A 71674-nucleotide genomic window follows, 5' to 3' on the forward strand; every position below is an offset into this window, starting at 1 on the left:
TTGCTAGCTTTTCATTTTCTCCAGCGAGGTCATGAGTTAACCTCTCTCACAGTACAGCTATAGAGGGGACTGGGGAGCAGGTGAAGAGGATAACTGTAGCATGACAGCTGGGAAAACAATCTCCAAACTAGGGCCACTTTGATCCAGAGAGTTTGATCTCTGCACATGAGAAACTGATGGTGTCTCAGAGAAAAAAATATCACAACTTACAAAATGCAGAGAAAATTGTCGTGCCATCTTTAATTTTTGGGAAATAAAACAAGTGCATTGAAAAAAAAAATTTATAATGTTTTTCTCATGAATGCCCTCCCCTTTTGTGCAACAGTACCACTTAGAGGCCATTTGCTTTATACTGCAAGCAAAGCAATTCACAGTTTATTCAATAACTGCCAGACATTTTAAAAGCAATAACCATACAGTGTACTTAGCAGTTAGCGATCGATTTCTCTTTGAATTCAACATGTCAAAGAGAAATCAATAAAAGGTCCAAAAAAAAGTTGGACACAATATTTGGCCTTTTGCGATTATATAATCATCAACATTCTCATCTGGTATCGTGTCCTTATTTCAACCTCAGAGATGCTTAAATTGTCACCAATAAAATTGAAAGTATTACATTATACATTTATATTTCATGGTCATGTGAAAACATATTGGGGAGGCAGGGTAGCCTAGTGGTTAGAGCTGTTGGACTAGTAACTGGAAGGTTGCAAGTTCAAACGCCTGAGCTGACAAGGTACAAATCTGTTGTTCTGCCCCCAAACAGGCAGTTAACCCACTGACCCAAGACTGTCTTGAAAATAAGAACTTGTTCATAACTGACTTGCCTAGTTAAATAATGGTAAAAAAATATGAAATATCTGTACAGCATTAATAAAATCCCTAAGTTTTTACATTACAGTAGTTCACAATAAAATGATCCCTGTTTTAGTGTCCCTTTTCAATATGTTTGATATAGGAGGTATAGTCCAAGGACTGCACCGCAAAGACCTGAGTCAGCTTGCAGGCCCCATCACACACAATGGTATCATCATAGCTCACCATAAAATGGCGAAAATACTTCTGAAACGTTTCACTTTGCCCCAACTCAAAACTCAGGGCAAGTTGAAACAAGCTGTGTGGTTGAATATCCTTTCATCCAAGTGGTTCAGTGATTACGTATTCAAGTTTCCAATCAGATCTTTTTTCTTGTTTTGCTTTGATGATATTCGAGTAGTACTGCCAAATATCCTTCAGAGAGAGAAAAATACTATTTCAAAACCATGAAAAGCCATGTAAAAAACCTTGCTCTGAGAGAGTATCTTGATTATAATTAGATTTGTTATGAATGACAGCAACATTAATCATGAAGGAACAGCATTGCTGTGGGTCTAGGGCAGGGATCATCAACTAGATTCAGCTGCGGGACGATTTTTTTCTTGAGCGGATGGTAGGGGGGCTGGAACATAATTACAAATCATTTATAGGCAGCAAATTGACAGCAAGAAGCCCAAGCCAATATAATATTTGACTAAAACATAATGATTTTCCGCCTTGCTTGCATTTATATAGATCAAGTGTTTCTCTCTCTATTATGCGTGGAAATACTAGGGAATTTCCAGGGCTTTTTATAGTCTTTTATGTCCAACAATGAAAATCCCCTCGCTCCCTCCCCCCAAAGTGACCGACAGTTGGGGAACCCTGGTCTAGGGATTTGTTAAGCTGTTGAGACTGAATGCGCCCCGTTTGAAAAAGTGTTGCCAAGATGTTTCTGATTCGTTCTTATTTTCCACATTGCTTTTTTTAACAGATTACCCCAGGAAGTAGAGCTACAAAGAGACTAACAGTGATTTTCAAAGGCTGGGCCCTCCCCACTGTCGACTGTGGCGGTTACATGTTTGAGCTCCCGTCTTTAGGGCATGCTGAAATCACATGTAAGCTAGTCTGAGCTCTATGCTGTATGAGCGAGAATCACATTGGGATTGCTCTGTTGAAACTGTACTTTAGTAAACCAAGCCAAGGACAGATCAGTGCTGACCTTATGAAAATAATAAGAGGGAAAGTGACAAAGCAGAATCAGCCTCTGCATGGTAATCATGAAATAAGTTCAGTTTAACTACATCACCTTGAGAGGGTTAATGTTAGACATGAGGAGGATAATACACCATGAATGGATATTTCCAAATGAAAGTAGATTGTCCCAAACCCCTGGATAATGGTGGTTCACAAGTTAACTGAGTTCCCTACTTACCAGCAGCCCGTAGTCCTATGGGTCTTAATGCTACATGTGGAAGGCTCTATTGTTGGAGTACTTCTGCCTTTTTGATTGGAGTAACAGCCGGTGTGACAAACAGGGAACTAACCGGCTCCCCTTCAAAGCAAACAAATGATAATTTGGGTAAATAAATACATGGCTAAAGGCATTAATTCCTTAGTTCCTCCTCCATTGCATTAAGCTAGCTAATTATACAAACAAGCTTTTTTGTGGCTGTGGGGATTCTAGCCAACACTGACAGTCAGGATAACACTGAACCCACAGGAGGTGAATGGGTCACATTGGTGGATGTCGATTGTCTGAGTAATTTGAGGTGGAGTGGAACACGATCTAAACGCGTCATTATAGTTGGAAAGGTACAAAAGGTCACTTAGCGTATGATGCCTCGTTCACACAGTGATACTGTATGTAGGAAGTAGAGTTCAGAATTTGATGACAGATACAAATAATCCAAACCTCATCCTGACCCAGGCACTTACCAGACAAAAATGTACTTTTGCGAAAGAGTCTATGATTAAGTTAACAGCATATGATCTATTGAATATAATCAAATGCTATCAATACTATAAGTTCATCAATACCAGTTACTCCTTGATGACAGTCACTTCTCCAACGCAGAGCTTTGACGTTATCCAGTGACTCACCTTGCTGATCCTGCAAGAACATTATGCTGTCTCTGTGAGTGTGGCCATAGAAATGCCCTGAGATGATCTCCCTGGAGTTGCGAATTATATTCACAAGTCTCTCACTGTAGAGTTCTCTGACGGCCTTGGTGTTCCTGGCATAGGGGAAGTAACCCAATGGAACATGAGCAATGACAACCTGCAGAGGGATGACAGGAGAAATAGCATGCTTAGGCATGATAGGACTGGTTTGGAGTCAAACCTTGCTTAAAAAAAACACGTGTCAGTCTTCCATGTTATATCCTGTATAAGCAGTATTCTGGTGCTTAGACAGAAGCAGGACAGAAGCCCTCCGCACCTTCATACTCGTCGCCATACCCACTGGCTACAGGTTATCTACAAGTCTCTGCTAGGTAAAGCCCCGCCTTATCTCAGCTCACTGGTCACCATAGCAGCACCCACTCGTAGCACGCGCTCCAGCAGGTATATCTCACTGGTCACCCCCAAAGCCAATTCCTCCTTTGGTCGTCTTTCCTTCCAGTTCTCTGCTGCCCATGACTGGAACGAATTGCAAAAATCTCTGAAGCTAGAGACTCACATCTCCCTCACTAGGTTTAAGCACCAGCTGTCAGAGCAGTTTACAGATCACTGCACCTGTATTTAGCCTATCTGTAAACAGCCCATCTATCCACCTACCTCATCCCCATACTGGTATTTATTTATTTATTTTGCTCCTTTGCACCCCAGTATCTCTACCTGCACATTCATCTTCTGCCGATCTACCATTCCAGTGTTTAATTATTATATTGTAATTACTTCCCCACCACGGCCTATTTATTTCCTTAACTTACCTCATTTGCACTCACTGTATATAGACTTTTTGTTTTCTTTTGTTCTACTGTATTATTGACTGTATGTTTTGTTTATTCCATGTGTAACTCTGTGTTGTTGTATGTGTCTAATTGCTACACTTTAACTTGGCCAGGTCGCAGTTGCAAATGAGAACTTGTTCTCAACTAGCCTACCTGGTTAAATAAAGGTGAAAAAAATATAAAAAAATAAAACCTGGCTAGTTATTTTCTTTTCTTTAACCTTTATTTAACCGGGAAAGGTTCATTGAGAGTAAAATCTTTTTTTCAAAGGCGCTCTGGCCAAGATAGGCAGCACCAAGTCATTACAAAAATATTAGAGACAGACAACATGAAAAACTACAAGTAATCTAGTAAAAACCATTGAATTCACAAGAGTATAAAACAGCAAATTAAAAGCATTGACAGGTCAGGGAATCAGCCTCAAAATCCTTCATCAGTGATTTAAAAACACCAATCGGGACAAGTTCTTCCAGTTTAAAAGTATTTTGTAAGGTGTTCCAAGACGATGGCGCAGAGTACATAAAAGCCCTTTTTACTAAATTCAGATTGGATATATAGTCCTTCTACTAAGTAATGTAGCTATTGTGCCTTCAGAAGGTATTCGCGACCCTTGAGCGTTTCCACATTTTGTTGCGTTACAAAGTGGGATTAAAATTGATTTATCATTTTTTGGTCAACAATCTACAGTACTCAAAATACTCTAATGTCAAAGCGGAAGATAAATTCTAACATTTGTAAAAAAAAATAAAAAAAATCATGAAAAATAAAACACATATATCTTGATTAGATAAGTATTCAACCCCCTGAGTCTGGCTAGAACATGAGAGAACTCATTTTAGGCCTGCTGATCAGGCCTCTTGGTACTTGGTACTTACTTCTTTTTTGCATTTTTTTTAATGTCCTTAAACATTATATATTGATAACCATTGTAAAAGTCACAATAACTTGACCCAGCACACAATAAATTTACCTGACCGTCAATTTTTTGTGCTGTGTGGCTCAGTTGGTAGAGCATGGCACTTGCAACACCAGGGTTGTGTGTTCAGTTCCCACAGGGGACCAGTACAAATGAAAATGTATACACTCACTACTTGAATTTGCTCTAGATAAGAGCATCTGCTAAATGACTAAAATATACCTTTTGTGAAGGAGGATTTCACTCTCAGTTGGTACAGCCCAAGCTGTGATTGATAAGCCTGAACACAATCCTATACTATATCCCCAATAAAGTGACGGTGAATTTGAGTGACCCTGCAGAACACCCTGGAAATATCCTCATAGAGAATGGAGAAGGTCAAACAGTGCATTCAGAGAGTATTCACATCCCTTGACTTTTTTCCAAATTTTGTTGTGTTACGAATTTAAAAATTATTCGATTGAGGGTTTTTTTGTCACTGGCCTACACACAATACCCCTTAATGTCAAAGTGTAATTATGTTTTTCATTTTTTATTATTTTTTATTATAATAAAATGAAAAAATGAAAATGTCTTGAGTCAATAAATATTCAACCCCTTTGTTATGACAAGCCTAAATAAGTTCATGAGTAAAACAGTCACGTAATAAGTTGCATGGACTCACTCTGTGTGCAATAATAGTGTTTAATATGATCTTTGATTGACTAACTCATCTCTGTACCCCACACATGCAAGATCCCTCAGTCGAGCAGTGAATTTCAAACACAGATTCAACAACAAAGACCAGGGAGGTTTTCCAATGCCTCTCAAAAAGGGTACCTATTGGTAGATGGGTAAAAATGTAAAAAGCAGACATTGAATATCCCTTTGGTCATGGTGAAGTTATTAATTACACTTTGAATGGTGTATCAATACACCCAGTCACTACAAAAATACAGGCGTCCTTCCTAACTCAGTTGCTGGAGTGGAAGTAAACCGCTCAGGGATTTCACCATGAGGCCAATGGTTACTTTTAAACAGTTTGAGTTTAAAAGCTGTGATAGGAGAAAACTGTGAATGGATCAACAACATTGTAGTAAGTCCACAATACTCACCTAATATCCAAGATGGCGTAGCACCCAATGTGGTGTGGACCTGCTTTTTCTTTATCGTGTTTTTCTTTGCCTCTTACTGGAATCTCTCCAACATAAACTAGCCAGCTAACTAGCCAGCTAACGGTCATCAGCTAACCTTAGCTAGGAAATCTCTCGCCAGTTTGTACAATGCGATTCAACCAGAGCATACCGGGCCTATTTTTTTTCCCTCCATATCCCTGGATTCCTATTGCAAGCTCTGAACCTTCTCACCTTCCAACCTTCACAGCTAACGTCCCCTGAATGCTAGCTGTCTAGAGCACAACGGACTGTTGGCTTACGAGGCCCATCGAATACATTCCGAAGCCACTAGCTAGCAGTCAGTTATCCTTTGCTAGAGGTCATCAGCTACCTTTATCCCGGGCAACTCTCCCCAGTCTGTACAGCGTGACTCAAACCAGAGCTAGTCTGACTTATTCTTCTCGATATCTCCGGATTCCTACCGCAAGCTCTGAACCTATTTTTATTTTATTATGATTTTTATTTATTTTTTCCCACCTGGAATTATAGAAGCTAACGACCCCTGAACGCACAGCCGCTAATCTGCGGCCTGCTAGCTATCTTAAGCACATTGGACTGCTGATTTAAGAGGCTCTTTGGACATATTTCTTCAGCCACTATACATATTTTGCCAATTGGCCTGGATTACCACACGGAACCCTGCTGATCCATCCGTTTCTGTTAGCCTGCTAGCCACGTGCCGCTAGCTGCTTGAAGCCACGCACTGGACTTGTATGATCACCCGGCTATGCATGCCTATCCCTAACGTCACCATGCCGTGTCGATTGCTGCTCTGGTTTGTAACTAATGTTTTATTTCACTGTAGAGCCTCTAACACTGCTCAACCTGCCTCGGCTAACAATTTAGTTCCACCCCCCACACATGCAGTGACATCACCTGGTTTAAATGCTATTTCTAGAGACAATATGTCTTTCATTATCACTATATGCACAGGTTTACCCCCACTGTATTCACATTCTACTATACCTTTGTCTGTACATTATGCCTTGAATATATTCTACCGTGCCCAGAAATCTGCTCCTTTTACTCTCTGTTCTGAACGTACTAGGCGTCCAGTTCTGTTAGCCTTTAGCTGTACCCTTATCCTACTCCTCCTCTGTTCCTCCGGTGATGTAGAGGTTAATCCAGGCCCTGCAGTGTCTACCTCCACTCCCACCCCCCAGGCTCTCTCATTTGTTGACTTCTGCAACCGTAAAAGCCTTGGTTTCATGCATGTTAACATTAGAAGCCTCCCCCTAAGTTATTCACTGCCCTAGCACACTCCACCAATCCGGATGTCCTAGCCGTGTCTGAATCCTAGTTTAGGAAGACCACCAAAAACCTTGAAATTTCCATTCCTAACCAGAACATTTTCCGACAAGATATAACTGCCAAAGGGGGCGGTGTTGCAATTTACTGCAAAGATAACCTGCAGAGTTCTGTCTTACTATCCAGGTCTGTACCCAAACAATTTGAGCTTCTACTTCTAAAAATGAACCTTTCCAGAAACAAGTCTCTCACCATTGCCGCTTGCTATAGACCACCCTCTGCCCCCAGCTGTGCCATCGACACCATATGTGATTTGATTGTCCCCCATCTATCTTCTGAGCTCGTGCTGCTAGGTGACCTATACTGGGACATGCTTAACACCCCGGCCATCCTACAATCTAAGCTTGATGCCCTCAATCTCACACAACTATTCAATGAACCTACCAGATATAATCCCAAATCCATAAACACGGGCACCCTCATAGATATCATCCTAACTAACTCACCCTCCAAATACACCTCTGCTGTTTTCAACCAAGATCTCAGCGATCACTGCCTCATTGCCTGCATCTGTAATGGGTCTGCGAGCATACGACCACTCCTCATCACTGTCAAACGCTCCCTAAAACACTTCTGCGAGCAGGCCTTTCTAATCGACCTGGCCGGGGTATCCTGGAACGACATTGACCTCATCCCGACAGTAAAGGATGCCTGGTTATTCTTTAAAAGTGCCTTTCTCACCATCTTAAATAGGCATGCCCCATTCAAAAAATGTAGAACCAGGAATAGATATAGCCCTTGGTTCACTCCAGACCTGTCTGCCCTTGACCAGCACAAAAACAAGTCCATGGAGAATAAGAGCAGCTCATCCCAGCTACCCACTGCTCTGAGGCTAGGAAACACTGTTACAACCGACAAATCCACTATAATTGAGAATTTCAATCAGCATTTCTCTACGGCTGGCCATGCTTTCCACCTGGCTACTCCTACCGGGGTCAACTGCCCAGCACCCTCCACAGCAACCCGCCCAAACCCCCACCATTTCTCCTTCACCCATATCCAGATAGCTGATGTTCTGAAAGAGCTGCAAAATCTGGACCCCTACAAATCAGCCGGGCTAGACAATCTGGACCCTCTCTTTCTTAAATTATCTGCCGAAATTGTTGCAACCCCTATTACTAGCCTGTTCAACCTTTCTTTTGTATCATCTGAGATTCCCAAAGATTGGAAAGCTGCTGCAGTCTTCCCCCTCTTCAAAGGGGGAGACACTCTAGACCCAAACTGCTACAGACCTATATCCATCCTACCCTGCATCTCTAAGGTCTTCGAAAGCCAAGTTAACAAACAGATTACTGACCATTTTGAATCACATCGTACCTTCTCCGCTATGCAATCTGGTTTCCGAGCTGGTCATGGGTGCACCTCAGCCACGCTCAAGGTCCTTAACGATATCATAACCGCCATCGATAAGAGACATTACTGTGCAGCTGTATTCATCAACCTGGCCAAGGCTTTCGACTCTGTCAATCACCACATTCTTCTTGGCAGACTCAACAGCCTTGGTTTCTCAAATGATTGCCTGGCCTGGTTCACCAACTACTTCTCTGATAGAGTTCAGTGTAATAGATAGAATACCTGGGGACAGTAGTCGTGGTTCCCGAGGGCGGGGTACACCGGCATGTCTAAGAGGAACTCCCTGATGGTTTGAGTCATGTTGCTGATGACTTGGATCACCACGTCTGTGGACAGCTCCCCTGATGGGACATGTGGAGGGCTGTCTCTGGTGAGAGGAATAAGCTCATTCAAATAACTTATTAGAGAGAGCCCAGGGCAGAATTAATGAAATAAAACAAAGATCTGCTAATGTGTTACCCATAAATCCCTGTAATCCAGGAGTTGTCTTTTTTCACATTTGAATCTAGGTGCAGTGGCAGGGCCTTTCACCAAAGCATCTGAATTATGCTTAACAAGCATTATACATGCCAATAAAATGTCAGGCTTAACCGATTAACTGAAGATTTGTGAAATGAACTAGCTTAGCACCATACACATGCAGTACAAGTCCTTTCGTGTTATGTGTGATTAAAATGTTCAGGCCTTAGCATAGCATTTAGTGCATTTTTAGTAGCCTTTGCTATGCATGGCTCTTTATTCATATGCACACCTATCTGATGCGGAGTTGTCCCCACTGGTTGAACGTTGGCATAATGACTTTATAGCACTTGGTTTTAATATCAGCAGAAGTTACTGTATGGATGATTTATGGCCTATTAGGCTGCTGTGGAAATGACTTATTACATTTCGGTTCGAGACAAAGCCTAGAGCTGTTTCAAAACGATACACTATACAGACATTGTTCATGCTTCAGTGAGCAAATCACTGATTGGTTGCTTATTTTACAACAATTCCATCAGTAACAATATCATTGTTAGTTATCCAATGACAGGAAGGAGGAAGCAATATGCTTTTGTTAGTTGTTTAAACTCTCAAAAGGTGCACAGGCTACTTCTCCATTAGCGTTGTATATGAAACAGGAAAACAAATCCACATTAACACAACATGTTGTTTTCCATACCATATAAAGCTACAAACCTTGTCCAGATCCTAAACTCTGGCTGTGGAGCAACTTGTTTCATGTGCTGGAAGCTGACAGGATGAGCTGGTAGAGTCACACATGAAGTTTCCAAAAAGACCAGGGTTTGAGGCTGGGACACCCTTAGAGGAGAACACACTTTGGTGTATTCATCAGTCACATGGGGCGGCAGGGTAGCCTAGTGGTTAGAGCGTTGGTTGCCGAAAGGTTGCAAGTTCGAATCCCTGAACTGACAAGGTACAACTCTGTCGTTCTGCCCCTGAACAGGCAGTGAACCCACTGTTCCTAGGCCGTCATTGAAAATAAGAATTTGTTCTTAACTGACTTGCCTAGTAAAATAAAATAAAAATGGTAGGGGGGGTCAAAATGCAGGTAAGAGATGTGCCAGAATCTCCCTGAAATTGAAATATTATTGGGCATGTTATATCAATCTATTTTATTACATGTAGGGGATTATGTAATTCATGCTAGTCAGGATTTATTAATTATAGCTAACATAACTCAGTGGCCAGTTTATTAGGTAAACCCATCAAGTACCGGGTTGGACCCCCCATTGACTCCAGAGCATCCTGAATTATTTGGGGCATGGATTCTACAAGGCATGGCATTCAAACAATGCTTAATTGGTATCAAGGGACCTAACTTGTGCCAGAAACATTCCCCACACCATTACACCACCGCCACCAGCTTGTACCGTTGACACCAGGCAGGATGGGGACATGCGACTCCTGCTACTTAAGCCAAATACACAAAATTCTAAATCACACTATCAGTGTCATACCATGTACAATACATGGATAGATCTAGGCAATGGGGACTGTCTAATTTTGTTATGATGTTTTACAATATTGCGGACAGGCAGAGATGTAGAGAATGAATTTGGTTAGTCCTAAATCATTATCTTCAACATTGTTACCTTCCATTACAGAACTTTGCTTGTGTGTGGATTGAGGCCTATACATTCAAATAATTGGTTTCTCCATTGTATTGACATTTCCTTATTTATATTGTGGATGGTGTTTCTGTGGACCAAATGAAAGTCTACAAAACTATAAGCAAAACAGCATTTGTATTGGATACATGAAATTGTGATGACACTGATTAATTAATCTTACACACTGTCTATTAGATTTTTAAAAATCCCTTATTTTACCAGCTAAGTTGACTGAGAACACATTCTCATTTACAGCAACAACCTGGGGAATAGTTACAGGGGATGAATGAGCCAATTGTCAGCTGGGGATGATTAGGTGACCGTGATGGTATGAGGGCCAGATTGGGAATTTAGCCAGTACACCTGGGTTAACAACCCTACTCGTACAATAAGTGCCTTGGGATCATTCGTAACCACAGAGAGTCAGGACACCCGTTTAAGTCCCATCTGAAAGACAGCACCCTACACAGGGCAATGTCCCCAATCACTGCACTGGGGCATTGGGAAATTAATTATTTTTAGACCAGATGAAAGAGTGCCTCTTACTGGCCCTCCAAAACCCCTTACAGCAGCATCTGGTCTCCCACCCAGGGACTGACCAGGACAAAACCTACTTTGCTTCAGAAGCAAGCCCACAGTGGGATGCAGGGTGGTATGCTGCTGGAATGTATATTAATCCTTTTTAGTAATTACCCATCATTCTACACATTTGAATACTTGTACTTCCAATTTTGATGATCATGATTTAGCGACTGTAAATAAAATGTGTTGATCTACCGGGATTTGTTTTTTAAACGTTCTGTTCTGTCTGATTGGATTCAAGAGATTAGTAGCCTATGGTTGCCTTAATCTTTCACAGGCTGTTATGTTCTTTTGTTAAAGTATTTGCAATTTTGATGGTATAATATAGTTTTGATAAATATAAACTCAGCAAAAAAAGAAACGTCCTCTCACTGTCAACTGTGTTTATTAAAGGCAAACTTAACTTGTATAAATATGTGTACGCTTTAAAAAATGACCCACAGGCTTAGTAAATATTGCAAAAGAAAATCAATGATAATTACTTAAAATAATAGGTTTCTGGTTTTACTTACATTTTTGAATATAGTACTTAATTTATATGTGTTGTAACAGACTGGCATTTGCTAAAATAAAAATCCAAGGTAACATGCTGCTATATTTGAACGAATATTTCTAAGTAACAACCATCAACTTAAAAATATGATATTCAAAATATCATTATTATGTTGGACTAACATGCTAGATCAAGTTCTGAACGTATATTGTGCCTGGACCAGCTCAATGGACCTCCTCTTGATCTTTCTCCTCTGGAAAGGCCATGAAGCAAGTAAGGACCAAATTATAACTTGGAATGTAGTTTGGATCTCTCTACACATATTTTCGACATTTCGTTTGTGGAAAACTTTAACTAATATTCGTCAAGTACGAAAAGCTTCTAGCTGGCGATATTTGCAGAGTACGTTATATATTTGCAAGTTGAAAAGCTAGCTAGTTAACGGCCGTGATGTCTGTATAGTTAGCTAGTGGTGGGCATGCTACTAGCTAGTTAACGGCCGTGATGTCTGTATAGTTAGCTAGTGGTGGGCATGCTACTAGCTAGTTAACGGCCGTGATGTCTGTATAGTTAGCTAGTGGTGGGCATGCTACTAGCTAGTAAGTTAGCAGGGCATTTACTCGCCTCGGCGCTGTTTCTAACCTTTGTCATTTTTGTGTACGTTATATATTGACCGAAATCGCTATGTAACATATTAGCTACCTAGCGTACCAAAAAGTGCATCGTTAGCAAACATTACAGTAGAACTGAACATGGTTCCCCTGCAATGTAATATTTGCCTGGCTAGGTAGCTAGCTAACTACACTATCTAGCTACACCTGTCCTTGTGGAAACCTTGTTGTTCATATTTTCACAACATGTTCAAGGCAGCACTGCAAACGTTGACCTTGTGTAGTAGTTATCTAGCTAAATGAAATAACTGGGCTGGCTAGTAAGATGGATAACAAGCAGCTCTTCCAAGTCAGCTAGGATTGCGATGTTTCTGCTAGCCATCTAAAGCTGAAGTCATTCGAGTTTTATTTTCCTGACATTGTCATAGATTTTAATACAACTCCTCTTCTTTAGAGTATAGGTATTCAGACGTTCTTGGGTACTGGACAGACCATCTTTTCCAGAATACATTGACATGGTATGTAAATATTGTAATGAAACAGCAGGAAGCATGTCTCGAATCCTCGACCGGGCCCGCTATCGACTGTGCCGCAAAAGCATGCTCGTGCGGCCGGGTCGATTTCCGCGCTTATAAACCCAGGGTCGTTACAATATATTTGTGTTGTCATTGTAGCTCATATAAAGGCTTGTAGGGCTCTGATTTCCGCAATGCCGAAAACTCCGACGGAATCCAGAAATCTAAACAGAATTACACGACGGTTCCCCTCGGACAGGATACACAGGATATTTTTATTACAGTAACCCAACATTAGTGTGAAGAATAGGTATTAGATATATACTGTATTTGTTTATCACCCAAATGGATTGAACACATTTTAGGCAACAAAGTTAACATGGAATTCCGGAAAATAAAACGGTATTTGGGAGAAAAAAAAAGAAGGATTTTATAGGGTCCTATTAGTGTTTTACACAATGCGATGACACCCAGGCAGGTATTGACAATGTGTGTCTTCCTTATTTTAAAAGGAGATAGCATATGGGATGTGTAAGTAGTAATGTTTTAAGCCTATGTATACACAAAAAAATAATTGATTTTATTTTAATTCCGTAGGAATCCAGCGGCACATGCAATGTAAGATCTGCAGTTTTGCTGCATTCAAGTACAAATACGTGACAACCACAACATTGTGAGTGTTAAAATGGCAAAGACCTTCTCATATCAAAGACAAAATGTTGTTCCGGCCGGTCCTTTCTGTGAAGGACTTCAATGAAAGAGGGCCAACCCTGTTTGAACCCACTCAGGTACAAAATACAACTGAAGGAAAATAGTCAATGTAGGTATCATTTTTTATTTATTTAAATAGTTTGTTGTCTTGACCTAATATTATAATCTACAATTCAATATGCATTAAAGATTACTCTGAACATTCTCACTCTACACAAGCTTTGGGAGGGGTTTCCCAATAGCATTCTGGCTCTCGGATCATCTTTTGTACTTATCTGTTCAGAAGATGTGTGCTCTCTCTCTCTCAGATTAAGGAAGAGTTCAGAAGAATTACAACTGTTTCTCTTGAGTCCACCTTTATGCAGAAGCTGGACGAATATACACCAACATGTTTTGACTTGTTTAAGTCAAAAGGAGGTGCTATAAAGGCGGTTTGTAACAGTATAGACTTTACATCCGTCCCCTCACCCCAACCTGGGCGCCTACCAGGGACACTGCACACGTCAACAGTCACCCTCGAAGCATTGTTACCCATCGCTCCAACAAAAGCCTGTCAAAATAATATGTGCATGTGGAGTCAGGTTTAAGGGAGAATTTGGCATACATTTTGTAACAAATGCGCAATGTATGTTTTGAAACCCCATGTTTTGATTAATCTAAAACAGTTTGAATGAGGTTGTATTTGAGCTAAGGTTCATATTGTGCTTTGTGTAAAGTCTATTTAGACAAATTGTTCATTTACGTTTCTGATAAAATATTGCTTTGTTGTTAAGGGGCACACAGACCACCAGAAAATCTTTGCCAATCTGTACACGATGTGAGGTCAAAGTGCTAATCCCAAACTATCACCTAAACTTTATGCAGTTGTGAGAATCTATAATTATTTGTAGTCAGGTGCAAGCTATCTGGATGTAACTTTACCTAAGGAGGCAAGGTGTAGTTATACCCAGAATGCTTACAGATGACAAAATATGAATGCCTAAGGAGTAAGGTTTAAAGGGCAATTTGAGATTGAAGTTTGAAGAAATGATAAAATGATAACATTTATTTTATTAAAATAAAGATGTGGAAGTTTGAATTTGAACACTGTTGTTTCTTTTTGCATATTCCCATGTATAGAAATTATCCCAAGTATATGGAGGTAACTATTTGCATCAGCTTTTTAAGTATAGTTGTGAATACAGTTGAAGTCAGAAGTTTACTTACACCTTAGCCAAATACATTTAAAATCGGTTTTTCACAATTCCTGACATTTAATCCTAGTAAAAATGGTGATACAGTGAATTATAAGTGAAATAATATGTCTGTAAACAATTGTTGGACAAATTACTTGTGTCATGCACAAAGTAGATGTCCTAACCGACTTGCCAAAACTATAGTTTGTTAACAAGACATTTGTGGAGTGGTTGAAAAACAAGTTTTAATGACTCCAACCTTAGTGTATGTAAACATCCTACTTCAACTGTACATATTTGAGTAGTAGGAACCCAATTAAAATACATTTGACTAATTTGAGTACCATAAGTAACTCAGCAAAAAACATTTGTAGATAAAACAGAATATAAATTACTATACTGAGTAAATTCAGCAAATGAAACGTACAATATTAGCTCTGTAACGGATTACATTAAGTATATCAAACTTATAACATTAGTTCTGGGATTTAAGCAGGTCAAACAAACAAAAACTGTTCTGAACCTGACAAAATTAAGTTGAATGAAAGGAATTTTTGCGATCTAGTTGTTTGCACTTCACATATTTGAGTTTGTAATACACTAAAAGTAAAGTATATTATACTTTAAAGATCCTCCTTGTTGGATTTACTTAAAAAGCTGATGCAAATAGTTACCTACATTTTTTAAAGTAAAAGGTGCAAAATATTTTGTACAGTGTGTGAATATAAGATACAACAACTGAGACAAAAACTGAACAAATTCCACAGACATGTGACTAACAGAAATTGAATAATGTGTCCCTGAACAAAGGGGGGTTTAAAAGTAACAGTCACTATGTAGTATGGCCACCGGCTGCATTAAGTACTGCAGGGCATCTTCTCCTCATGGACTGCACCAGATTTACCAGTTCTTGTTGTAAGATTTTTACCCCACTCTTCCACCAAGGCACCTGCAAGTTCCCGAACATTTCTGGGGGGGAATGACCCTAGCCCTCACCCTGAGATCCAGGCTCTGAGATCCAGGCAGAACACTGACATTCCTGTCTTGCAGGAAATCATGCACAGAACAAGCAGTATGGCTGGTGGCATTGTCATGCTGGAGGGTCATGTCAGGATGAGCCTGCAGGAAGGGTACCACATGAGGGAGGAGGATGTCTTCCCTGTGACGCACAGTGTTGAGATTGCCTGCAATGACAACAAGCTCAGTCCGATGATGCTGTGACACACCGCCCCAGACCATGACGGACCCTCCACCTCCAAATCGATCCCTCCCCAGAGTACAGGCCTCGGTGTAATGCTCATTCCTTCAACGATAAACGTGAATCCGACCATCACTCCTGGTGAGACAAAACCGTGACTCGTCAGTGAAGAGCACTTTTTGCCAGTCCTGTCTGGTCCAGCGACGGTGGGTTTGTGTCCATAGTCTACGTTGTTGCCAGTGATGTCTGGTGTAACTGGCAGTTGTTGTTGCCATCCTGTACCTGTCACGCAGCTGTGATGTTCAGATGTACCGATCCTGTGCAGGTGTTGTTACACGTGGTCTGCCACTGTGAGGATGATCAGCTGTCTGTCCTGTCTCCCTGTAGCGCTGTCTTAGGCGTCTCACAGTCCAGACATTGAAATTTATTGCCCTGGCCACATCTGCAGTCCTCATGCTTTCTTGCAGAATGCCTCCTCTGCACATTCACAGAGATGAGCAGGGACCCTGGGCATATTTATTTTGGTGTTTTTCAGAGTCAGTAAAAAGGCCTCTTTAGTGTCCTAAGTTTTCATAACTGTGACTTTAATTGCCTACCATCTGTAAGCTGGTAGAGGTTAATGACCATTCCACAGGTGCATGTTCATTAATTGTTTATGGATCATTGAACAAGCATGGGAAACAGGGTTTAAACCATTTACAATGAAGATCTGTGAAGTTATTTGGATTTTTAAGAATTATCTTTGAATGAAAGGGTCCTGAAAGAGACGTTTCTTGTTTTGCTGAGTTTATTTATGTTTTGAGAAGGCAACCACATTTTGAAAACGCATTTACTGTTTTTCAAAAGGTCACAGGGTTGTAAGCATCGACAACATTGTAAAATAATTAATTATTAAAAAGGCTGTACATGATTCAGAAAAACTGTACAAACAGAGTAGAATATAAAGGCAAATATCAGCATGCGCTTTCATTTTACATGCAAAAATGGTTGACAGCTCAACAATCAGGTTAAAATATTAATTGGTGCAATCAACGCATATAAACAATCTACCTATGCTTGGCAGGTAAATGCTATTTACAGGTGCAAGAGGCGCCGCGATAAATCAGCAGCCCAACCAGAAGGGACACGACGCCCATACTCTCACATTAAGCTCATAAAATGTGAGCGAAAATGCGTCCGTATACGTTTTCTCAGCAAACACAGACAGGAAGTATGGCGGTCATGTGACTCCTTTAACCGCTCCATGGTTGTGAAAACTTTGCGGTCACGGGAGCACTTTAGATAGTTTACATTTCAGAGAGAGAGTCGAGAGAGAGCTGAGGTCGCTCGGCGCAGTTCTACTAAAATTATATTTGACTTTGGCGCAGGTATACACACGCCAAAGCCATTTTTGCAACATTGTTTCAACATGGACTTCCAAGGGATGTGAGCTTGATTTCTGCTGATACATTGTATTGAATGGTCATAAAATGAATACATTGGGGCAGACACGACATAGGATCTTACCTACAAGAACAACATCCTGCAATACAGGAAGATCCTACATATTAAGGCTACGCACTGTTTCAATCTCAATGCAAGTTTGGAACACCATTATAATGGATTGATTAGGTTATATTTTGTTACATAACAGTTAATAACACTACATGTGTGAACTAATATATAACCTATTATTGTTTTGTAGGACTACAGATAGGTAGCCTACAAAAGCCTCAAAATGACAAATAGTGGTTTGAGGGTTTTACTCTCTGTGAGATATATACCAAACCAGCCTACACACGTGACAGTCTCCCAGACAGACTTGCTCAATCCTTGAGTGAGTCAATATGTTGAGTTTGAGGAGATTGTGCAGTCAATGGGTATCAAACAGTCATTTAAATAACAGAATAAAAAATATATACTTTTTGAGTTAATTTTTTTATTTCAGCATGTTTCACACATGTTTACAAAGGATGATCTATCATGAAAGAAATGTATATAAAAATGTCTTTAAAAAAAAAAAGATTTCCAGCCCATGTCATAAAACATTTGGAAGGATGAAGTGCAACGGTCAGCATACAGTAAAACAAAAGAAGTAAACATTGGCTGTCTCCCAGTAAAATGGACTCGAATGATTTAAATAGTTACGTCTCCCAGCTCATGCCTTCTCATAGGTACGCACTGCCACAATGTCTTCAAATGTGAGAGTCTGTGGATCAGATAAAATAACAAATAAATCACTGAAATGAGCAAATCAAACATGAAATAGAGTGTAAATAAACATTCATCATTATTAAAAGTAAGATATTGTTTGTTTTATGGCGATACAAATAAGACTCCAGTTTCTATTAGCTAAATACATCCCACCAGGTCACACCAGAAATGACCATTTAATATGATAATTGTATAATATGATAAATGCATAATATGGACAATTAGAGGTAAGCCTGCAAACGTGCATTAAAAAAAATAGATATATAACTGCAGTCATCATGCTGAACTGATGAGGACAATGAACATTTTCTATACTAATTTTCACATCTCTACATTGACAACTATGCTACTATACTTCAGAATAAAGGCTTTAAGCATAGCAATACCCTCTCCACCAGTAGTATTACTAGTGGGCTTGCTGCCCCACCGCCTTGTTTCAGCATCTATATTACCCAGGAATTCACATTTCATAATTAACTCAGTAAGGCTCTTACCATGACCAATTTTCCATCCTTGATTTCTCTCACAAACTTGGTCTCCTTGCCGTCCCACTTCTGAACGTGCGCAAGCTTATCGCCATCCAAGTTCACAGTGGACTATACAAACAGACGGGCAAAATAGGTCAGAATATTGCTCTCACCAACTAGTTACATATAACTACAATGTTATTGTAACTTCTATCAAGCAAGGGATACAAGATCAAAAACATAATTCAGATCATATTACTCTTACAAATTTGGACTGGGCACTGTAACAGGCTTCTCAAACCCAGTGAAAATGATGAGCGGTTCCAACTGCCCAAAGCCTATAGCTGAGTAGTGTCCAGTGCATATATCCCCAATTTTGACCATAAATCCCACATTGTAGCACTTACTTTACAGTTTCTGTCATCGGCCGTGGCTTCGTCAAACTCCTCCCCCAAGTTGAATGATATTTCAGTGTTCTTGAAAGTACTCTGGGTTTTTACGACCACTTTGTCCCCCTCTTTTGAGATGATAACCGTTGGTTTGGTCACATTTCCGACCTGCCTTGTTGCAAAACCAACACCTGCGAAATTAAGGAAACAAATGTAATAAGAGGTGTGATCATGCGAACGACCATACATCATGTAATGTATCAAATATAAGTCACAAATAAATGAGGTTATACTTTTAAAGTTATAAAAACTCACCAAGTGCTTTCATGTACTCATCGAAGTTTTCACTGTCGACCAGTTTCCAGGTGGCACAGAAGGCATCAACCATGATGAAGAGTTAGAGGACCGTGCAATAAGAGAACTGAGGTAAAGTTAATACTGATGAGTCTGTAAGCGTTTTCCCGTGCACCTACGTTATTTGTTTGGGGCTTATTAATATGCATCCTATAAGGGGCGGAGAATTACTTCCCATTGGCTTAGGATATATTCTCTGTCTTCTGATTGGCGTTGAGCGCTTCTAAAGCTATATTTCGCTTTTTACCTTACAAAGATTTGACTCAGTGTACTCATTGCAAATTACAACTATTATTTATCAACTGCTCGTGCATCGATTGCAGTTGCAGATCCGTCTTGTGACTTACTAGAGGAATGTTCTGCACAACACTAACTACTCTCCTTGCCCTCTGCAAGACAGACTGTAAAAGGAATATGCCATATCTAGGTGTGTGAAAATACTCAGATACTCAGGCGGAATCAGAGCTTGTTTGATAATTCTTTGTCGTTAAGTGGATTAATCCACTCAAACAGTCGCATGGGCATTCTGCATTGAGGACAGCCATTATGCACTCTGTGTGCATTCGACGAGGTCATATGTTTCAGGCAGAGAAAGCTATTCATTTTCAGTATCATAAATCTGAAGGAAAGTAAAAATGGAACATTCATGCATTGCATTATTGAGTAGGCTATGGTTACAGTAATTATTTCATAGCATGACATCGGGTTCTGACTATACTGATTAAATATGTGATGAATGTGTATGCATGTGCATGTATGAATACTATTATGAGACAATCGTATTTTTTACTTGGCCCTCTTAAAGATGTTCAGTGCTTTGTTTCCAAGCGCTTTGACATTTGATACAGAGTGAGTTAACATGGGTAGCCTAATTCATAGCATGGAGATTTGTTGCTACAGTAACATGCATAATCCATATTTGAACAAATATTTATCCTTCATTTAATTGTTTCGATATCTATATTCAGTTAACAATTTGCGTCAATAAAGGTCTAATAAAGATAATGTACGGTGTATTTGCCAGTTTATTCTGAACGATCCATTAATGTCGGAGTGAAAGACATGTTTGGTGCCCTCCTCTGGCCAGATACAGTATAAGACATAAATAAATAAATAAAAAATATATTTTTTAATGGTGACAAACACAACAATATTCTGGTTTCATGGCTAAGAAAAGCTCTACTGACATACTGTATCATTGCAGCTGACTAAGGAAAAGTAGGATAGACAATGTAATCACCATTTTACAGCCAATTACAAATATTGTCATTGGCAGCAACGTTGGTATCAATTTCACTGTGTAATGAGATGACTCCCCTGTACAAAGACAACAAAAAAAAACATATATTTTTTAATTATAGCATCTGAAAAATATTCACAACATTGCCGTACGTAGAGGATAATGTTTATTAGCTGCAGTGGACATTGAAATGCATTTTTACAAGGAAGCAAATATAATGTAAAACTATATTTACAGACCGAAAATACATATATTTTTTTACTTCTAATAACTCAGTTGATAATAATGTTGATTTTAACAGTAAAAAACACACAGTAGAGGTTTGTACTGTAGCACACTAATAAATCACAATTATAAGGTAAAAATTGTACTTACATCACCAAATGGAATGTTTATACTTTTGTTGTGCAAAGAGACATTCCTGCAACTACATGTTAACATTCTGAGAAAATGCTTTCATTGGAACACCTCTGTATGCAACGTATGTACAAGTCACTCTCGCTCAAATATGAAATGACATTTTTCAGAGGCATGCCCAACTGTCAGCCACTTCACCAGTTCACTGCATATGCTAAGATGAACAAGACATAAATGCAGGCTCATTCACCGTACATGTAATGAATTATGGGTAATCTTGAATGAATACCCCCTTAAAGCTACAAAGAAACAACCACTTCATTCCTAGCGACAGAGCTCTCCCTTCCCGTCATCATCCAACAGCTCTTTAAGTTTTCATCATAGGTGTCCTGATGTTGCATAGCACGGTGCATGGCGATTACAGTTGTCTGGTCAATGGGGTTTGTTTGAGGAGAAGTGGTCCATGTTAGAGACAGTCTCTCTCTTGTTCTCCATCTTCTCTCGTAGTCAGTTAGCCAGAGACCAAGGCCCAATTACGTCCCCTCTGCCTTCTCCTCACCCTCTGTAGGACTCTTCGGTGGGCTTCCAGAGGACGAGCCCTCTCCTCCTTCATCATCTGAGAAACACACAGAACAGCATTCATTATTTTCGTCAGAAACATAGAATTGAAAATGCCTCAAGGCCCATGTAGTGGAAAATGGCTGCATTCCAATTATAATCCAAGCTGTGTACTCTCCCCTCTTTTGTGTTGCTTTGTAAGATATGGGTGATATGTTGCATTCGCAAGATAAAAGGAATATGAGATTACCAACCTCAGCACATAACATATAGCGAGCTAGCTAGCTGACACCTTGAATATCAACAGAGACTAATCATAGCATAGACCCTCAACTCAACCGCTTTGTTCATATGCAGCATTTTAATACTGTTTCGAACACTGACAAAGTGCAATACGCCACATAGAGATGAGAATCTTCTGAGGAAATGGGCCAATACTGACTGCTTCCAGCCAGACACTTACAGTATTTTATTCTACCGCTCAAACACTACTCTGCTTTGATCCTCATAGGGCAAGGCCTAGGGGATTTATACTGCAAATTGCAGGCAACTATGTTATATCTGGTTCATGCCCTCTATAACATGAGGATCTATGGACTCCGACATTGCACTGTAGCCACTAAGTGAAAAGAAGCAGCGCTGAGTAATACAGTTATATACTGTATATGCAGAGGCCTCCAACTAACAATTACTTCCCCACCCCTATGAACCAATGCATTGATTGGCTTCCCCTCACTGATAGATAGCCCTTTCCAAATGACCCTCACAGCCATTGAGTTATTACTAAAAAGAGAGAGATGGCTGTTCCCTTCTTTAGTTTCCATTTAAACAGTTAAAGCTGTGGTACATTTTCCATACTGTTAACTTCCAGATGCCCTTTCCACTAAACCCGACTTGATTAATGGAAAGCTGGCTATCCAGACAGACACTTGCTAATGGTGATGGGTACTGGGCTGGCCGGTCCTAACAAAAGCACTCAACCATCTATTAATGACAGACTGCTTTGTTCTCTGTTCAGTGATGCTCTGCTATGCTTTTCCCTTATATTTAGGTTTGGATTGTATCATTTATGGAAAGGTGCAATACTACATCTAAAGTAAACAGGTAAAACTGTTCATCTAAATGTTGAGATGAAAATACCTTCAATTGTGCAATTCAGCCTAACCATTAACAGAGTGAAAGCATGGAGGCCTATGTACATTATTGTAAATATTGCTGAAAGTATGCAGTCAAGTACGGTATGTAATTTAAAAAATACATTTCACTACCCACCTACAACTGAAAGCTCTGCTAGTTTGTCTGACAGGTCAGCAGGCCCCGCCTCAACGATATCAGGTACAGCGTTCCTCCGGCCAGTCCTCCCCGTGGCTGCAAAGTCGGTGACAACAGGCTCCACATCAGTCATCGCTGGGCCCTGTCCTCATAGCATAGTCTGGAGGGAAAGGAACACAACACCATAGTGTATTTTATGTCTAAACATATTGTGACTGGTTGATAAACACTGCGTTATAAATCATTGCACAAGCTCTCAGTCACACATCCCAGTACAACAGAATATCTGCAGTGCATATTACAAGAGGTAATCACTCACAGGAGGCTGGTGGCACCTTCATTGGGGAGGGCGGACTCGTGGTAACGGCTGGAGCAGGATATAGGTGGAATGGTATCAAATACATCAAACGGAGGGTTTCCATGTGTTTGATGCCATTCCATTGACTCGGTTCCAGCCATTATTATGAGTCGTCCTCCTCTCAGCAGCTTCCACTGTAATCAATGTATTGGGCACGCTGTACTTGTAACAATAAGCAGTAACAGGCCTAACATCTTTTGGAAAAATTGATGTTTAGAATGAATCAGTCTATATTTCTTCGTCTGGTAAAGTGTCATGCTTTTAACTCCAACTATCTGGTAAGGTATTGTACAGTGTAGTAAAGCTCTACAGACATAAACCTGATATGAGCAATATTACAGATCATAGTGCTTTCACTAAGAGCACTGCTTCAATACCCTGTTCTAATGCCATTTGGTCCTTTAGCTCTAGTCTAAATATCCAGGACCTTTGTTAACTTGACCTAAAGACCATTGATTGGTATTACTACAGGGACATATACATCTGATCAATATTGTGATCAATACTCAACTATGTGTTACGCAACCTTTCCTGCAGCTCCATTTCCCCTTTGAATAAACAACCCTGTGTTTTAAATGAGACCAAATGAAGTAAGACGAAATACCATGCAATGCAGTGTACAATTTGACCAGCAGAGGGCGCATTTCACATCAATACAGTATTGTAGGTCTTATAATAATCTGCTGTGCATGTTAAACAGGGAGTAAACCATTCCCTCTTGTATTGTTTTGTTAACGCTAAGTAAAGATACTCAGAGATTGGATTACAGTCTCTCCTGAACTATTCACTATCTTATATTTTTAACACCAGCGATAACATTTAGACAGCCTAAACATTTCCAAAGGCAATATGTCCTACCTCCAAGAACACAGCACACACACAGATAGTGCCTAAAAAACCCATCTAGCCATCCTTCAACAGATGGTGCATCGCCTCCAGTGGGTGTAGATCAAGGCCGTAGGTGATAAGCACCCACTGGATGTCACAAGATTTAGAATTTAATCAAAACCTCCTAAATCAACACAGGCTATTCTTGGATTAGCTTTGTCGCTATTTTAAATAGGGCTCCAGCTTAACACCTGGGGCACCGGTGAGGCAGGTCAGACGGAAGCAGGGAGACGTTAGTCAGAATCAGGATCCAGCAGGGAGACGTTAGCCGGCATCAGTGCCCAGCAGGGAGACGTTAGTCAGAATCAGGGCCCAGCAGGGAGACGTTAGTCAGAATCAGGGCCAAGCAGAGAGACGTTAATCAGAATCAGGCCAAGCAGAGAGACATTAGTCAGAATCAGGGCCCAGCAGAGAGATGTTAATCAGAGTCTGGTCCAAGCAGAGAAATGTTAATCAGAGTCTGGTCCAAGCAGAGAGATATTAGTCAGGGTCTGGTCCAAGCAGAGAGATGTTAGTCAGAGTCTGGTCCAAGCAGAGAGATGTTAATCAGAGTCTGGTCCAAGCAGAGAGATGTTAATCAGAGGCTATTCGTAAATAAATAGAAAAACAAGAAAATTGTGCCATCTGATTTGCTTAAAATATATAAGGATTTTGAAATGATTTATACTTTTACTTTTGATACTAAAGTCTATTTAAATCCAAATACTTTTACTCAAGTAGTATTTTACTGGGTGACTTTTCTATTAAGGTGTTTTTACTTTTACTTAAGTATGACAATTGGGTACTTTTTTCACCACCGGTGTTATGTATTGCCAGCTTCATCTGTGGCCAGCTTTAGAAGACAGAATACTGGTTAAGCAGCATGGCCCATATAAAGGCCCTGTGTGCGCTGAGAGTGAGACCCTTGGAGGAGTGATCCTGCATGTTTAAAGGCCCACTGCTAAACACATGCATCCATAACTGTCTGAGCCTACAGAGAGACTGCTGTATTTGGACTTGGGTCCCATCCAATAGAGGGCTCTGGGAAGCAGTGGAACCAACAGTACCCTCACAGAGTGGGAGCAGCAGGAACTGGTGTTGGCATTCTCCTCAGTGCAGCCATTCAATCATCCACGTCCACTGGAATAAAAGGAGCTGGCTGCGTTGCCAGCAGGCCCCTGTGCCAAGCAGCCAACGAGAGCCCAGTGCCAGGAGACAGGAGGGAGGCAGCAGCTTGTGTATGTTTGACTGAGAACATCACTGCCCACTGTTGTTAGAAACACAAGCTTGTCTCCGTATGGTTGAGCTCACTCACACACTTGCAGCAAGGAGGACGTCGTAAAGCATCCTATGCATATGTGGGATGAGCGGTGTCGGTGTGTAAAGGCCTATTGTTGTCGGAATCAGAAAGGATAGAATCTGACTACAGGTTAGACCACTAAAGACTGACTATAAGAGCCTTGCCAATCAGCAAACATGTTTCCCTCGAAAGGTCTCCCGAGTGACGCAGTGGTCTAAGGCAGTGCTGTACCACTAGATATTCTGGGTTCGAGTCCAGGCTCTGTCGCAGAAGGCCGTGACCGGGAGACCCACGGGGCAGCACACAATTGGCCCAGCGTCATCCAGGTTAGTGGAGGGTTTGGTTGGCAGGGATGTCCTTGTCCCATCACGCACTAGTGACTCCTGAGGCGGCCGGGTGCCGTGCACGCTGACACGATTGCCAGGTGCACAGTGTTTCCACCAACACATTGGTGCGGCTGGCTTCCGGGTTAAGTGGGCATTGTGTCAAGAAGCTGTGCTGCTTGGTTGGGTTGTGTTTCGGAGGATGCACGGCTCTCAACCTTCGCCTCTCCTGAGTCTGTATGGGAGTTGCAGTGATGAGACAAGACTGTAACTACCAATTGGGTAGAAAATGGGGTAAGACATTTTTTTCCCCCTTGAAAGTATGCAAGGAAGTCAAATATCTTGAGCAACACTAGCGTGGTGGAACCAGCCTGATTGCTGCATTCACCATTCTGATTCACAAGTGTAATAGAATGATGAACACAGTGATCAGACTGGTTCTACTGGTTCTACTTCAACATGATCTAATATCAAACCCCTCTAAAACAAAGACTGTTAATCCAGTCTTAATCCTTAACAGTATTGGAGTAGCACAACATCTTATCTCCTAATTCTTTACAACATTCCAGCTACAGTACAGTATGACAACAAGAAGTTGTTAATGGAGAGAAATCTCCTCATTCCTGAACGCGTTTCCTTTCATGTCTATTTATAATAATGCTCAATGACTACCCAGCTAGGACATTTGGTTCCTTGGAAGTTGTGGGAATGTAGGTTTTAGTTTCCCATTGGTTCTGGGAACGAAGCCATACGCTTTTTGACTGGAATGTTTTTTTAAACGTTCTGAAAACGGAAGTGAACATTTCGTCTGTTCTGGGAATGTTCATGTTTAGGTTGCAGGGAGGTTCTGAGAATGTTTTACTATGGTTCCCTAAAAAATCCTGGGAGGTTTTATTTATGTTCCGAGAACGGAAATTATAGGTTATCTGTTCTGGATGGGATTGAAGGGACAAATATAGGAAAAATATACTAACCGAGCACAGCACGGATGACTGACATCTCTCCATCAGATGAAGATTGACAATCTTGACAAAAACATGAAACCCAGATAACAGTTCCAAAATGCAAACATAAATGTGGAATATCTCCAAAACATTTGCAATTATTATTGTCAACAACAGAGGAGGAAGAGCCGTCTTTCATTTCAGGCACGTCAAAGCTAAATATTGAAGGTAACACTTCTTGTGAAGTACACAAATAGGTCTAAACGGCTGACCTAGGAGTGGACCCTGGTAGATGAGTGATTCATGCTAAAAACTCCGATTATGTTCCAACTCATCAAAATATCAAATCAGTTGTAATGGACTTAATATTTGAAAATGGACACTCATTTGAAAACCAAGCCCATTTTATTGACTTAATGAGCCATCCCTTTAAAACATAGGATTGGTTATAGGGACAACAGGACTATACAGATACTGATATATGCAGCAAGCACTCATGCATACGATGAAAAATGTATGACGTGTGACCACACCACGTTACGTTTTATGAAGCATGAAAAGAAACACACCGTGTAAAAAAAAAAACTGTGGGAACATAACGATCAGGTCAAAAACGTATTGGACATGTAACCCTCAGGTCGTTTGGGTTCTATTTACGTTCCAACAAACAAGATAAGCAAAACATGTTTTGAGTTCAGTGAATCATCGCTGCTCTACGGAGTGGGGATAAGATGTGCACAGCCACTGTGCCGCAATGCCATTCCATTCACATGGCATTTCCCAGGAGACACTGTACAGACTAAAACTAACTCGGCACAAAGTCGTAAACACCCTTAACTCGGCTCTGCTGCTCTACTACTGAGAATGTTTCACTGCAGAACTCTTTGTGGAAAAGATCGGGTTTAGCCACCGACTTGTCTTTCTGAAATTGGAATGGAAACATGTCCTTAGTTGTAAATGGAAGCTTCTTATGTCATGTGGCCTGTCCTCACAACCTGTCAAAGCGTAGTTATTTTAGTGGCTTTGAATTGTCTCACCAACTAATGGCTGAACTGTAAACCGTCTCCCTCTGTCCACCAGTGCTGGTTGGACCAATGTGGAGTGATGACCTAGAGCAGCTTGGCTGAGTGTGGTAAGGGTAACGGCCACTGGAAGTTCCTACTCCTGTGTCAGAACAGGAAACAACACGTGGATCCCCATTGAATTTACTTAGTGACAATGGCTTGAAAGAGAACCATTACTCTGGGCTAGGCTGACCTTCAAGCTCAGACGGCCACCACCACTCATCACTAGCGCTGCACACCCTGCCAGCCACAAGCTTTCTTGATCCTCCTCGTATTAAATGGAGAATATAGCACACTTTCAATAACCCCACCGCCTCTTAATCTACATGGAAATAAGCTTTCGATTGAGGTAAGAGGATTAATAGGTGAGGGAAAGTGGAGCAGTTACAAACACTCAGATGTGACACAGGGTGCAGAGTCAACATGCCAATTAGCTCATAAGGGAACGAAAAGAACTTCAGTGCACGTTTCTATTTCAACCAACTGTTTCCAGAGCCTTCTATAGTATTTCATCACTAGGTGATAAATACAATTTGTAAGCAAATCATGCACCTTAAACTACATTCAACCAGCTGTCATAAAGGCCATTGTTGTGTTGAGGTTATCCGACAGCACCCGTATGTATGTCCAATTGCCAGGAGGCTTACATGGACAGATATACGTGATCCTCTGTAGCTCAGTTGGTAGAGCTTGCAATAGTAGGATATTGAGTTCAATTCCCAGGACCACCCATACTTAAAATGTATGCACACGACTGACAAAGCATCTGCTAAATGGCATATATATATATATATTAGGTGGATGAACTGCATGCAGAACAAAAAACACCTAAGGCTCCACCTTGGCTCAACGAGGAGCCTGTCCCTGGGTTCCCCCTCTTCTTTCCACTCCACTGAGAGAAGAGAGAGCTCCCTATGTCTGATAATGAGCCGTGTTCAGTGGGAAACTTAAGGGAATTAAGTCACATGGAAGCATTGTGAATAAACAGTTGGCTGTTCATTATTCAGGTGGGTCAGGGACTCTCATTACTGTAGCCCCAAACAAACAAAAGAGTCCTGCTCACAGAGCATAGTGAACAGCCTGCCTCTCCACTCCCACTGTTTACTCCCACTGTTACCCGGTCATATAGCAGCGCAAAGCATAACATGACATCATTGATCTGGCACCATTGTCTAATTGTCCACTGAGGTATTATTGAAAACAATGATATTCCACAGATGGAAGATACTCTACAAGGAAGAGAAATGTGACAGTGTCCTATTTATATCTGAGCGATGTCCATCCAAGAGTGTTGTATCCTGCCCCTATGGGCTCTTTACCCAACCCAGTGGTAGCTGTGTCGGTCCCGCTGTGAATGACAGCGTGGAAGGCCGGCCCGTCCTCGGTCTGTCCCTCTCAGCAGGCTCACAGGCTTTTCCCAGCAACCCTCTGTCCAAAAGGGCAGCATGTGACCGAGCGAGCGGTCAGATAACACGGCCAACACAGAGAGACTCGAGCAAGGCAATGGGGATGACTGCCAAACATAACCTAGAAATACTGTGACAACATTTGATTAAGGCACAGCAGATCAGAAATTAAAAAAAACAAGGGTGCACGTAACAGCCATTAGGCTAAGGAAGAAAATCTCTTTGAATGTTGTAGGAGCTGATGTAACTGATAAGAAACCACATGGCATTGCGAAAACATGCAATTAAATGAATCACAGGCATCACGGCTACAGTACAGTGTGTCTATGCACAATGTTATTTCAGCATTACTATAAAGCCTTGACAGCAGATGCCCATTTGATCATGTTCCACTGCTCATTGGACCTCTTCTACCCAGAAATATATCCTAGTTGGGGAGCCCACAATATTTCCTCTCAACTACTAATATTTGTCATTTTGCTATGGAAAGATGTCATTTGAAACAAAGCCTACAGATGTTGCCTCCATGTTTTGCCGCATAGAGAGGGTAATTAAGTGAATGTCTCCCATAGCAGCCGGGAAGAGAAGAGGGCCCTCCACCTCCATATAGGGCTATATTTGGACAGGCGATCTCCTGATGCCTGGGATTTAGAGGACACAGCTCCCAGGGCTGCACATTCTCTGTCAGTCATATGTAAGAGCACCAAACTGACAAGTGACTTTAATGCACTGAAAAGCTTATCTTTTTCAAATCACTGAGTAGGGCTCCTCCAGGGTATTTCCAATCGAGAGATTCATAAGCCTGATTGAGCATCTCTTCAGTTCATACCATCTGCAAATTCTTGTTGCCAATTTCTCATAAATATCCTACATTATTGTAGCTAGTGTCACATCTGGTCAGACAGAGTCATTCTTAAAGCCACTGATGAGCTCATAAAACATCTTTATAAACACCCCCAGTGCTCAAAGAATACATATTACAAGCAATGGAGAGAGAAAAAACCCGACACATACTTAGCAGGCGAGTTGAAGACGCTGTGCAGGTAAGCCGGATGAGAGGTTTTAATCTTTCCCTATTTATAGCCAAGTGAGTTGGCCTGAGCAGCAGCAGCTAGGAGAGATGGAGACGAGGCAGAGCAGAGAGGCAATGTGATTCATCTTCTACTGACCACTGTAGAGGCGGGACCATGGTCGATCTCCCATTCCAGACGGAGGGAGAGAGGCCGTCCCTGGAGGATGCCTGTCCTGCTGGCCACCTGCCTCCTCAAACAAACATGAAACATTCTCCCGATAGGCTTCATATGGGCTGTTTCCCAAATGGCACACTATCCACTGTATAGTGCACTATGTTTGATCAGGGCTCATAGGTCAGCGTAATAGGTTTTGGGTTGGCATTTGGGACACAAATATGATCAAATCCCTCCAAGATTTACTAAAATCCTTTGAACTGGATAGTCAATTGGATATCTTACATGCTTTGAAGTGAAGAAAGCCAGTACCTGATCTTGAAATAAGCCACAACAGAGCTTTGGAAAACAGCTGCCCGTGGCTGAGTTGGCAATTTACAGAACAAAACACATTGAGGTCTTATTGAAGTTGAGCATTTGAGGAACAAAATGCATTTTTCACTTAATATTTCTGTAAAAGTCCTAACTAAGTCATAATAGCTAAGAAAATCACCCAGATGCTAATATAATACCGAAACAAACATTTCTATCACACCAGTGTGTTAAACTGATCAAGGCTATATTGAAGCAATAAGGCCAGAGGGGGTGTGGTATATGGCTAATATACCGTGCCACAGCAAGACGCAACACCGTGGGATAGGTACGATGCAACGCCGTGGGATAGGTACGATGCAACACCGTGGGATAGGTATGATGCAACACTGTGGGATAGGTACGATGCAACGCCGTGGTATAGGTACGATGCAACGCCGTGGTATAGGTACGATGCAACACCGTGGGATAGGTACGATGCAACACCGTGGGATAGGTACGATGCAACACCGTGGGATAGGTACGATGCAACACCGTGGGATAGGTACGATGCAACACCGTGGGATAGGTACGATGCAACGCCGTGGTATTGGTAAGATGCAACGCCGTGGGATAGGTACGATGCAACACCGTGGGATAGGTACAATGCAACACCGTGGGATAGGTACGATGCAACACCGTGGGATAGGTAGGTGGGATAGGTGATGCAACACCGTGGGATAGGTACGATGCAACACCGTGGGATAGGTATGATGCAACACCGTGGGATAGGTACGATGCAACACCGTGGGATAGGTACGATGCAACACCGTGGGATAGGTACGATGCAACACCGTGGGATAGGTACGATGCAACGCCGTGGGATAGGTACGATGCAACACCGTGGGATAGGTACGATGCAACGCCGTGGTATAGGTACGATGCAACACCGTGGGATAGGTACGATGCAACGCCGTGGTATATTGGCCATATGCCACAAACCCCCGAGGTGCCTTATTGCTATTATAAACTGGTTACAAACGTAATTAGAACAGTGAACAATACATTTTGTGTCATATCTGTGGTATACCATGGCTTTCAGCCAATCAGCATTCAGAGATTAAACAACCCCGTTTATCATCACAATTAATGCATATCTTAGATGCTGGTTTCAAAAGCTTGATGCTGTGACCCGTCGTGTTGCCAAGGGCATCTTCGAGACTCACTGTCAAGTCATGGCCTTCTCCCCCAGGAAGCAGCCTGTGACTTTGAAAAGGCTTCCTCCCTTTGCACTTTGTTGAAAAATCACCTTGAGAAGATTTATGAGGAGTTTAATGTCGGGGAGAACAAGAGTCAGCGAGCGGAAATGCTGAAAGCCGATTCATTACACACACCTGCCAGAAGAGGCAGGCACCCCAACACTGTAACTACTCTCTGATAGGTCTGATGGCCTCACCATTATGTGCCCGAGTGACAGTGACCCTATCAAATAAAAACAGCTCTCTCTACTCAATTGAATACAATTGCATAATTGATGATATAAGTGGATTTGAATAAAATATTCATATTTTGTACTGTGTATATGCACACACATGCACTGGCAATCGCTACAAATAGATATTTATGGTGACTCATCTATTTGGCTACATGTGAAATAACACATTTTCAATAGGCCCAAAGACCCTCCTATATAATCAGTCAATCAATTCATTCAGAAAGTATTTACACCCCTTTACTTTTCCCCCACATTTGTTGAGTTACAGCCTGAACGTAAAATGTATTAAATTGCAATTATTTTATCACTGTCCTACACACAATACCCCATAATATCAAAGTGGAATAATGTTTTTCGACATTTTTACAAATGTATTAAAAATGAAAAGCTGAAATGTCTTGAGTCAATAAGTATTCAACTCCTTTATTAAGTCAAGCCTAAATAAGTTCAGGAGTAAAGTCACATAATCACATAAGTTTCATGGACTCACCCTGTGTGCAATAATAGTGTTTAACATAATTGTTTAATGACTGTTTCATCTCTGTACCCCACACATACAATTATCAGCAAGGTCCCTCAGTCAAGCAGTGAATTTCAGATACAGATTCAACCACAAAGACCAGGGAGGTTTTCCAATGCCTCGCAAAGAAGAGAACCAATTGGTAGATGGGTAAAAATGAAATAAAAAGCAGACATTGAATATCTCTTTGAGCATGGTGAAGTTATCAATTACACTTTGTATGGTGTATCAATACACCCAGTCACTACAAAGATACAGGCGTCCTTCCTAACTCAGTTGCCGGAGAGGAAGGAGACCGCTCAGGGATTTCACCATGATGACATTAAAACAGTTACAGCTGTGATAGGAGAAAACTGAGGACGGATCAACAACATTGTATTTACTCCACAACCCTCACCTAATTGACCTAAGCGAAAAGAAGGAACCCTAACAGAATACAAAATATTCCAAAACATGCATCCTGTTTGTAACAAAGCACTAAAGTAATAGTGAAATACATTTGGCAAAATAATTAACTTCTTGTCCTGAATACAAAGTGTTATGTTTGTGGCAAATCCAATGCAACACATTACTGAGTATCACTCTCCATATTTTCAAGCATAGCGGTGGCTGCATCATGTTATGGGTATGCTTGTAATCATTTTAGGACTGGAGAGTTTTTCAGGATTAAAAATAAAACGTAATGGAGTTAAGCACAGGCAAAATCCTAGAGGAAAACCTTGTTCAATCTGCATTCCACCAGACCATGGGAGATGAATTCACCTTTCAGCAGGACAATAACCTAAAACACAAGGCCAAATCTATACTGGTGTTGCTTAGAAAGACAGTGAATGTTCCTTAATGGCCGAGTTACAGTTTTGACTTAAATCTGCTTGAAATCCTGTGGCAAGACCTGAAAATTGTTGTCTAGCAATGACCAACAACCAATTTGACAGAGCTTGAAGAATGTTGAAAAGAAAACTGAGAAAATGTTGCACAATCCAGGTTTGGAAAGCTCTTAGAGACTTACCCAGAAAGACTCACAACTGTAATCGCTGCCAGAGGTGATTCTAACATGTATTGATTCAGGGGGTTGAATACATATGTTAGTGTTTTATTTTTCATACATTTTTCATCTACTTTGACATTTGAGTATTTTGTGTAGATTGACAAAAAAAAGTACAATTAAATCAATTTTAATACCACTTTGTAACAGCAAAATGTGGGTGTGATTAAATGTGGGTGTCAAGGGGTGTGTCAAGGAGTGTGATTACTTTCTGAAGGCAATGTATCTGTACAATTTCCACAGCAATTTAGCTTAAAACAATCCAGATTAACAAGGTTTATTACACATGAAAGGAAAAACAATCATCCAAGACTCTTGGATAACATGGTGCCTCTTGGGCAATTCAAAAGACTGATGGAGGACCTTTTACCTGAATAATGTGTTTTTCTATGATTGTGTTTTGCTTTTCTAGTATTGATATGAATATTGATATGTCCTGCTGTATATACAGGGCTAATCAGTAAAATAAACCTTGGTCTCAGCATAACTCCCTGTCAAAATGGTTGCGGATAGTTTACCCAAATGACACATTGGGTTTCTTACCCTGTAAGCAGTCTATGGACAAGGTATGAAAGCAATCCATTCTTTGGTTTAGATTCCCTGGCACGGTTTCCACATGCTAACGTTTTAGCATTTTTGGCACAAATCCCATTCAAGTCATGGGACTGATATTAGCATTTTTCGCACATTGTGTCCAAATAATTTGAAAGTATCTCAAATGGATTGTGAAGCTCAACAAAGTCACCTAGCTGCATTGAACATGATGCGCGAAAAATGTCCCATGACTTGAATGGGATTTGTGCTACAAATGCTAAAATCTTAGCATGTGGAAAAAGTTCCAGGGAAACTAAACCAAAGCATGGATTGCTGTCATAACTTGTCCATAGACTGCTTACAGGTTAAGGAAACTCATATGTAATTTTGTAATTTATTTGCAAACTATTGCTTGTAAATAAAATAAATAAAAACTTTAATCATCAATGGCTTTAATAAATAATGAATTTCCTCACATTCGAGATAATTCCTGCCAGAGGTTAATAAAACACTTTGTGAATGAAACCCTTGTCTTTATATTGGGCCATATATCATGCGTGACTTCATGAGCAGACAGGTGGTTTGTCTAGCAGTAAATGAGAGTACCATTTCATCAAATCACATAGGGCAGTCTACAATAAACAACCGGCTTGCTGAAGACCTTACCAGGCAGTTTGTGTGGTCTGCTGGGGCCAAACAATCACAGCTAGGTGGTCTATTTCAGATTTGTTATTCCTCGTACAGTATCTCTTTCGACCGCAGCTTCATCAACAGAGTGCAACGCAGGATATAAAGCAGGGTGACGAGTACAGCCTAGATTGCTTGTGGTTTATCTTTAGCCTCTGTGATGACTCGGCTCAAATCCAGTGATTTAAGATTACAAAATCCTGGTTGTTTTATTGCCCCAAGTCTCTAGACTTTACACAGGGCTGGATAAAGACAAGGATTAGGCTTCAGAGCTGTGTGACTGTGGGGCTCTTCATCTACTGTGTGCACTCTGTGAAATATAACGTGTATTGTTATAATTTATGCAGATGGACACTACCGGTGAAAAGTTTTAGAACACTTATTCATTCATGGGTTTTTATTTATTTGTACTATTTCTACATTGTAGAATAATAGTGAATACATCAAAACAATGAAATAACACATATAGAATCATGTATTAACCAAAACAGTGTTAAAAAAATCTAAATATATTTTTTATTTGAGATTCTTCAAATAGCCACAATTTTCCTTGATGACACCTTTGCACACTCTTGGCAGTCTCTCAACCAGCATTTCAATTAACAGGTGTGCCATCTTAAAAGGTAATTTGTGGAATTTCTGTCCTTCTTAATGTGTTTGAGCCAATCAGTTGTGTTGTGACAAGGTAGATAGCCCTATTTGGTAAAATACCGCCCATATTATGGCAAGAACAGCTCAAATAAGCAAAGAGAAACAACAGTCCATCATTACTTTAAGACATGAAGGTCAGACAATACGGAAAATGTCAAGAACTTTGAAAGTTTCTTCAAGTGCCGTTGCAAAAACCATCAAGTGCTATGATGAAACTGTCTCTCATGAGGACCGCAACAGGAATGGAAGACCCAGAGTTACCTCTGCAGCAGAGGATAAGTTTATTAGATTCAAGTAACAGATACATCTCAACATCAACTCTTCAGAGGAGACTGTGTGAATCAGGCCTTCATGGTAGAAGTGCTGCAAAGAAACAACTAGTAAAGGACACCAATAATAAGAAGATACTTGCTTGGGCCTAGAAACACGATCAATGGACATTAGACCGGTGGACATCTGTTCTTGGTCTGATGAGTCCAAATTTGAGATTATTGGTGAATGGATGATCTCCGCATGTGTGGTTCTCAGCATGGAGGAGGAGCTGTTATTGTGTGGGGGTGCTTTGCTGGTGACAAAGTCCATGATTTATTTAGAATTCAAGACACACTTAACCAGAATGGCTACCACAGCATTCTGCAGCGATACGCCATCCAATCTGGTTTGGGCTTAGTGGGACTATCATTTGTTTTTCAACAACCAAATTGAGATGGTTTGGGATGAGTCGGACCGCAGAGTGAAGGGAAAGTAGCCAACAAGTGCTCAGCATATGTGGGAACTCCTTCAAGACTGTTGAAAAAGCATTCCAGGTGATGTTGGTTGAGAGAATGCCAAGCGTGTGCAAAGCTATCAAGGCAAAGGGTGGCTATTTGAAGAATCTCAAATATAAAATATATTTTGACTTGTTTAACACTTTTTTGGCTACTACATGATTCCATATGTTATTTCATAGTTTTGATATCTTCGCTCTTATTCTACAATGTAAAAATAAAATAGTACAAATAAAGAAAACCCCTTGAATGAGTAGGTGTTCTAAAAACTTTTGACCGGTAGTGTACAATGTGGTTTATTTGTGTTTTAAAGTAAATCTATGTATGTGGTATGAATTACCATCTGTGGCCCTGGGAACAAGGAACCCAACCTGTGTTGTGGTCTTAAAATTACTTCTGCTGGTACGCACCGGTACACTATGTAGACTAGCTCTCCCAGTGAGAGCTAAGTACTCTCATGAGGTTGCTGCATGTGTGTCATGTAAGACTGGCACTGCAACATATAGTAAGCTCCACTGACCACTTTTCTGTGACAAACTGGCAGCTGGTGACCCAAAGGGACCAAGACAGAGAAGGATGGACAAAGACAAACCAAGACGGTAGGAACCTCGGAGGAATACCACTGTTCACTGTGGGTCAATCAGCACATTTGGATCGAAATCCAGTGTGGCAACAACAGGGAAGTGGAGATTTCATCCCCAAAATGTTTATTTACAGCCTCCCAGGTGGCGCAGTGGTCTAAGGCTAGCTGTGCCACCAGAGACTCTGGGTTCGAGCCCAGGCTCTGTCGCAGCTGGCCACGACCGGGAGGTCCATGGGGAGCCGCACAATTGGCCTAGCGTCGTCCAGGTTAGGGAGGGTTTGGCCGGTAGGGATATCCTTGTCTCATTGCGCACTAGCAACTCCTGTGGCAGGCTGGGCGCAGTGCACGCTAACCACGTCACCAGGTGCATGGTGTTTCCTCTGACACATTGGTGCGGCTGGCTTCCGGGTTGGATGCGCACTGTGTTAAGAAGCAGTGCGGCTTGGTTGGGTTGTGTTTCGGAGGACGCATGGCTTTCAACCTTCGTCTCTCCCGAGCCCGTATGGGAGTTGTAGCGATGAGACAAGATAGCAACTACTAATACCATGAAATTTGGGAGAAAAAGGGGGCAAAATTCAAATAAATAATGTTTTTTTTGTTTTTACTCCAAAAACATGATGAACTTAACACTCCACTACAGTACACAACATAAGAATAATGTAGTATGGATAAAGCATTAGCAATACATCCAAAAATAGTTTCCTCGCATTCAATATTTCTCAAAAAGGACGTGTGTGTGTGTGCAGCAGCCTCTGGAGGCTGATCTGACACTGGCAGAGCAGTCCAGAATGACAATGTTAGACTCCCACAATGGGCCAGATTTGTGATCATTTTATTGACTCAATAGTGAGAGGAGCGAGAGCATGCTTGGCTAAGTACTAAAACTGATGCGGTTTCACAAGAGCCAATAGAAAGAAATATTAACGGCGTCTTTTTGTAGGCACTAACTCTGCCATGGTTCGTTGGACAAAGCCTATGGGAAAGTTAATTTAGTTCTTGTCGTTTTTTTTTTGATAAACACAGAAAACAGAGAATGTGGTAAACACAGGTTTAGGAGATTTGATATGTTTTGTTCTATGAGATAATCTTCATCAGCTAAAGTCACGTTCTGTGCATTTTGAAGCATTTATGTAATTAAAAAAAAAACACATAAATGCTTCCTAATTCATAAAGATCATGTTAACTGACTGGTATTACAATCATAGAACAAAAATGTATAACCTTATTTTCAACCTTTATCCCACAACCATATTCTTTTCTCATTCATTTTCTCCATAGGAATGGCTGAACGAACCAGAGGTAACTCAGTTCCGTTTTTTAGGACTACAAGTTGACGAGGTCTATTAATTACCGTGGGGCAGACTAAGCTGAGAGGGAGCGAGGCAGAAGAGAGGAAGGATGGGAAAGAGGATCCCTCCTGAGGCATTGCTAGTGAAATACCAGCACAGAAACTGTCAAAGGCAGAAACAGATGCCTTGATGACACTCACTGAAGCAGAAAAAAAAAACTTCAAACAGCATGAGCCGCCACAACAAAACCGCTTTCCTGAAGCAGGCAGACTGTAGTTAAAGATGGCCAAATTGAAATGCCACCTATTGTCAGCGTTTACCTGACTAAGCCCTAATCCTTTCAGACGCCATCTTTAAAAGACAGTTGGTCTCTGGGGATTTAAGGTAGAGGTGTCTTCGATCAAACTCCTGATGAGTCTCTAATCAGGTTACAGTTTACCCTCCTTGTTTGATACAATAAAAAGCACAGTTTCTCTCTGCATTTGTTTTATCAGACATTCTTGAGAAAAACGTTTGATGTGTAGATACGACACAACGTGATAACAGGGAAATAAGTGGTACCAAACTGCCCTTTTCATTCCCATCATGTGTGCAATTAGACAACCTAGTAGGCAGACAACATTACTAATTCTCTGTCATCAACTCAGCCAATTAACTGGATTATACAAATGGGAGGCACCTAAACTCATTACCTGAATACATGTTTTTAAAGTACAGTCAATACTGACCAATTTGGAATGATCTACTGTGACATAAGATCCTTAGTGACAGGCAGATGATGGTCACTGGTCCACAAAAATGATGAATAGTTATATTTGCATATTTAACACCGGACAACCTCCAGATAGCAGGAATATAGGCCTATAGGCAGCTACCAGCTCGGGACATACAAACCCCACCTCTAAGGTGAAAAGGGTAACAGCGTTCTTCCCATTTCTCTTTACCTTTCCAGAGAGTCATAACAATGGGATAGCGTTGCGAGGTGAAGGAGCGTTGAGTCTATTTGACAAAGTGCTGACCAGAGGAAGCAGAGGGGGGTGTAAACGCCACGTCCCCATGCAACTTCAGCTGTCCCTCTGGATATGCGTTAAACAACATCTCACTTCTACTTTTAGTATCCTCTTTAGAAAACACAGCAGTCCGTTGACAACAACAGCCTGGTCCAAGCTGAGTGGCACTGTTTGGGCGGTAATCTGACACCTACACTACAGTCATTCTAAACTTATACAATAATTATGGTGGAGAAGGTCAGACAGATTGTGCGATGGAGTCTGGAAATGACATGTTACACAGGATTCTAAAGACTAGAGCAGGCAGTCAACAGATTTAAGACTGGAATGTGTCTGCAATCTCTTCCCTCCCTGTGTCATAATCAACACATTTCCCCAGGCTGGCTCATTATTCTGCCAGCCATGTAGTCTCTCGGGGCAGGTGTTGACTGGTGGATGTGTTGATGGTGGGAGTGAAAGGAATAGCATGGTGCTTACCCTCTACTCAGCAGGAGCTAGGGAGTCAAACACTGGAATGGAATGCATGCTCTAATCAGGAATAAACCCAGTGCTTGGAGATCACCATAAATACAACATCCTACTGCATGATGCAAGTAGAGCAAACACTGTTTCAAACCATAGATTTGAGTTGTCATCGGAAAGGTTTGAGCCGAGTGTCACCTTCTTCAAACAGCTTATTCAAAAGATGAGAGCCATATAAATGTGACCATGCTTTATTTGATCAGTGGGAATAATATAATATAATGTAATATAATATATCATCTAAAATAAATGAGGAAACACTGATTGATAGAATCAGTATTGTTCCTCGTGATTGCACTGCTAAGCTAATTGAAACATTTATGGCATTAAATCAAATCAGCTAGGTGTTCAGACAGAGGGACAAACAATTGAATTAGAGATAGGTGAGCTTTGTTTCAAGTATTGAATAGCCTTCAAAGGCTAATGTCATTTGGAATGAGAGGAGGATTTGTCCTTAAAATACAACGACCTTATGAACAATTGATAATAACCCTGATTATCAATCAATCCAAGTAGCATGATATTCGTCGATATTCTTCTGCTTGACAAACAACATGATTGTTCAATAACAATGGAATGAATGTAGCCTACAACGGATAGATCGATTGACAAAAAGGTTGCTCCAACATCTGCACATTGTGGTCTATAATGTGTATGACATTGCATATTACGGCATTGTCATGTGTGGAATTTACATGATTGAAATCCTCTGGCTGCAGATTTCTACCGCAAGTAATGCCAACAATAACCAGCTGAATTAAGAACCGTATAACTTGCGCATAAATTATGTTTCAGCAGCCTGGAGGTTACTTGTCGGCATTGGGCAACAACCTGACGACGAGTAACCTTCCAAAACACGACATATTGTGACACTTACTTACCCAATGTGTAGAACAAATGGTTGTTACAATAATGTGCTTTAAATGCGCTCCCTCGAAATATATATTTCACCATCGACAACCCATGGATAGGACGCGTTGCGCACAGTCCATCCTCATCGTGATTTCCTCTACTCTCTTTATTCTAGTGAGAGGAACTATATCCCCGACACGGTGACATCACACAGACATACTTCGCACGGGAACGCGCAGAGGCCAGTGCGGGTTTAACTTGAGCACGTTTGTTTCGTCCTCTATCACAGTATCTTTGAAGTCTATTATAATGTAATTACGACCCTATATCACCAGTTTGATGGACATTCAGATTGACATATGCTCTGATAAGGAACTGATAATGTAGTATTGGCATTTGCATTGCATCAGTTTGAATTGAACTGTCATGCAATGAAAAACAAAGCCTTTGGCCTACTATGCCATTATAGCAATTCCAGTCATTGCATATTTCTGATGGATAAAGACAGTATACCAAATGAATGCTTGAATTCCTTACTTGTCTAGTGGTTCATTTATTTGTATAATAAATATGCATCATTGAACACATGTATGCCTCCGCATTATTGCTCTGTTTCCAGAAATAAAACGAGCAATGAGGTTTTCTGTACATTGTGAAATGTAACATTAAATTCCAGAGTAGACAGGCAGCCACAGCGAAAAATTTTTTTTACAAGATATAATTGTGCGTATCTGCATGGAAGGACAGGGAACACTCCTTTTCCGCTGGAGAAAACACAGACCAACTGAACGGGGACAATGCCAAATAATGAACTGTATGAATCAGACGCAGTTCCATTTCAAGAGTTTCAAATCGTCGGGGTCTCTTGTGATGTTGAGATTTGTTGTACTTCTTTGTGAATTGCATTCATTTCCCGCAGACCTTCCTGTTCTATTAAATCATCAGGGATATGCGATAGTAAGTAGCTTGGAGAGGTAAAACAAACTAACTCTAATATAAGTATGCATACTGAATATCTGCAAATGTGATTTCACTTATCATTCAAACAACTATCATATACTGAGAATGTATGAAGTCCCTATGGGGAATTAGGCTGCTTCCTATCAATGGAATTTGTTTTATGTACTGTCTGAACAAGCAGTAGCAGTTGCAAAAGAATAGCCACTGCTTTGACTTAGATTAAATGTGATTTAAAACCATCTGTCACTCTTCTTAATGTATCGAGTAGGCCTATGTCAGGCTTTTATGCAAACTAAACAGCTTAAGAATATATAATTAGATAAGGGAGGAAATGTATCTTCTAAATCTAACTAAAGCAATTTAAATGGCAACATGATCAGACTGTGCTCCCCTTCCACAGCCAAAATTAGGGCAAGGTACCTGGTTTATAAACTGATGCCTATGTGAAACCCATGGAACCCATGAAACCCATGAAACCCACAAGCCAAGGCTCATGTAAGACTACTTACATACTTACTCATTTACATGTGAAACCCAAGGTACTCATGAATGACTTCCTAATACTCCATAGCCAGAATATGTGATTATCCAAATTAGCCTAATCTGATATGTTGAAGGTGACAAAGCTACTAAAGCTATCTGACTGTGCATTTGAACAGTAGCCCTTTGTACTGTTGCTCACTGCAAAAAGCCATGAATGACTCATTTACATACTTATTTTCCACACATTATCTTTTTTCCCTATCTTAATGTCTCCCACTGCTGAGGCCATTAGTGAATGATTCAGAGCAGCGTTTTGTGCTCGGGGGGAATGCAATTGGGATGCATTTTTCTTCTCAAATTAAAGTGATGGTGATGGAATCCATGAGAGAGATTTAAATCCATGAGTCCATTTGACCCCCTTGATTGATAAATATATTTATTTCCATTAACATGATTCCAGAATTATCCCTACTTGTCCCTTTGAAAACAGCCCAGGGTCTATTAATAGAGGTTTCCTAGAGATGACCTTGTTGTGACAAGGTGTTGGGGCTCACTCCTCACCAGAGTTGTCTGCTGTCTCCAACAGCTGGGCATTTGGGGTAGAGAAAAGCTCTAATGTCTGTCTTGTAGAATGTGTCATGCTTTATAACCCCTTCTAATCTGTTGGGTTCATGCTAAATCATTGCTACTATGGGTTTGTATTGATTGGGTGGGTTGTAGTAGCTACAAGTATAAGGTGAGACACATGGTTGAGCAGGAAATTTGGCATCTACTGTTCAGGAAGTGAATGACTTCACTTGAATAGGAAATTTACTGAATACAAATATAAACGCAACATGCAACAATTTCAACAATTTCCCTGAGTTACAGTTCATATAAGGAAATCAGTCAATTGAAATAAATTCATTAGGCCCTAATTTATGGAGTTCACATGACTGGGCAGGGGCACAGCCATTGGTGAGCCTGGGAGGGCATAGGCCCACCCACTGGGGAGCTAGGCTGAGCCAATTAGAATAAGTTTTCCACCACTAAAGGGCTTTATTACAGACAGACATACTCCTGTTTCATCAGCTGTCTGGGTGGCTGGTCTCAGATGATCCTGCAGGTGATGAAGCCAGATGTGGAGGTCCTGGGCTGGCATGGTTACACGTGGTCTGTAGTTGCCAAATTCTCTAAAGTAACGTTGGAGACGGCTTATGGTGGAGAAATCAACAATCAATTCTCTGGCAGCAGCTCTGATTCCTGCAGCCATCTGTGGCGTTGTGTTGTGTTATAAAACATTTGAGAGTGGCCTTTTATTTCCCAGCACAAGGTGCACCTGTGTAATGATAATTCAGTTTAATCACCTTCTTGATATGTAACAACTGTGAGGTGGATAGATTATCTTGGTAAAGGAGAAATTCTCACTAACAGGGTTGTAAACAAATTTGTGAGATTTTAGAGAAATAAGCTTTTTTATGGGTATGGAACATTGCTGGGATCTTTTATTTCAGCTCATGAAACATGGGACCAACACTTTACATGTTACATTCATATTTTTGCTCAGTATAGAACTATCAACTGACACGGAACAGGTTGAGCCATCCAGCAAAGAGGGAGCTGAATTTTAGATACTTCCTTTGTCTGGAGTGAAATTGAATGGAATGTGTGCCAATGAATTTGAATATTTCCACCCCTGGATACTGTTGCCTTCCTTCATTGTGTTACAATGTTCATTCAACAACAATGAGGGCATTGTTTTTAGAACAAACAAACAGAATCAAAGCAACAAATGTGCCAATTTTCTGAGTATGCTGCATTTATTCACACTTGTGCATGATCATATCTCTGATCACACACACCGGAAATGAGTCATAGATGGGGGTGTTTCCCATGCTAAAGAAAACGGGAAAGTCAGTGAGTTCGTAAACAGATGATGAGCGGGTAAGAAAAATGGTGTCCCTTGAGAGGGCAAACACAAGATGTACAGTATGTCAGGAGAAGTGCAGTATTCTACTAAGGAGATGTATACCTGGAATGCGGAGGAGGAATGGAGGGAAAAAGAGAGGCAGAGGAGGTCAAAGAGAGAGAGGGAGGAAAAGGGTGAGCTTGAATTGGTTTAAAATGGTGGGAAAGGGAAATGGTTTGTTAAAGCAGAATGGTAGAATGTGTAAGCAGAGTGAGCTGTACCCTGGATCGAAGACATGAGGAAAAATGGATTGAGGGAGGGCGAAGCATCAGAGGGGCTAGGTGTGGTGAAGTTCTCAGAGCCAGAGGCTTGCACCAAGGGTCGGGATAAAGATGAGACGTGAAGGGAGCAGTGACATTTTTGGAAAAAGTGGACCCTTGCTTTTTGGCTGATCCATTTGTGGTTTCAAGGTGGGTGAAACATGAGCTGGGTGCTGTGGAATCGGTGAAGGTTGTTGATAATTGTTTGTGTTTCTGCTGGTCAGAGGAAGCAGGCAATCCGCATTTAAACGAATGGGGACAAGAGACGTGAATTTTTTATTTATTGTTTTGCTCTCAAGATAAGGGCGCCATTGAAAGGAGTGATTACTGGGGTAGTGGTAAACATGAAGTTGACCAACTGAAGGGGAAGATTCCAGGTGCTTGTGATGCTTGTCGTTTGGTGCGATGCAGACAGGGTGGCGTGAGTGGTGAAACAGAAGAGTCGTTGTCTGTTCTTTTGAGTTTTGATGTTGAGTCTTGGCCTGACAAAGTGATGGTAGAATATATAAGTTACCCTGTGTGTCAAACACATTACGCTGTTACAGGTGTCAAGCTTATGGGCATGTGGCAGCAGTGTGTAGGAGGGAGGTTCCTAGGTGTGAGACGTGTGAAGGGCATGAGACAAAGGAATGTGTAGCATTGGGGAAAGTAGTGGTATGTGTTAATTGTAGGGATGCCCATGGAGCTGCGGATCAGAAATGTCTGGAGGAAAGAGGCAGGTTGAGGTTTCAAAGTTTAGAGTAGTGCAGAAGTTGTCATATGCTAAGGCAGTAAAGAAAGAAGAGGAAGATGGGTCAAGGGGGAGGGATTCTGAGAGGAGTGGTGTGAGTAGTAGATCTGTACCAGTACAGAGGGATAAGCCAACAAGTAATATATGCTTAGGTAAGATTGGATTTTTAGCGTTTATAACAATGGTTATCAATTGTACTGCAGGGATGGAACATAAGTTGCAGAAAAATGAGGTTATGGTGACAGCTGCAGAGAGGTATTTGGATGTACGAGACCTGACGTCAGAAGAGTTACAAGGTGTGTTGAGTGGTGGTGTCCCGTCCTTTCAGGCTGTTGGACTGAGATAGCGAAGACATAAAAACTATGAAATAACACATATGGAATTATGTAGTAACCAAAAAAGTGTTTAACAAATCAAAATATATTTTATATTTGAGATTCTTCAAAGTAGCCATCCTTTGCCTTGATAACAGCTTTGCACACTCTTGGCATTCACTCAACCAGCTTCATTTCAATTAACAGGTGTTCCATGTTAAAATAGAAGGTAGGGCTATTTGGTAAAAGTCCAAAGACCATATTATGGCAAGAACAGCTGCAATAAGCAAAGAGAAATGACCGTCCATCATTACTTTAAGACATGAAGGGCAGTCAATACGGAATGTCAAGAACTTTCAAAGTTTCTTCAAGTGCAGTTGCAAAAACCATCAAGGACTGTGATGTAACTGGCTCTCATGAGGACCGCCACAGGAAAGGAAGACCCAGAGAAACCTCTGCTAGAGAGGATAAGTTCATTAGAGTTACCCACCTCAAAAATTGCAGCCCAAATAAATGCTTCACAGAGTTCAAGTAACAGACACATCACAACATCCACTGTTCAGATGAAACTGCGTGAATCAGGCCATCATGGTCAAATTGCTGCAAAGAAACCACTACTAAAGGACACCAATAAGAGGAGACTTGCTTGGGACCAGAAACACAAGCAATGGACATTAGACCAGTAGATATCTGTCCTTTGGTCTGATGAGTCCAAATGTAAGATTTTTGGTTCCAACCTCCATGTCTTTTGTATGACGCAGAGTAGGTGAACGGATGGTCTCCGCATGTGTGGTTCCCACCATGAAGCATGGAGGAGGAGGTGTGATGGTGTGGGGGTGCTTTGCTGGTGACATTGTCTGTGATTTATTTGGAATTCAAGGCACATTTAACCAGCATGGCTACCACAGCATTCTGCAGCTAAACGCAATCCCATCTAGTTTGCGCTTAGCGGGACTATCATTTGCTTTTCAACAGGACAATGACCCAACACACCTCCAGGCTGTGTAAGGGTTTTTGACCAAGAAGGAGAGTGATGGAGTGCTGCATCCGATGACCTGGCCTCCACAATCACCCGACCTCAACCCAATTGAGATGGTTTGGGATGAGTTGGACCATTGAGTAAAGGAAAAGTAGCCAACAAGTGCTCAGCATATGTGGGAACTCCTTCAAGCATATTGGAAAATGATTCCAGGTGAAGCTGGATGAGAGAATGCCAAGCTGTCATCAAGGCAAATGGTGGCTACTTTGAATCATCTAAAATTAAATACATTTTTATTTTATTAACACTTTTTTGTTTACTAAATGATACCATGGGTTTACTACATGATACCATGTGGCGGCAGATTAGCCTCGTGGTTAGAGTGTTGGACTAGTAACCGAAAGGTTGCAAGATTGAATCCCTGAGCTGACAAGGAAAAATCTGTCATTCTGCTCCTGAACAAGGCAATTAACCCACTATTCCTAGGCTGTCATTGAAAATAAGAATTTGTTCTTAACTGACTTGCCTAGTTAAATAAAGGTAAAATAAAAATACCATATGTTTTATTTCATCGTTTTTATGTCTTCACTATTATTCTACAAAGCAGAAAATAGTAAAATAAGAAAAACCTTTGAATGAGTAGGTGTGTCCAAATTTTTGACCGGTACTGTATATTTATTTGTTTTTAAGCAAAGTGTAAGGGAGTTATACTCCAGTCCAGTAGGTGGCGGTAATGCATCATTTATTGGATGCCAACCGCGGTTAAACCTCATTGAAGAAGAAGAGATCGTAAACAGACGAGAAGCATCCATATTTTTTCCACAGAGAAGTCGTATTTCAGCAAAACACCATGGGGGCCGTTCTTGGACTGTGCTCCATGGCGAGTTGGGTAAGTATTTTCTTAATTAAAATAAAAGTCGACATCATATCCAGTTATAAAAAAAACAAAAGGGCCGAATCAACCATTTCCTTCGAGATAGCTTCGCTAGCTCAGTTGCTAACCTTCTGTAGCAAATGCGCAACAACGAAGGCAAGCCAGGGTGGTTCCTCCCTGTTCAGCTGTCGGGATTTGCGCATTGCCTTTTTTAATGAAATGAATTGGTCTGTGATAATATTTCCAACACTTGAACACAAATTATTGAACAAGTATTATTTTATTTGGCAAACAACCGTCATAACTGTGGGGTTTGACAGTTCGAACCCGACCATGTTTTATTCAAATTAACGATTGCTCTCTCTCTCTACCGTATACGTTTTACATTTTCGATACTACACAGCAATACAGCCTTACGCCACTTTGTCATTGATAGCTAAGCTAACGTTAGCTACCGGTACTTGGAAATATTGCAACACCGTCGCAGTCAAAGCAGAGTCAAATGTCAGATAACAGCTACAGCTATGACGTCTCCACGTAACGTTAGCCTAGTAGTGACTTGCGAAATGTGCGTCCTGAAAATACACTAAGTTCATGTAGAGACAATAACAGGCATAGGTCTGTTTTTTTCCTATTTGGTTATACTAATACTATTCCTGAAACCGTTTAAGCTGAAAGTGTAACGTTAGCTGTTTGGACGTTCTCTTCCACCTTGGTATCCACTTGATTAGGTTTGACACCAACCATGGCCAGAACTCTATTCTTGGCAGGGATTGGGTTTCCATAATAGTTAGCAACTTGTCAAAAACAACTGTGTTGGTGTTATGTTAACCCTAGGTGGATTGATTAACTTTGATCAATGAATGAATAACCTGTTGACTTGGTACCATTATTCTATTTGTTCAACCATTCAGTGGTAGCTAGGCAGATGCATGATTGTGTCACCATCAGTTCAATGCTTATTATTAGCTAATTGATGAATAATGTTGTCCTCACTGTAGATCCCCTGCCTGTGTGGCACTGCCCCCTGCCTGCTGTGCAGATGCTGCCCCAGTGGGAATAACTCCACTGTCACCCGACTTATCTATGCCTTCTTCCTCCTTCTGGGTGTGGGCATCGCATGCATCATGCTAATGCCAGGGATGGAAGAGCAACTCAAGAAGGTACCAAACTATGTTATGTGTTTGATGTACAACATGTACACTCGAACCGATGCTCCTGGCACCTACTACCATACCCCGTTCAAAGGCACGTAAATCTTGTCTCGAGGCTTAAAACTCCTTCTTTAATCTGTCTCCTCCCCTCCATGTACACTGATTTGAAGTGGATTTAACAAGTGACCTCAATAAGGGATCATAGCTTTAACCTGGATTCACCTGGTCAGTGTGTCATGGAAAGAGCATGTGTTCATAATGTATTGTACGCTCAGTGACCTCTAATTCTATACATGTTTCTATTTGCCTGACTAATTACCTGTGCATCTTGGCTCTTGCAGATTCCAGGATTCTGTGATGGGGGAATGGGTACATCAATCCCAGGTGTGGAAGGTCATGTCAACTGTGATGTCTTGGTCGGCTACAAGGCTGTGTACCGTGTCTGCTTCGGCATGTCCATGTTCTTCCTGCTCTTCTCCCTCCTTATGGTCAAGGTCAAGAGTAGCCAGGATCCTAGAGCTGCAGTACACAACGGGTAAAAATGACACAGCAAGTCTTATTTATTATTATTTATAATTAGAATAGGTAATGATGATATCAGTAAGCTTACATACTGCAAGGCATGAATATAATTCATAAATAAGAGTATCTGTTTATAAGGAAGTTAAAACAAAAGGTCACACAGTTAAAATACTTATGCTATCTTTTAGGTTTTGGTTCTTCAAGTTTGCTGCTGCGACTGCCATTACCATCGGTGCATTCTTCATTCCAGAGGGTGCCTTCACAACTGGTAACGCCCCTTTTCATTCAAATATATTTTTCTGTCTTGTGGAAATATTAGCATATCCTGCAGCTCTTTGAAAGTAGTTCACACATTGCCCTTCTCTCCCATAGTTTGGTTCTACATAGGAATGGCTGGAGCTTTTTGCTTCATCCTGATCCAGCTGGTCCTGCTGATTGACTTTGCCCACTCCTGGAATGAGTCCTGGGTGGAGAAAATGGAGGAGGGCAACTCTCGCTGCTGGTATGCAGGTATGGGACGTGAGCTTCTCTTTGAGAATACCTTGTGGAAATGGTGACGGGTTGAGTTAAAGCAGTCTTCAGCGTCTACTCTCCTCTAACCTCTGTCCCCATTGTCCAGAAATAACCATCAAGTGTCATTCCTCCCTTGCAGCTCTGCTGTCTGCTACAACCATCAACTACATCCTGTCCCTTGTGTCTCTGGTCATGTTCTACGTCTACTACACCCACACTGACGGCTGCACTGAAAACAAGGCCTTCATCACTGTCAACATGCTGCTATGTGTGGGAGCCTCAGTCATGTCCGTCCTGCCACAGATTCAGGTAAGAGAGTGCATTGGACCAGCATGTCACCTACACTCCTTGTTGTATCCCTAAAACCTTCATCATGTTATATAACAAACATGTCATTATGTATTCTCACCCCTTTTCTCAACAGGAGTCCCAGCCAAGGTCCGGGTTGCTGCAGTCTTCCATTGTGACTTTGTACACCATGTATCTCACCTGGTCTGCCATGACCAATGAGCCAGGTGAGGATTTTAATGAACCAATGTCTCCCTTTTCAATACACCAATCAGTGGCTAGCTCTTCATCAAGACAACTTGAGTGAATGTATTGGTCTTTGCCATCCACAGACAGGAAATGCAACCCAAGCTTGCTGGGTATCATTGGCCTCAACAACACCACCCCAGCTGGCAAGGACCATCCTGTTGTTCAGTGGTGGGATGCCCAGGGCATTGTGGGGCTGGTCCTGTTCCTGATGTGTGTTCTATACTCAAGGTAGAAAACAGATCAAACTCTAACTGTCTGCAGTTTCCTATAAGAAGGAACTGCTAATGTTATTTTATCACCAGGTAGCCTAGTGGTTAGAGTGTTGGACTAGTAACCGAAAGGTTGCAAGATCGAATCCCTGAGCTGACAAGGTAAAAATGTTGTTATGCCCCTGAACAAGGCAGTTAACCCACTGTTCCTAGGTCGTCATTGAAAATAAGAAATGGTTCTTAACTGACTTGCCTAGTTAAATAAATGTACATTTTTTTTACCAGCTTCGTGTAGTTACCATTGACCCTAACAATAACAAGTTATCCATTCATTCCTCTAGCATCCGAAACTCCTCCAACACCCAAGTGAACAAACTGACTCTGACCAGTGACGAGTCTGCACTGATCGAAGATGGCCCCCACCCTGAGAACTTTGACGTGGAAGACGGCGAGAACCGGGCCTTGGACAACGAGAAAGACGGAGTCACCTACAGCTACTCCTTCTTCCACTTCATGCTCTTCCTGGCCTCCCTCTACATCATGATGACCCTCACCAACTGGTATAGGTGTGTATCTCTCACTCTCCCTGGTTGATCTGGTTTTATACATGAGAATTAGGCAATGAGTCTGCTTAAGTATTGAATATTGTGAACATATACACAGGTCACTCATTTTAAAAGGTCTCTTTTTGATTTCCCCAGCCCCGACTCCAGCTATGAGACAATGACCAGCAAGTGGCCCTCTGTGTGGGTGAAGATCTCCTCCAGCTGGATCTGCATTGCCCTATATGTGTGGACCCTGGCTGCCCCACTGGTCCTGGTCAATCGAGACTTTGACTGATGAGCTAAAGAATTAGAGGGGGGCGCAATCATTTGCTCATGATCGTGACTATTCAAAATTGTATAAGGTGAACAAGCTCTGTGTGTGTATTCCCCGTGGATAAACCACCCACCCTTTTTGTTTTTAACAAACGGCATGCATGCAAGTATTGAGTACATGTGTTATCCACTGTGTTTTATCCTATTGCACAATTTAAAGAATGAGGATTACTTTTGCAGAGTTGGGGTTGTAAAGGTTGCTGGGGCTTGGGGAGATGGTCAGTGGACATGTGTTCAGTTAAAGAAGGGAAGACTCTTCAACTGTAATCGGTTCTGGATAGGACATTCAGAAAGAACTGTTAATTTGTTACAAAATGGGTAAGACTGCTTTGTTTATGCTACACTTTCCTTCACTTTAAGTTAGGCATATGTAGAGGAAGTGCAGGGTTCGGTTCCAGATATTAGCTAACATTGTTATCCTAGGTTCATTTCCATCAGTAAGCATGATTACCCATTTGCATGATATTATAGGCTAATCTACCATCATGTAAATCTTGCTGTGGTAATGTTGCTGTGGTTTCCTTTTCAGAATATCCGCCCCAATTGCTGACCTGCAGCTTTACCTTTTGGACAACTTGCACATCTTGTAATAAGACCCTCAGTTTTATGTACCTTGTGTTACTTATGATTTGCACTAGTTATCTTTTAAAGGTAAAATACTGATGTTCAAACAGTGGATGTTATTTTGTAGATGCTTTAGCATACTTTAAGGTATTGTGTTTTTAGCAGACAAGATACATGTCAACTCTCATTTCTCCTGAATAGTTTTTGCCTTTCGATATGTATTAAAATGCATTGTAACCCAAGGCAAACCATGCTTTTTCTTGAATTTTGCCACTTCATACCACATTCAGAATGAAAATACACTTTATTTGAATGTCATTGTGAAGCTTAACAGTAAATCTCAGTCTTATAACACGACACCTTATGATACACACCAGACTGCAGTATTTGAAATGCTGAGCACTATAGTTCTAGGACAAGGAAATGCGCAGGCACTTGTTTTTTTCATTTAAAGATTGATGTGATCATTGACCTATCAATACAGGAATCAATAATACAGTGAAACCAAATTGCAGCCTTTTCTTTAATCGGGGTTCACCTTCAACTGCTAGTGGAAATAGTGGAGAAACCATATCAACAGCTACATTATGGAATGTCTTACTTCTGACCTAAATGTACCAAAAGATACAAGGAAATAAATACAGTAAATCAGAGTTTTTCTGCTCCTTGGTTAAATATCCAGCTGTGTCGAGTCAGTGGCGCTCCCTTCTGGGTTGAGTTCACACAGGTAGAAAAGCGTGGCCTCTGCCTCAGTCAGGGGCTCTAGGCGGATCAGGGAGCTCCGTGGAGGCTCCTCATCTGGCTCCAGAAGGTCTGTGGGTACCTCAGTGCTGGGCTGCAGCAAGCTGTCTCCCAGCTCTGTGGCTATGCTGCTGTCTGGCTCTGGGGCTAAAGGGGTGCAGCCATCCAGGAAGGCCAGCAGAGGGCAGGACGTGTACTGGACCAGCTGCTTGTCTGCAGAGATGCCAGACTTGCCTCCTTTGGATAGCAGCCCTGCATTTCCTTTGGAACCACCACTCTCCTAAAGATGACATAATTGAGTGAAATTAATTCCCTAACAAAAGAATTCAGACAGGAAGGCTTGATGTTGAGTAAAGAGAGGGGAAGCAGGTAGTAGCCTCACTATAGACTTGTGTATTGCCTGTTTGACAGGACTCACTTAAGCTGTGCAGATGCTGAAATCTTGCAAGTTCACAGGGCAATTTGAACTGAACAACTGAAGAATCAGAACTGAGTAAAAATAACATTTTGTATGAAATGTCAACTTCCCAACAATCAACTTCCCAATTACATTTAAAAATGAAAAGCATACCTCTAAAATATCTGGATCAATGCTGAACTGCTTCCCGTACAACATAGCCTGAAAGTCTTCCAAACTGCAGTCAATGCTGTCCAAGTAGTCCATCAGCTCAACCCTGTTAAAACATATGGATGCTTCTTATTAACTGTAAGCTGAAACAAATTCCATAGGCCTATATATCCTTAGTATTGCAAAAATGCTACCCAGTAATATGGGACATATTGTGAGAGCCTTTTAATGTTCTTCAGAAACTACGGACCACGAAGATAAAGCAAGTCAAGTCCACTTACTTGCCGAGGAGGTTGATATTCTGAGAAATAGCTCCACTCTCATTGAGGATTGAGTCCATCATCTTCATGGGATCCTCCAGGCTCAGGCCTGATGGTTTGTTGAGTTGCAAGACGCTGCTGGTTGGAAGGCTATCATATGTGCTTATGGTGGTCTCTTCTGGTTCAAATACCAAAGAGTTGGTCTGGCCTGGATTGTCAGCGCCATCTGTCGGTGACAGAGTATTGCTGTCGAAGACCTCAACAATTTCTACATCCCCCCTACGAATGAAGGAGAGGAGAACAGGCATGAGGATAGATGGCACAGACGGAAATATACATGAAACAAAAATGTAGATGTTGACTTACGATTGATCCATTATTGAGGGGCCCTCTGTGATCTCTGCATCGTCGTCAGTTACGTCACAGATGACAACATCATCAGTAAGATCAGCGTTCTTCAAACCACTGACAGAGGGCTGGGAGAGGGCTCAGAATATACATTTTTAGAATGCGTTTCATTGAAATAACATTATAAACTCATATTGGAAAATTCCCCCCTGACAATGTCAAGTTTCATTGACTCACAATTAAAGCAATTTTCCTGGGCAATGATCCTGCCAAGAAAAAAATATCTAGTGTATTTGCTAGTATCATTAGTGTGATGTCAATGGATGGACATCCCCGTGTATACCTTACATAAGGAGGTAAATCCCTTCAGACCTCTACACATACTTTGTTGTGCTCCAGAGGAGGTTCATCGTAGATTTCATGGATGTATTTAGGCTTCTTTCCATTGTTGTTCAGTAGAATAGGTCTGAAAAATGGAGATTGAGAAGTAAAATGTATTAATAATGTTTTGTAATCGATGATGTCATTCGGTGGAAGAATTGTTATACTATGAAGGCTTACCGTTTGCGTTTTAAACCCATAATCCGGTTCTTCTGTACGAATGTGACAATGAATTGTATCAACTGCAATGAACAAAGACCACAACAAGCAAAGTTAGATTAAACTTTTATAGCCTTAAGGCCAATTATGCATTCAATGGTTAAGCTGTTTTATTGTAAGAAAATTGTTTCCAATTCAACTTCCACTGAATATGTGAAGTAATTTGGGGCGAAGAACATTTTACTGTACCTTCTTAATGATTTGCTGCTGTTGGGAGTGCTTCTGTCTCAGGTCTGATATTTCCCTCCATAGACCTTCATTATCTCTGTAAACAGAAATTCAAGCATCAGCATAGTACCATCTCCAAACCAACACATCACTACTACTTTTATACCCCCATTTAATTGCCAGGGCATGGTAGTTTGCATACCTTTTCAATGTGTTGAGTCGGGAATCAATGCTTTCTTGTTTTCCATGAACATTCTGAACACTGGACAAAATATTGGACAGGTCTTCCTGTTTGATCTTAGTATCCTCTGGTCTTGCATTAGAAACCTGAAAAAAAATATGCCCATTACTCAATGTCTACCTTATTCAGTTTGACCACTTACTGATATAGGTCATTTATGTGTTTTCCATTATTTGTTTGTTTCCTCATGATGGTCTCACCTTTCTTTTGATGTTTTCCAGCAAGTCATCCTGCCCATGTTTAAAGTAAGGATGCTGGAATTCAACTGGTCCATCACGCTCTTGCTTCACTATGCCTGTGTCAATGTGCATCACTTTGCGAAATCCATCTGCAGAGAGACCACCCATTAGACAGCTGCACAGGGGGCATTCCACTAGAACAGCTGAGCAGCTCTGTTTATAGAATAGCTGACTTACACATATTTAGCTGTCTGACAAAGCTAGCCATGTTGTTGTGTTTGAAGAACTTGGGAAGGATCTCCTTCGCAAATCGCTGTTCGTTCATGACGAGGAAACTGTTCCCCTCCTAGAAAACAAAGCATTATTATAGTTATGAGACTGCAACGTCAACAACTACTTCCACTAAAGGGAATGTATTTGTGTTACATTTCAGGAACTAAACAGTGCATGGACTTTCTTGCCTGACGGAATGCTTATTGATGTGCTCTTATTAGGACACTAGCCAACATTCAAACCGATATTTCAAATAGCACTCGCTAGCTATAACGTCAGCTTCTGCGGGAGGGTTGTAGCGGAGGCTACTATGCAAGCTTTAGCAAGCACGGACAATAGCAAATTCGTCTTTGACATCAGTAGCTAAACAAAATGATGCTTCTTGAAGCCTACCAGTGACACCTGCATTTAAGACTAGGAAGAAATACTATAACTCGGTCTATGAGGCAACAGATGATAAATCGCTAGCTGGCTAAATCATTCGATTCACACCCTGCAGCGCTAGCGCTTACTCGCTAGCTAGCTCTGGTACGCTTAGCGGGGCAATTTCATTTACCTGACTCCAACAAATAAATTCATTCGTATCAGAATCCTCCACAAGAGTCCAAAGCTTGGTGAGGAAAGCTGGAACATTTGAGTTTTGTTTCATTTTGCAAACTGAAGGTGGAAAGATGCCTTTTTGGGATGAAAAAGCAAGTCGCTTAGAAGAAAATAACGTCGTAAACATGCACACAACTTCCTGTTTGAAGAGCAGAAGCTGATTGGTTGAATCTTGACTTACGTAACTTTTATCACGTGTAACGTAGAAGCATGGCTCAATTAGCAATCTGCAAATTATTGCTGAAATGTGTTAGCTATTTATTTTTCTGTGAAATGCTTTCAGGTAGCTGGAAATGTTTTCACATATATATTGATAGCTCTCGAGTCAGCTGGCATGGGAGGATGCTCATAACTAGGTAACGTACGTACCTAGGTTTGTTTACGTTCGATTGATGAGTCATTCTATTTATTGCCACTAGGTGTCAGCCTTAGATTATGTAAATTCCAGCCTAATGTGAATAATGGCAACGTAGTCCTTAGGATAACATTGTCACCCCTCAAATTTAGTCACTACAGGTAGCATGTAACATTTTTAGGATAGTTTTCTACTTCAGATATTTCTCAAATGTCTGCTCCTATGTGTTAGTTTTCATCTTACAGTTTGGTTTCATTTACCTATTTACTGCATAAGGGTCTAACACAGATACAAGTTTAACAATTTCACTGAAGTGAAATGAAGATGACATTTTCAATTGATCTGAATCATTCATTACATTTCTGGAATATCATTAATATTTGCAATGTTCAGGACAAATATCATGAAAAGAATGGAAAGAAAAAAAACGTTTAGCTTTTATAGCCATCTCAGTGGAAAAAGCCACAAAGGATAGTTTAGGGGTTAAGTAAAACAGTTTCCCTCCACAGGTTGAGAGGACCACTGTTGACTGTCTACCTGCTAGAGTGCAGCTAGAGAACAGCAGAAACAATGTGTGGGGGTTGGTTGGCCATAACTCCCTGCTTTGTGAAACAGATAAGTAAGGATGTAATTTATTCCCAATAGAGGGCATTTCTCATTTGACATTAAAAGTACACTATTGTGATCTAGGTAACTTTTCATTCGATTGGTATTTTTTGCATTTTTCAGAGGGATTCATGCAAATGTTTAAGAATCACCAAACGCTGCACAAGATAATCATGTTATACTGTATTTATCAAACACACCTACATACACTTAATTTCTGTAGCTTAACAACATACACCAAGTAGGCTAACATACTACACAGAGAGGGGCACGTTTCGCAGAAAGATCTATGTTGCCAACAGTGCATGCCTCTTCTACTGAGACATCATAACAAAATGAGGTTGACAAGTGCACAGCTAATTGGGACAGACAGTAATATTACATCAAAAGACGTCATGAAGTCCTTTTAAATGGCAGTAATTAGGACATTCTTTGATTCTGAGACAGCGAGATTATCGGAAAGGCAAAAATCACAGCACATTAAAGTAAGACAGGTGACATTCTGCCTTTCATTGTATAGTACAGGGAAGTAAGCTCAGTGCCATATTTACAATTGTTCTGGATAGAAGTAAAATACTGCTTGAGCCTTGAACATTAATATATATATATAAACAGTATGGTGCTGCTGTAATGTAAGTTGCTTATTATTATATTTGACAATAGCCATGCCACAGTTGAAAAATGTCCAAATGCTGGAGAGTAGGGGTAGCAACAGCAAATAAAGTATATATTGCTAAATCTGAAGGGGACTTACAGTATGTCTCACTTGGTGGCAGCATTGTTAAAGGGCTAATTCAGAAGATTAATTTGGTTTGACTTTGTGTTTGGTGAATGTCATAAAAGTCTTTGACATACTGGCCAATCAGAAGTGACACCCTTCTTATCTGACCCTTCCTATCTGACTTGTAAAGGTGTTAATGTCATAGGAAAATATAGAATTAGCTGTGAACTGATCCATGTAGGGCTGCTTACAGTGTTCCAAAAATAGTTGGCTACTGTATATGACTTGGCCTACATTAATATTTTTACAGCAACTTTTATTCAGGCCTGTGTTAATATGAAGAGTTTCATTCCAAAATGCTATATATTAATTTTCAGAAATGTTGGTAAATTAGCTTTTATTGTTTGAAGACATTTTGAAAGAGATTGGTGAGGTTTTTTTCAAGATATAGTATAATCATGGCATGGGGTTGTTCAATGACAGAAATGTATTTGTTTAAAATCTATAACTTGATGGTTTCATTTCAGAAAGACAAATAATCATGTTTTTTTGCAAAATTCTATATATTCACCTCATTCTCAGAGAAATAAGTAGTACTGCTAGGTTTTACACAGTCAAATGTAACAAATAACTGCATATTTAATAAAGACATTTACAAATGCTACATTTGTGACATCGACATTTATTTAATAAAAAATAAAAATCAATACATTAATTTGATATGTACATTTGACATTTTAGTCATTCATCAAATCCTCTTATTGAGAGCGATTTACAGTAAGTGCATTCAACTTGAGAAGATGGCTAGGTGAGACAACCACATATCACAGTCAAATATACAGGAATACGAACATCCCATTCCAACTAAACAATGGATGTATATAATTTTGTAAAAAAAAATCATAAACATCTAAAATCTATTAATAAAAAGTCTGAGAACAGTAAACACGTGAACAATTTGTGGAAGTAGCGTTTTGGAAAGAAAATCTTCATCTGTAACCTTGTGGAGGACAAAAGAACTGTTAAGGTTAAAGTTTTACCAAAGCATTTCTTAATCATGCCTATTCTTTGGACCAGGCTCAGGGTGTTCAGGTAGTGGTTGTGAAGCTGCATACTCACTCTCCCTTTTTTTTGCAGCAGAGTTGGAACAAAAACTTTGGAATGAATTTACATTTTCCACTGGATGTAGAACTTGGGCCCGCGTTTTATAGTTGTTGTTCTCATTATTCGATTAATCTTGAAGTCTTAACAGAAAAGAACCAAAGAAAAATATATTAGTGCTGATCCCAGCAGATTTATTTTTTACTTAATGAATGAATACATTTGGAGTTTGCCATGCAGGTATTAGACTTCCTTCAGACTGCCAAACGAGTGGTTTACATCTTGGATTCAGTGTTACCGAGCGGGAATGCCTCTGTATATTAGTTAATGCTGCATTTCCAAATTCCACCACACAAATTGAACGATCTCACCAAATAAATAGTTCTTTTTAAGACATATGTATTAAAGAGCAAAAATAAAACACTCCTTCTCAGTTGGATGTTGGAGACAAGCATTAAAATGTTTTTCTTTACTTTGAGGAAGTTCTTTGTAAAAAGAGTATTACATCCATTTATTTACTTTTAGTTGAGTGGGACTTGGAAATGATATGGCTACTTACAAGCCAGAACCCATAAAAGACATGCATGCACATTTCACATTAGTGTTAAGTCCTGGGTCAAAAATAAACAGACAGCATCGTGAAGAAGGCGCAGCAGCGCCTCTTCAACCTCAGGAGGCTGAAGAAATTCGGCTTGTCACCAAAAGCACTCACAAACTTCTACAGATGCACAATCGAAAGCATCCTGTCGTGCTGTATCACCGCCTGGTACGGCAACTGCTCCGCCCACAACCGTAAGGCTCTCCAGAGGGTAGTGAGGTCTGCACAACGCATCACCGGGGGCAAACTACCTGCCCTCCAGGACACCTACACCACCCGATGTCACAGGAAGGCCATAAAGATCATCAAGGACAACAACCACCCGAGCTACCTACCTACCTACTACCTGTTCACCCCGCTATCATCCAGAAGGCGAGGTCAGTACAGGTGCATCAAAGCTGGGACCGAGAGACTGAAAAACAGCTTCTATCTCAAGGCCATCAGACTGTTAAAGAGCCACCACTAACATTGAGTGGCTGCTGCCAACACACTGACTCAACTCCAGCCACTTTAATAATGGGAATTGATGGGAAATTATGTAAAATATATCACTAGCCTCTTTAAACAATGCTACCTAATATAATGTTTACATACCCTACATTATTCATCTCATATGTATACGTACTGTATATACTGTACTCTATATCATCTACTGCATCTTTATGTAATACATGTATCACTAGCCACTTTAACTATGCCACTTTGTTTACATACTCATCTCATATGTATATACTGTACCCAATACCATCTACTGCTGTCACACCCTGACCATAGTTTATTTGTATGTTTCTATGTTTTGGTTGGTCAGGGTGTGATCTGAGTGGGCATTCTATGTTGGATGTCTTGTTTGTCTATTTCTATGTCTGGCCTGATATGGTTCTCAATCAGAGGCAGGTGTTAGTCATTGTCTCTGATTGGGAACCATATTTAGGTAGCCTGGGTTTCACTGTGTGTTTGTGGGTGATTGTTCCTGTCTCTGTGTTTGTTGCACCAGATAGGGCTGTTTCGGTTTTCCACGTATGTTTTTTTTGTATTGTTTGTGTTCCATCTTAATTAAAGATGTATCTAACTAACCACGCTGCATTTTGGTCCGATCCTTGTTCCACCTCTTCGTTAGAGGAGGAGTTAGAAGAAACTCGTTACAACTGCATCTTGTCTATGCTGTTCTGTACCATCACTCATTCATATATCTTTATGTACATATTCTTTATCCCCTTACACTTGTGTCTATAAGGTAGTAGGTTTGGAATTGGTAGCTAGATTGCTTGTTGGTTATTACTGCATTGTCGGAACTAGAAGCACAAGCATTTCGCTACACTCGCATTAACATCTGCTAACCATGTGTATGTGACAAATAAAATTTGATTTGATGTCATCCATTTGTGTACTACATTATCCATTTAATATGATATGTTACTTCCGACAATTCTTTTTATATACAGTACCATTCAAAGGTTTGGACACACCTACTTATTCCAAGGTTTTTATTTTTACTATTTTCTACATTGTAGGATAATAGTGAAGACATCAAAACTATGAAAAAACACAAATTGAATCATGTAGTTATCAAAAAAGTGTTAAACAAATCTAAATATATTTTAGATTTTAGATTCTTCAAAGTAGCCACCCTTTGCCTTGATGATATTTTTGCACACTCTTGGCATTCTCTCAACCAGCTTCAACTGTAATGCTTTTCCAACAGTCTTGAAGGAGTTCCCACATATGCTGAGCACTTGTTGGATGCTTTTCCTTCACTCTGCGGTCCAACTCATCCCAAACCATCTCAATTGGGTTGAGGTTGGGTGATTGTGGAGGCCAGGTCATCTGATGCAGCACTCCTGTCGATGACAATAGGGGCGTGACACCCCCCCCCCACGTGACCCCCCCCCCACGATCAGCTTCTTGATTTTGATGACGTTGAGGGAGCGGCAGTTTTTTGTTTACCACTGCACAACATATTTTTGAGTCTTTAACGGATGGAAACTACAAGTGTAATGACTGCGCTCAATGCAATGGCACTTATAAATGTAGATTCTTCAAACTCCCCCAAACAGGGAAACAGATCCCAATCAAATGTGTTATCACGTGCTGGAAGTGAACCACTCGATTTCGTCCCTACCTTATATCGGCATCAAACACGTCACCTTCCCTAGGAGAGGGGGTGACCTTGGGGTGGCAGGGTAGCCTAGTGGTTCAAGTGTTGGACTAGTATCTGGGAGGTTGCAAGTTCAAACCCCTGAGCTGCCAAGTTACAAAAAACGAGAGGCTACCTGTATCTTTAATTTAAAGACCCTTGCTCCCTTTGGTCTCAACGTAGACTTTGATCTGAAGCCTATGTAGCCAAATTGTATCTATGATCGTATGCTATCCTTTCATGTTTTTAAATGTTCTATTTATATCTGTAAATTAACAAATTATATCAAGCCACCCCTGGCCATGATTACAGACACCTGTGTGTATCCTTTGACACTATATAAACTAGTGACCTGCAGTGTTGGTCATTATACCCTGATGAAAACAGCTTGTCTTTTGAAACGTTTGTTGTTAGGTAATTCAATTATTGCATCTGAGTGTGCGGCTCTCCTTTTCTTTTTCACGAGGCTGTTTTCCTAGCACCACTCTGCCAGGGCTCTAACCTCCCCTGAAGGCTGTCTCATCGCTGTCGGTGATCAGGCCCACCCCCTTTGTGTCATCTGAAAACTTTATGATGGTGTTGGAGTTGTGAGTGGCCACACAGTCATGGGTGTACAGGGAGTACAGGAGGGGGCTGAGCATGCACCCCTGGGGGGCTCCCGTGTTGAAGGTCAGTGTGGCGGAGGTGTTGTTGCCTACTCTCACCACCTGGTGTCTGCCTATCAGGAAGTAGAAAAATGTATGCTCTTACTACTAAGTCGCTCTGAATAAGAGCTTCTGCTAAATGACTAAAATGTCAAATATAAATGTAAGTCCAGGATCCAGTTGCAGAGGGAGGCGTTCATACCCAGGGCCTTGAGCTTAGTGTCGAACTTAGAGGGGATCATGGTGTTGAACCATGAGCTGTAGTCAATGAACAGCATTCTCACATAGGTGTTCATTCTGTCTAGGTGGGATAGGGCAGTGTGTAGAGCAATGGCGCTTGCGTCATTCATGGATCTGTTGGGACGGTATGAAAATTGGAGTGGTTCCAGGGTGTCAGGTAAGCTGATGTGGTCCTTGACCAGCCTCTCAAAGCACTTTATGACGACAGAAGTGAGTACTACAGGGTGATAGTAATTTAGGCAAGTTACATTAGTTTGCTTGTGTACATGGACAATGGTGGACATCTTGAAGCATGTGGGGATCCTAGACTGTGACAAGGAGAGGTCGAACATGTCCGTGAACACACAAGTAGCTAATAGGCCTATGACTGTCAAATGTGATTGTGTATGTAGTAGTATTTATGTATTTGAACGCTGCTGATTTAGTAGCAAGGGCTTTATAGCCACATAAAATGTATTGATATTCGTTTGTATGTCTCTACAACACAGGGCCACTATTCCTTCCTTGGAGGGCCTGTCCGCTCCAAGACCTATCCATCAACATTTACTACTCCATTGTGTCCCAGACTGCAAAGAACCACGGTGTGACCTTGGACAACACCCTGTCGTGTAGTTCAGAGCCGAACCAATGGTGCTACAATGCATAGACTACACTGATTCACAGGTAAGTTCTACCTGTATATTTATATTAATTGCCCTCTCTTTGTTGGCATCATAACTGGCATGTACCTGGCTCGCTGTGAGCCAGTCATATTGAGCACACTGAGGACACAATTGTTTACAGATGGTTTCACACATTGTATGACTCACAAATGTGATCTCTTCTAATTATTGTGGTTTGATAAAGGACAAAATATGAAAATGGTTATTTTATTATGTCAAACATTATTCTTTCTCACAATGTATTTGCTGCAGGAATAAAGACAGACACAAATCCAGGTTTGCATCTGTTTTGTATTCAGGTTATAGCCTGTTAATTCAGGGTTTTCTACTCTCCCACCATCTGTGTGAGGTGACATCATTTTATGTCCAACGATACCATACCTGTGACATCACTTTATAATAATGATATCAAGCCTTTGTAGAAAACAACCAATCCCTTCATAAAATCATTAGCAGTAGAGCAGGGATAAAGACGGGATGGGGCACAGATGGCTTTGTTCTAACTAGACATCTACTGTATAGTTCATTACTTAACTAACACCTCCACATCCTTGGGGTTAGCTCCAAATCCTATGTCTGAAAATCCTGCTCAATCTTCAACTCGTTGCACTTTCTCACCATCTCTTCCCTGATTGACCTTTCGGTAATTAAATCAAACAATTGGGCCTGCATTTCGGCTGCTTTATCCCTGTGTGACACTTTTATTATTGCATGCCAAGAGTAATAAAAGTAAATATATACTGTGTATATATGTAAACAAAGCCTCCAGACTTTCAGAACCACCTGGTACACATGTTTATGTGTACCGGTATTAACATTTTCTTGTACTTTATTACTCAGAAAACACTTATAGCTGTGTCACTAGGCCACGGTGACACAGAGCTCAGCCCATTAGGCATTTTCACCCAGGAGTGAACTACAGTATGAGGAGAGGAGACGGGTCACTGAAGGGTAACAGAGATTTGGCCTTTGGCCCAGTCAAGGCGATTAGGTCACACCTTTTTTTTCTGATGGTTGAATATCTCGAAGAGTGGTTTTAGAAAGGCGGACAGCAGTTTTTTTCTGTACATAAGATGTACATTCAGGTGAGGTAGATTTCCAGCAAGCTTTGATTTTCCAGGTGTTCGTCATTGTGTTGATAGGGGATAATACACTACATCTCATTTTTATACAAACGAGCAGTACATAGACTTGTATTCAGAGGAAATACTTTGACTGTGCCAGCTGCCAGATGCCTGCTGGGCTTCTGCATATTCAGCACTTTAGAGGGTATTCAAAAAAAGTGGAGGCACTAATGCTTCTTTAAGGCACTATCATCCCAAGAGTTTGGACAAAACCTTAATGGCTTTCCCTCTCACTCTTGGAGATAAACAGCACATGTCTGACAGTGATTTCAACGCACTGAAGCGTATTTCCAGCATAGAGCATTTCCACATACCTGTGGTGACGTGCACAAGTTCAGTTCGCGATGCTTGTTTTTCTGGCAGCTATTGAGGTCTGTGCAGGGCTATAAGACTCTTGGACTGACTCCAGTAGTCGTGTTGCGAAGAACAGAAGCAGTACCACCACGTCACAGGCAGTTGCTCAGTTTCTCTCTCTCTCTCTCTCTCTCTCTCTCTCTCTCTCTCTCTCTCTCTCTCTCTCTCTCTCTCTCTCTATCACTCTCTCTCTCCCTCTCCCTCTCCCTCTCCCTCTCCCTCTCCCTCTCCCTCTCCCTCTCTCTCTCTCTCTCTCTCTCTCTCCCCTCTCCCTCTCTCTCTCTCTCTCCCTCTCTCCCTCTCCCTCTCCCTCTCTCTCTCTCTCTCTCTCTCTCTCTCCCCCTCTCTCCCTCTCTCTCTCACTCTCTCTCTCTCTTAAAAAATGAAGTAAAAATTCAAATGATTCTGGTATTCATGTTGTCTATATACTATAGTTATAATGCATGCTTTTTATGTTCCCTCCCTTAACTTTTTGCAAGCAGTGATGTATTGTGCTGTCAACGCTATCACAACAGACCTTTCCCCCAAAAAGTATACAATGTTTATCTTTGTTTGATTGTTCTGTCAAATTTGTAGACATTTGTAGACATTTTAAGTAATCTATATTTGGGGCAGAAGGACTCTCTATGTAATCTATATTTGGGCCAGATGGAATCTCTAAGTAATCTATATTTGGGGCAGAAGGACTCTATGTAATCTATATTTGGGCCAGATGGAATCTCTATGTAATCTATATTTGCGGCAGATGGACTCTCTAAGTAATCTATATTTAGGGCGGAAGGACTCTCTAAGTAATCTATATTTGGGGCAGAAGGACTCTCTATGTAATCTATATTTGGGACAGATGGAATCTCTAAGTAATCTATATTTGCGGCAGATGGACTCTCTAAGTAATCTATATTTGGGGCAGAAGGACTCTCTAAGTAATCTATATTTGCGGCAGATGGACTCTCTAAGTAATCTATCCATATAGGACTTCCTGATCCCTTTGAGAGAATATATGGTAACATTTCATTTTAAGTGGTCGTTATTACAGTGTAATTACATGTGTAATTACACTAACATATATTGTAGTTAATTGTAATAATGCATAGTTACACAGTAATAACAACATGTAACTGGTTGTAATTGCAGTCTGTAATTACAAGGGTGTAGAAACAAATGCTTGTTACCATGCTTGTTACAAATGGGCAAGTTTCCACAAAATTCACCAATTTAGTGTTTAGCCTCTTGATGCTCTGGGGGCGCTATTTCATTTTTGGATGAAAAACGTTCCCGTTTTAAACAAGATATTTTGTCACAAAAAGATGCTCGACTATGCATATAATTGGTAGCTTTCGAAAGAAAACACTCTGACGTGTCCCGAACTACCAAGATATTTTCTGTGCGTGCCCTAGAACGTGAGCTTCAGGCAAAACCAAGATGAGACGGCATCCAGGAAATGAGCAGGATTTTTGAGGCTCTGTTTTCCATTGTCTCCTTATATGGCTGTGAATGCGAGAGGAGTAAGTCTGCCCTTTCTGTCGTTTCCCCAAGGTGTCTGCAGCATTGTGACGTATTTGTAGGCAGATCATTGGAAGATTGACCATAAGAGACCACATTTACCAGGTGTCCGCCCGGTGTCCTGCGCTGAAATTGGTGCGCAAAAGTCAGCTGCCAGTATTTTTCCATGGGATTCAGAGAGGAAAGCAAGCTTCCACGAACGATATATCAATGAAGAGATATGTGAAAAAACACCTTGAGGATTGATTCCAAACAACGTTTGCCATGTTTCGGTCGATATTATGTAGTTAATTCGGAAAAAGTTTGACGTTGTAGGTGACTGAATTTTCGGTTCGTTTCGGTAGCCAGATGCGATGTAGAAAACGGAACGATTTCTCCTACACACAGACGCTTTCAGGAAAAACTGCGCATTTGGTATGTAACTGAGAGTCCCCTCATTGAAAACATCCGAAGCTCTTCAAAGGTAAATTATTTTATTTATTTGGTTATCTGTTTTTTGTGAAAATGTTGCGTGCTAAATGCTACTCAAAATGCTATGCTAGCTTTGCATACTCTTACACAAATTAGTCAATTTCTATGGTTCAAAAGCATATTTTGAAAATCTGAGATGACAGTGTTGTTAAGAAAAGGCTAAGCTTGAGAGCAGACGCATTATTTTCATTTTATTTGCGATTTTCAGAAATCGTTAACGTTGCGTTATGCTAATGAGCCTGAGGCTTTAGTCACGATCCCGGATCCGGGATGGGGAGTTTCAACAGGTTAATTTCTCTCAGTTGAGTCAGTAACAACTGTCACAAGGATGTAATCTCTTGTGGACAGATGCGCTGGGGGTCCGAGATTACAAAAGTTCGAGGCTTTATAGGCCCAATGCACACTGTTCAACATTTCCACTTAATGTTGTTGGTAGCACTTACTCCCAAAATGTGTACCATCAACCAAGATATACAGTACCAGTCAAATGTTTGGACACAACTACTCATTCAAGGGTTTTTCTTTATTTTTAAAAACTATTTTCTACATTGTAGAATAATAGTGAAGTCATCAAAACTATGAAATAACACATATGGAATAATGTAGTAACCAAAGAATTGTTAAACAAATAAAAATATATTTTATATTTGAGATTCTTCAAAGTTACCACCATTTGCTGTGATGACAGCTTTGCACACTCTATGCATTCTCTCATAACTACTAAAAGTAATGCGTTAGTAAACCTGCTACAAACATGCAGTACAGTGTACAGTCAGCAAGCAGTTTAGCAGTCACACCGGCAGGCCCCGGTGGCAATAGATTAATAAAACCAAAAGCTAACCTTGACCTGGAAAAGTTCCAGTGTTATATAGCCATAGCCAGTGAGCTAACATAGCATCCCTCTCTGTTTAAGTCAGGTGTTTGAGTAGGCTAAACTACCTAGCTGCATTCGCAAAATAACAAAATACAACAAAATATCACTATATCTCTCTCTCTGTTGTTTCTCCTTAATTTTTAAATAAATACATTTGTTCAAAACTGTTCAACTATTGTCTTTTTCTCTCCTTGAGTCAACTACTCACCACATTTTATGCACTGCAGTGCTAGCTTGCTGTAGCTTATGCTTTCAGTACTAGATTCATTCTCTGATCCTTTGACTGGGTCGACAACATATCAGTCCATGCTGCAAGAGCTCTGATAGGTTGGAGGACATCTTCTGAAAGTTGTCCTAATTACTGTGTAAGTCTTTGGAAGGGGGTGAGAACCATGAGCCTCTTAGGTTTTGTATGTAAGTCAATGTACCCAGAGGAGAATGGAAACTAGCTGTACTCTGGCTTCACCATAGTGCTCCCCTTCAGAGTGCTGTTAAGGCTACTGTAGACCTTCACTGCAAAACAGTGTGTTTTTATCAATTATTTGGTGACATGAATATATTTAGTATAGTTTTATCTAAAAAAGACTAACTTATTTAATGTTTCAATATTTTTATTTTTATTAATTTCACTGAGGAGGATGGTTCTCCCCTTCCTCCTCTGAGGAGCCTCCACTGCTGTAGATGGTAAGTAGTTGGTAGGCTAACTAGCTAGTTGCTAGCTAGGTAGCTACAGTTAGCTAACGTTAGCTAGCCAACACTAGACTAGCTAGCTACAAACTCTATCTAACTACCTATGCTAAATCGTCCAGCAGAATTCAAGTATCCACACTGACATTCTTCTTGACCCCGTTCTTTTTGCACTGTTAAATGACTTCCATATCAACACCTGTGGGGATGTTCGAAGTCGTCATTATTTTGAGCGTATTTCGTAGATAGGTAGACCTTGACATAATGCCTTAATTCCTGGGATAAATAAATAATTGCACCAATGCATCCAATCCAAAAGTGAGAATGTTCCTTAACAGTGAAACCCTTTCAGGGTTACATTATGGAATAAGAGTTTGTCTTATGACCACTTTAAGTGGATTTATAAACTATTATTCAACCAAGCCTAATAGGCTTACAATTTGTCCCGCACAAATAACTATATAACAATTTTAACCATAGTGTCACGCCCTGTTCTATATTTATTATGTTATCTTCATTTATTGAGTCAGGCCAGGGTGTGACATGGGTTTATTTGTAGTGTGTTTCGTCTTGGGGTTGTGTGGGGTGTACAGATTGGTCTATGGCTGCCTGAGGCGGTTCTCAATCAGAGTCAGGTGATTATCGTTGTCTCTGATTGGGAACCATATTTAGGTAGCCTGGGTTTCACTGTGTGTTTGTGGGTGATTGTTCCTGTCTCTGTGTTTGTTGCACCAGTCAGGGCTGTTTCGGTTTTCGACGTTTGTTGTTTTGTATTGTTTGTGTTCTTCTTCATTAAAGATGTATCGAACGAACCACGTTGCATTTTGGTCCGATCCTTGTTCCACCTCTTCGTCAGAGGAGGAGTTGTAAGAAAGCCGTTACAGAATCACCCACCACAAACGGACCAAGCAACGTGTCAACAGGCAGGAGCCACAGGAGAAGCAACAAAGGCAGCAACAGCGATCACAGGACTTCTGGACTTGGGAGGAGAAATTGTTCGGAGAAGGACCCTGGGATCAGCCTGGAGAATATCGCCGCCCCAAAGAAGAACTGGAGGCGGAGAGAGCTGAGAGGCGCTGGTATGAGGAGGCAGCGCGGCGACGTGGATGGAAGCCCGAGAGTCAGCCCCAAGAATTTCTTGGGGGGGGGGGCTCAGGGAGAGTGTGGCAGAGTCAGGAGTCAGACCTGAGCCCACTCTCAATGTTTATCGTGAGGAGCCAAGGAGGAGACCAGAACCGGTGTTGGAGGTGAGCGAAGCAGAGACTGTGAAGGAGTTAATGGGGAAATTGGAGGAGAGAGAAATGAGGGAGTTGCTGTGTTGGTGCTTTTTGCATGGAATTCGCCCGACGGAACGTGTCAGGGATTTGATGGCACCTGGGTCATCGCTCCATACTCGTCCTGAGGTGCGTGTTAGTCGGCTGGTGAAGTTGGTGCCAGCCTCACGCACCAGGCCTCCTGTGCACATCCCTAGCCTTGCACGTCCTGTGCCAACACTGCTCTCAAGATCTCCAGTATGCCTTCACGGTCTAGCCCATCCTGTGCCACCTCCACACACCAGCCCTCCGGTGGCAGCTCCCCGCACCAGGCTTCCTGTGCGTGTCCTCGGCCCAGTACCACCAGTGCCAGCACCACGCATCAGACCTACTGTGCGCCTCGCCTCTCCAGCGCTGCCGGAGCCTTCCTCCTCTCCTGTGCTGCTGGAGCCTCCCGCCTGTTTAGCGCTGCCAGAGCCTTCCGCCTCTACAGCTTTGCCGGAGTCTCCTGCCCGTTTAGTGCAGCCAGAGCTGCCAGTCTGCATGGAGCAGCCAGAGCTGCCAGTCTGCATGGAGCAGCCAGAGCTGCCAGTCTGCATGGAGCAGCCAGAGCTGCCAGTCTGCATGGAGCAGCCAGAGCCGCCAGTCTGCATGGAGCAGCCAGAGCCGCCAGTCTGCATGGAGCAGCCAGAGCCGCCAGTCAGCATGGAGCAGCCAGAGCTGTCAGTCTGCAAGAAGCCGCCAGAGCTGTCAATCTGCATGGAGCTGCCAGTCTGCATGGAGCTGCCAGTCTGCAAGGAGTTGCCAGTCTGCAAGGAGCTGCCAGTCTGCAAGGAGCTGCCAGTCTGCAAGGAGCTGCCAGAGCTTTTAGTCTGCATGGAGCAGCCAGAGCTGTCAGTCTGCAAGAAGCCGCCAGAGCTGTCAATCTGCATGGAGCAGCCAGAGCCGCCAGTCAGCATGGAGCAGCCAGAGCCGCCAGTCAGCGTGAAGCAGCCAGAGCCGCCAGTCAGCGTGGAGCAGCCAGAGCTGTCAGTCTGCCAGGATCCGCCAGTCAGACAGACTCTTCCAGATCTGCCAGTCAGCCAGACTCTTCCAGATCTGCCAGACTCTTCCAGATCTGCCAGTCAGCCAGACTCTTCCAGATCTGCCAGTCAGCCAGACTCTTCCAGATCTGGCAGACTCTTCCATATCTGCCGGTCAGCCAGACTCTTCCAGATCTGCCGGTCAACCAGACTCTTCCAGATCTGCCGGTCAGCCAGACTCTTCCAGATCTGCCGGTCAACCAGACTCTTCCAGATCCGCCGGGCAACCAGACTCTTCCAGATCCGCCGGTCAGCCAGGATCTGCCAGAATCGCCAGTCAGCCAGGATCTGCCAGAACCGCCAGCCAGCCAGGATCTGCCGGATTCAACTCCCTGGCTGGGCTTCCTCTCAGTGCTGGGCTTCCTTTCAGTGCTGGGCTTCCTCTCAGTGCTGGGCTTCCTCTGTCCCGAGCTGCCCCTCTGTCCCGAGCTGCCCCTCTGTCCCGAGCTGCCCCTCTGTCCCGAGCTGCCCCTCAGTCCAGTGGGGTTCTGGGTGAGGACTACTAGGCCATGATCGGCTGCGAGGGTGGACAATCCTAGGACGCGAGGAGGGGGGACTAAGACATTCATAGAGTGGGTTCCACGTCCCGAGCCGGAGCCGCCACCATGGACAGACGCCCACCCGGACCCTCCCTTTTGTTTTGATGTGCGTCCGGGAGTCCGCACCTTAGGGGGGTTCTGTCACGCCCTGGTCTATATTTATTATGTTATCTTCATTTATTGAGTCAGGCCAGGGTGTGACATGGGTTTATTTGTAGTGTGTTTCGTCTTGGGGTTGTGTGGGGTGTACAGATTGGTCTATGGCTGCCTGAGGCGGTTCTCAATCAGAGTCAGGTAATTATCGTTGTCTCTGATTGGGAACCATATTTAGGTAGCCTGGGTTTCACTGTGTGTTTGTGGGGGATTGTTCCTGTCTCTGTGTTTGTTGCACCAGTCAGGGCTGTTTCGGTTTTCGACGTTTGTTGTTTTGTATTGTTCATGTTCTTCTTCATTAAAGATGTATCGAACGAACCACGTTGCATTTTGGTCCGATCCTTGTTCCACCTCTTCGTCAGAGGAGGAGTTGGAAGAAAGCCGTTACACATAGCTGCATGTTTACATACATTAATGTTAATAAATTTAGTTCGGGGTGGAAAAAGTTGCATTCTGTGCATGGTTCTCTTTATGGTTGTGCTCTGTGTTTAAAAATCTCAGAGAAGAGAAAGACATACAAATACATGGCTCTGGACAGCATACAGGTCAGCTACAACCAAGGCAATGTAGCTTTGTAGCTAGCTGGCATTTTTCCATGAACGAAGTAAACTAATTTGCTACTAACCTAGTGAAATGGAGGCTTGATATCAAGAGAGTAGTGTTGACGATTTTATAGAAAGGTTAGGAAACGGAGTCTATTAATTATTCCTTAGACAATCTAGCAAGTCCAGCAGTAATCTGCAAATAGGTTCCTATGCATTCCTATGTGTTCTTGAGTCCAGCTTTCTGGCGCTCGCAACCTGGAACTACCAGAACGTGTTTTTTTTTAACCTTTTGTAAATCAAATGAATGACCATAATGTTTCTTATTTAGTAATACTGTAAATTCAACTACAGCCTGGTCTCATAGACTAGATGTAACATACAGTTGAAGTCGGAGGTTTACATACACCTTAGTCATCTATGTGATTGAGGTCAGGGCTTTGTGTTGGCCACTCAAATACCTTCACTTTGTTGTCCTTAAGCCATTTTGACACAACTTTGGAAGTATGCTTGAGGTCATTGTCCATTTGGAAGACCCATTTGCGACCAAGCTTTAACTTCCCGACTGATGTCTTGAGATGTTGCTTCAATATATTCACGTAAATTTCCTTCCTCATGATGAGATATATTTTTTGAAGTGCACCAGTTCCTCCTGCAGCAAAGTACCCCCACAACATGATGCTGCCACCCCCGTGCTTCACGGTTGCGATGGTGTTCTTCTGCT

General features: G+C 41.5%; 5 protein-coding genes across 7 annotated transcripts; 1 reads left to right on the forward strand and 4 right to left on the reverse strand.

Annotated features, from left to right (window-relative positions):
- Positions 1-927: 927 nt before the first annotated feature.
- On the reverse strand, positions 928-15718 carry smpdl3a (sphingomyelin phosphodiesterase acid like 3A). The gene is given in 6 exon segments (XM_064990465.1): positions 928-1230; positions 2231-2297; positions 2299-2350; positions 2899-3076; positions 8703-8847; positions 15678-15718. Coding segments are annotated over 6 exon segments (786 nt in total).
- A 2059-nt stretch (positions 15719-17777) lies between these two features.
- Positions 17778-19407, reverse strand: LOC135557560 (fatty acid-binding protein, brain). Its single transcript, XM_064990947.1, has 4 exons — positions 19244-19407; positions 18947-19119; positions 18567-18668; positions 17778-18067 (listed from the first exon to the last, which is right to left on the reverse strand). The coding sequence occupies exons 1-4, from the start codon at positions 19314-19316 to the stop codon at positions 18017-18019; spliced, it is 399 nt and encodes a 132-aa protein (XP_064847019.1). The 5' UTR covers positions 19317-19407; the 3' UTR covers positions 17778-18016.
- Positions 19408-20620: 1213 nt separating this feature from the next.
- On the reverse strand, positions 20621-40594 carry pkib (protein kinase (cAMP-dependent, catalytic) inhibitor beta). Of its 2 annotated transcripts, none has more exons than XM_064990392.1 (3): positions 40434-40594; positions 22710-22869; positions 20621-21495 (listed from the first exon to the last, which is right to left on the reverse strand). In XM_064990392.1, the coding sequence occupies exons 2-3, from the start codon at positions 22840-22842 to the stop codon at positions 21413-21415; spliced, it is 216 nt and encodes a 71-aa protein (XP_064846464.1). In that variant the 5' UTR covers positions 22843-22869; positions 40434-40594; the 3' UTR covers positions 20621-21412. The 2 variants fall into 2 exon arrangements, with proteins under 2 accessions (XP_064846464.1, XP_064846465.1); XM_064990393.1 differs by lacking the exon at positions 40434-40594 and adding an exon at positions 29986-30101.
- A 6246-nt stretch (positions 40595-46840) lies between these two features.
- LOC135557562 (serine incorporator 1-like) lies at positions 46841-51571 on the forward strand. Of its 2 annotated transcripts, XR_010458228.1 has the most exons (11): positions 46841-46967; positions 47954-48115; positions 48448-48641; positions 48817-48896; positions 49001-49138; positions 49281-49450; positions 49566-49656; positions 49762-49906; positions 50229-50453; positions 50589-50794; positions 51295-51571. XR_010458228.1 is itself a non-coding variant. In XM_064990949.1 (10 exons), the coding sequence occupies exons 1-10, from the start codon at positions 46929-46931 to the stop codon at positions 50725-50727; spliced, it is 1383 nt and encodes a 460-aa protein (XP_064847021.1). In that variant the 5' UTR covers positions 46841-46928; the 3' UTR covers positions 50728-51571. The 2 variants fall into 2 exon arrangements, 1 of the variants encoding a protein (XP_064847021.1); XM_064990949.1 differs by having other exon boundaries at positions 50589-51571.
- A 267-nt stretch (positions 51572-51838) lies between these two features.
- Positions 51839-55464, reverse strand: LOC135557561 (heat shock factor protein 2-like). The gene is made up of 11 exons (XM_064990948.1): positions 55264-55464; positions 54672-54780; positions 54456-54583; positions 54217-54341; positions 54036-54111; positions 53808-53869; positions 53631-53712; positions 53265-53374; positions 52920-53177; positions 52642-52744; positions 51839-52350 (listed from the first exon to the last, which is right to left on the reverse strand). Exons 1-11 carry the CDS (start codon positions 55432-55434, stop codon positions 52000-52002), a joined length of 1575 nt encoding a protein of 524 aa, XP_064847020.1. The 5' UTR covers positions 55435-55464; the 3' UTR covers positions 51839-51999.
- Between the last annotated feature and the right edge of the window lie 16210 nt (positions 55465-71674).

This window comes from Oncorhynchus masou, chromosome 16 (genome assembly GCF_036934945.1).
Source record: "Oncorhynchus masou masou isolate Uvic2021 chromosome 16, UVic_Omas_1.1, whole genome shotgun sequence".
Taxonomy (NCBI): domain Eukaryota; kingdom Metazoa; phylum Chordata; class Actinopteri; order Salmoniformes; family Salmonidae; genus Oncorhynchus; species Oncorhynchus masou.

Bases quoted from the DNA above. Each gene is read 5' to 3' on its own strand.
- pkib (XM_064990392.1), bottom strand. From the start codon at position 22,842: ATGACTGATGTGGAGCCTGTTGTCACCGACTTTGCAGCCACGGGGAGG. The intron at 21,496-22,709 runs GTGGGTAGTGAA...TGTGTTTCTCAG, and splicing joins AGCAGAGCTTTCAGTTGTAG to ATGATGAAGGAGGAGAGGGC.
- LOC135557562 (XM_064990949.1), top strand. From the start codon at position 46,929: ATGGGGGCCGTTCTTGGACTGTGCTCCATGGCGAGTTGG. The intron at 48,642-48,816 runs GTAAAAATGACA...GCTATCTTTTAG, and splicing joins AGAGCTGCAGTACACAACGG to GTTTTGGTTCTTCAAGTTTG. The intron at 50,454-50,588 runs GTGTGTATCTCT...TGATTTCCCCAG, and splicing joins ACCCTCACCAACTGGTATAG to CCCCGACTCCAGCTATGAGA.
- LOC135557560 (XM_064990947.1), bottom strand. From the start codon at position 19,316: ATGGTTGATGCCTTCTGTGCCACCTGGAAACTGGTCGACAGTGAAAAC. The intron at 18,669-18,946 runs GTAAGTGCTACA...CTGTTTGTATAG, and splicing joins CCGATGACAGAAACTGTAAA to TCCACTGTGAACTTGGATGG. The intron at 18,068-18,566 runs GTAAGAGCCTTA...TCTGATCCACAG, and splicing joins AGGATGGAAAATTGGTCATG to ACTCTCACATTTGAAGACAT.
- LOC135557561 (XM_064990948.1), bottom strand. From the start codon at position 55,434: ATGTTTACGACGTTATTTTCTTCTAAGCGACTTGCTTTTTCATCCCAA. The intron at 54,112-54,216 runs GTATGCAAACTA...TTCTGTTTACAG, and splicing joins CGACTCAACACATTGAAAAG to AGATAATGAAGGTCTATGGA. The intron at 53,870-54,035 runs GTACAGTAAAAT...TGTTCATTGCAG, and splicing joins AGCAGCAAATCATTAAGAAG to TTGATACAATTCATTGTCAC.